Source organism: Rissa tridactyla, chromosome 11 (assembly GCF_028500815.1).
Source record: "Rissa tridactyla isolate bRisTri1 chromosome 11, bRisTri1.patW.cur.20221130, whole genome shotgun sequence".
NCBI lineage: Eukaryota > Metazoa > Chordata > Aves > Charadriiformes > Laridae > Rissa > Rissa tridactyla.
The window spans coordinates 7,904,069-7,975,877 of record NC_071476.1 but is presented as its reverse complement, the minus strand read 5'-3'; the positions used below and the strand labels follow the sequence as shown (position 1 = coordinate 7,975,877).

The 71,809-nt window shown below is 44.9% G+C and overlaps 2 protein-coding genes across 2 annotated transcripts; both read right to left on the bottom strand.

Moving 5' to 3' along the window:
• Window positions 1–34,917: 34,917 nt before the first annotated feature.
• C11H5orf15 (chromosome 11 C5orf15 homolog) lies at window positions 34,918–41,477 on the bottom strand. Its single transcript, XM_054217638.1, has 3 exons — window positions 41,333–41,477; window positions 38,180–38,805; window positions 34,918–36,412 (listed from the first exon to the last, which is right to left on the bottom strand). The coding sequence occupies exons 1-3, from the start codon at window positions 41,430–41,432 to the stop codon at window positions 36,281–36,283; spliced, it is 858 nt and encodes a 285-aa protein (XP_054073613.1). The 5' UTR covers window positions 41,433–41,477; the 3' UTR covers window positions 34,918–36,280.
• Window positions 41,478–42,650: 1,173 nt separating this feature from the next.
• On the bottom strand, window positions 42,651–59,892 carry VDAC1 (voltage dependent anion channel 1). The gene is made up of 9 exons (XM_054217712.1): window positions 59,765–59,892; window positions 52,808–52,877; window positions 52,191–52,240; window positions 51,354–51,506; window positions 51,211–51,263; window positions 48,120–48,347; window positions 44,941–45,091; window positions 44,497–44,554; window positions 42,651–43,655 (listed from the first exon to the last, which is right to left on the bottom strand). Exons 2-9 carry the CDS (start codon window positions 52,872–52,874, stop codon window positions 43,564–43,566), a joined length of 852 nt encoding a protein of 283 aa, XP_054073687.1. The 5' UTR covers window positions 52,875–52,877; window positions 59,765–59,892; the 3' UTR covers window positions 42,651–43,563.
• Between the last annotated feature and the right edge of the window lie 11,917 nt (window positions 59,893–71,809).

Below are 71,809 nucleotides of genomic sequence, written 5' to 3'. Positions count from 1 at the left end.
ACGTAGTTTAACGGTCATTACTTAGCATCATCTGCTCTCTTTATATATTCTCTATCACCATACCCATTTTCCTCTTTCAGCCTTATTATCTTATGTACATGAACAAAGAATATAAAAGGGTGACGGGTAGTGGAAACATAAACCAGCCCTCACTGGCCACAGGCGAGTCAAGCTCAGCTCCCATGAGCTCAGAAGAGCCTCAGCGTGAGACATTTTGGGTATATGACACAATTTTAGCGCAGTGACCGAGGGAAGGACAACCTGATGCTTAAAACAAAGCAGGATCGGCCTTGCCTTTCCTCTTTGGTGGTACTTTCGGACACCTACGTGCTTTTTCCAGCACCTCAGTTCTCCACCCGCTAACCCAGGACAATAGCGTTGCCAAGACCAAGCTCAGGGCTTCCGCAACTAACTTTTTTGATGAAGCAGATGTTACAGATGTTAGTGGCTATCATCCAGGCAAAGCACCTGTATTTTCACACACTGGTCCTGGAGCACAGCTAGACATAAACACTGTGCAGGTCTCCCCTTTCTCGGAGGTTCCGTACTCCGGAGCTGATGCTGCCAGGCAGGAGTGTGAGGTGAAAAATAAATCCCCGTCTTGCTGCTGAGATTGCAGGTCCCTCTGCCCAGCAGAGGAAATAGCAGCATGCAGGATGTCTGCCCTCAACAGCCTGTTCGCTCCAGCGCCGAGACAAAGAAATGGTCAGAACTATCTCCGGTACCATCTGCTGCCGCTCTACGTAGAATAAATCATTAATATTTCAGAGGAGCAGGCTAGGTATTGCAGTGTTAGCAGTTACCTGCACATACACAAAATATCCTCTCCCGGGGTATTCACTTTTCCAGCATCCCATCCATCCAAACACTCTGCAGTTAGTTTTAAAAGATGTGTTGCCCTCTCCCAGTTTCAAAATCTATATGGTGTTTCTATTGCTTTTAGATATATTAACAGGAACTTTAAATATTACAGGTCTCATAACTCATTTAGTTGCTAATTTCCATATTTTTTCAATGCAGCCTTCTCACAATTATCCGTAGATCTTCAGAATCTTCACTCTGTTCTGGTGAGACCCCAACTGCAGTGCTGCCTCCAGCTCTGGGACCCCAACATAAGAAAGAAGGACATGGACCTGTTAGAGAGTCCAGAGGAGGCCACAAAGTTGATCAGAGGGCTGGAGCACCTACAGGAAGGATGGGGACAGACTTGTTAGCAGGGCCTGTTACGATAGGACAAGGGGTAATGGTTTTAAACTAAAAGAAGGGAGATCTAGACTAGGTTGAAGGAAGAAAACGTTTACTCTGAGGGTGGTGGAACGCTGGCTCACGTTGACCAGAGAGGTGGCACATGCCCCATCCCTGGAAACATTAAAGGTGGGGTTGGATGGGACTCTGAGCAACCTGATCTAGCTGAAGATGTCCCTGCTCATTGCAGGGAGGCTGGACTAGATGGCCTTTAAAGGTCCCTTCCAACACAAACTATTCTATAATTCTATGAAAATGTATCAGAAATACCTGTTCTGAAAACAGGTGACCTTTTCAAACATCTCTCTTCCAAACAGGTTGCATTGGCAAATGCAAAAATGACATGAAAGTCTTCAGCTTTGCTGCGGTGGCAGTGGGGGTTGTTCTCCACCACTATGGAGTTCCTGGCAAATGCAAATACAACAGGATGACCAGTGAAATGTATATATATTTGGGGCTGCATGTCCATTTTCTTGCATGCTCCAGAATTTATCTCTAGTCTATAATTCATAAAATTCGACAGGAATCATGCAAACAAATGTCCAAAAATTTCAATATGCAAAAATAATGAAACAAACAAATAAGAAGCACCTTTGACTACTTCTGCCCAAATAACGTAGATCAAAAGCTACTGACTGGCCGCTTGCGATGATTAAATTCCACAGTGCATTGACACTTGAGCACATGGGTTAGTTTCATTTTAAACCACTTAGTTCCCTTCTAAAAATAAATCCTTAAATTGAGGCCATGCCCTAAGAGAAATTTGCATTAGACTATAATCATTGTAATGTTAAAGCCTACTTTCGGAAAGGTATCGGAAAGGTAGACTTCCTAGCACCGGCGGACATACAGCCTAATTTATACTGCACGGAACAACAGGGACTCTGAATTAAGATGTTTAAGAAAAAAAAGAAAAAGAAATGAAACAATGTTGGTAGGGAGAGAGATTCACTGAACTGACCACAGAGGTCACTAACCCTTGACATAAAGGCTTGCCCAGGCTGTGCTGCCAGTGATGCATCCCTATGGCCACATGAAGTCACGTTGAAGCCACAAGCAGGTGGCCAGGTCGGAAGGATGAGCCAAGCAAATCCAACTGCAAAGTCAGGATCCAAAATTACTGATGAAATTTTTCACCCAAAGGCCATTATCGTAGGGTTAAAGAATATAAAATGCCATTTCTTTCACACATTTAAGCATGTAACCATATGCTATTGCTGTAATCCCACCTTAATTTAAAAGTCAAATGTGTGGAAAAGCTGCCTCAGAAACACTTCACTCCAAGCATCACAACGACCGACTGGGAAACGGGAGGAATAGTGTGGGAACCCTGACAAAAATTAGGTTTCAGATACATCCTTCTGAAAGTGGGCTTTCCAGGAAGCAGCAGGTTACCTCCAATCTCCCACCACCAACCTGGAGCAGTGATCTTTGTATAAAAAAAAATTTAAATTTTACCAGGTCTTATTCTTCAGTGAATTTCCAGGCTCTGCTCCAGAAGGACTAAAACCTTTCCTGTGTGTAGGATGTTGACAAGCACAAAGAACGGTCACTGAATTTTTAAAAAACCTTCGAGATTTGGGGCAGCAGAAATAAAGACTCCTTGTGAATTCTGTATGATATCACCATGAGTGATAAAATACAAAGAGCTGTTGGACGGAGAGCCCTCCGCTCTGCTGCAGGCACCTCCATCCCACGTGCCGGGGAGATCTTCCTCTGCCTTTCACCGTCAGTCTGCCACAGCTTCAAGCTAGACCAAGAGAGCTGTTTATTCTATGTGAGAAAATACACATAAATTTAGTATAATAGATAACTCACTGGGGAAAAAAAATAATAATAAAAAAAAAAAAGCCACCATAAACCCCAAACATTTAAAAGATGCATTATTCTTTGCAGGTTGAGTTTCCTTTTTTCTGCTTGTCATTTCACTTCATGAAGAATTAGCAGTTGTCTGTCTTAAGTATGTGTCCCTGAATGGCATTTTCCTACTAACTTTGGGAAGGCCGCATGTGAAGGTGCGTGTGGAGTTACAAGATTTCCTTCTCCAGATGAATTCATTCAACGCGACTTTGCTGAAATGTCACCAGAGTAATGCTAAAAACAGGTTCAGGGTTCTCCTGGTCTGCACAGTATTGAGCGTTTCCATGTCTGCAGGGAAAGTCTTTTGCTGCACAAAAGGCTTTGAAATTCAGCTTGAAAGGACCATTTTACCAAAAGCCCATGAAGGTGAGTTGAGAGCGTTGTGAAGAAGCAGACGCCATTGTCTCCTGAACCTGTCACCTGTGGGGCACCCACAACTTCTCTGGGCAACCTGTGCCAGTGTCTCACCACCCACACAGTAAAGAATTTCTTCCTAATATCTAAAGATGTTAAACAGCACTGGTCCAGAACCAACTCCTGAGAAACACCACTCGTCACTGGTCTTCACTTGGACATTGAGCCATTGACCGCAACTCTTTGAGTGCGGCCATCCAGCCAATTCCTTATCCACCCAGTGGTCCATCCATCAAATCCACGTCTCTCCAATTTAGAGACAGGGATGTCGTGCAGGACAGTGTAAAATGCTTTTCGCAAGTCCAGGTAGATGACGTCAGCTACTCAAGAGCCTTTAAATTACCCTTCCTCTAAAAAACACATGGTAAGGAACAGGACGTCTCTTCCTTTTGCGATTCATTTGAATTTTTGAATTTGATGCTGCTGTGGAAAAACAAATGCAACCTCAGTTACCTGTGGTGCTGTTTTCCCATTGCTTGTAGAATCTCTGCAACCGTGGTCGTTGGTTATCAGCAGGTGCTGGTGTGCCCATGAGCTGGTTCTCCCAGGCATCCTTCTCTCCAAAACCTGCAGAAACAGTCACGGCTGAAGTTCAGCCTGTGACAGCAAGTTCTCACATGGTGACCTGGGTCACTGTTGAGCCTATTGCATTAGAACTGAAATTAAAAAGGGAAAAAACAGACATTAATCTGAAATAAAAGCATAACTAAATGGTGCGTGGAAACTAAATTGCCATATCACAGCTTAGTGTCCAGCCCAGATCTGGGTATTATCAGCACTTATGATACAACAAGCCATTGACTCATCAGTGGCATGACACTTAACTGCTCTGCTGACAAGCATAAATCTATTCCACCACTATTTTGTATTATTAATTAGGAGAGGGGGGAGCTGCATTTGTAGCACATACAAGTGGCTCATCTACTGCCTAATGTGAAAGGTTTTATTTGGCTTGAAAAACCCTCTATTTAAATTGTGCATCAAGGTCATAACACATGGGTAGTTTCATTCACCGTGGCATTTTGATGGTGGCTGTGCAAGTTGTGGGCTTATATGCCATATCATTATTTCCCACACATCAACCCGAGAAGCAAATAAACTTTTGATTCATAACGGGAATACAATGGAAGCAAGTTGAAAGCCTGCCCTGAACAGCTCTAATTAAAGGTATTAGGAGTTAAGGTACAAGCTTGCAGACGGATAGCAATATAAATCTACTCAGTCTCTACAGAAATATTTATCACTATCCCCCAGTATTGCTACCTGTGTATGTATTTGATCAATATTCAGTATTGCTTCCATTTTACTCGAAGTCTGTGCAATATGCTAAATTAGCTTTTTCTATTACCGTATCAAAGGTATGTTTGAAATTGAACATCACAGTAATTTAGCTGAAATTACAGGCAGGCCAGGTCTGTCTTGATCAGTTTGCAAAACCCCCTACATTAATCACATTAAAGACATTGCAGATGAACAAATCAGCAATGCAGGCAGAAAACTGGCTGCCTTGGAGAAAGTCCTCACGTGCTCCTGACACTGGGGACGCAGGGGTGCCTGTCTGCCACTGCAGATGGCTGTGGGCCATGGAGCACCTCGCACACCGTGCCCATCCCCTTTCCCAGTCTCCCACCACCCAGAGGTGCTTCACCATCACCAACAACATTCACCGTCACCAAAGCATCACCCAGATGCTGAGGGCTGGTCGCAGTTACACCCACACTAGATGTTTTCACCTGATTTGAAGACACCATGATTTCCCCCAGACCATGCAGCAATTAATTTTCCAGATATCTGTCAGCAGTGAAAATGTGTGGCATTGTGCAGATGGTTAAAGACCTGCAGCGGGACTGGCTAGCTCAGACCCCACGTGCCAGTACCCCCAACAACATGGACACGGGTGGCTGGAAGAGCCAGCGGCAGAAGCTTCCATGCATCCAGCTGAACTTAGGCAGGATGTACCCACAAAGGTTGGGGTAGATACATCCAATGCCGTTCCTGACCCCAACAGGTGTTTGGCTCCTGGTTCTGTTCTTTCCAAAGAATGGCAGCTCTTATCTTCGTCTTCTGCGGCGCTTCCACCCTTTGCTGCCCACCAGCTCCTCCTTGTTGGACTCAGACATTTATTGTTCAGCTGCAATTTCTCCTTTTCTTGCGGTGACTTATTTTTGCTCGGGATCTTTCTTTCTGATTTTGACAATTTTTAAATTATGTCCTTAAAATAAACCTCACAATCAGCAATATATAAATTATAATTTCCTTCTCCACATGCTTCAACTATTATCTTAATCAAGCAATCATATCACTTCACATATAGCCCCTCATTATCCAAGCCGTGCCCTGTTTGTATTATATCATCCTTATCTGATGGCACACCAAACCATCTGGCAAATCCTCAGAGCTAATGGGATCCCAAGTCCTTAAGTATCTTCCAGTTCTTTGGTGCTGCAAGAACGGATTTCTATGTAGAGCAATGCATTAGATGATCTCCAGGTGATAAGATGGCTTTCTTTTCACGTCCACCACATTATCTGACTTTTTAAACAAGACTTAAAAGAAGGGAAGTATCACTCTGCTAAATGCCAGCTGAACTAGGGCATCACTTTGTCTTTAAAGGGAAACTCTCTAGAATCAAAAGGTCTTTGCTGGGAACCCTTGAACAAGGGAAGCTGGCAACATTTGGACTGTTGTTGGAGACATTTTTAAAAGTATAAATTCCCCATGAGATGGCCATGCATTTGCCTGGGGCATGGTCCTTCAGCTCAAAAGTGCCTTTAGGACCAGGCACAGAATACCCGACTGATGCAATGCAGACTCCTGCTACTGCAATCCCATCCGACCACTCAGCCAGCAGCGGAGACGGTGAGACTTTTCCACACAACCGCTGCCCAGGAACAACATTTCTAACATGGAAACACCCCATTTGTATGCTCAGAGCCAGCCCGCTGGCTCGCCCAGCACCCGGCCTCCCTCTATGCATTATTAATGAGGAACATCAGTCTCCGGTTTTCAGGCAGCTAATTTGTTCCCACAATCATGATTCCAAATATCACATGAATAATTCAGCAAGTTATTTTAACTGTAGTTAGATAAGCCCGTTAGCCATCATAAATTTAAATAAATTATCTTTTTCTCACATATGAAGGTGCAAAGGCAGAGCACCTTGTCAGGTGAGATACACCTCTCTGCACCTTAGGTAACACGTATGGTACCCGGTGACTCAAAGCCACCTGGAAGACTGCCCTAAAGAATCACTCTCTGGTCTGCAGCAGGGAAAGGCAGAGCCAGACCCAGACACCAGCCCCTCTCCATGCCAGGGGACATCTGGGTCACCACGAGTGCCTCAGACACAGGTGGCAGTGATATTTCAGTGACACAAATGTCCCAAGTTGAATGATGAACATACCCCAAAGGTGGAGAGGTTTGGTTTGGTCCTACCCCTCAGGAGTTATTGGGTTTTGCTCAGACACATTATTTCCTTTACAGAAGCCAAACACCTTCTTCTCCCACTCGCTCCTCTCCTTTGAAAGAGAAATTTTGCGGTAACTCAAGGCTTCAGGTGTATATCCTCCCTTAGGCTTCTCATTGCAGGATCTCATTTTGTGCTTTGGAATTCTTCCTTCTCCCCCGTCTCCCCATTTTCCCCAGAGCCCTGGAGCTACGCAAGCAGAGGAATGGCCAGGCGGTCTTCTGTCACCGTCACCGCTTGCTTCGGTCACGGGGACTCACCTTGCTCAAAGGGAAGAGGACCAGCTCCATGGGACCCCGAATTTCTTCATTCCTACGAGGCTCAGCCTCCCCCACCAGAAACCACCAGACGAAGATGAGATGCTGCAAAACCCCAATCCACAAACAGCCCATGCGAAGCAGCTGTTACAAGCACCGATTTTCATAAATGTAACCTCAGCGGCAAGTGACAGTCCGCAGATGTAAATCGTTTCTGGCTTTCAACATGCCGCGTGAGGAACACCCTTGTGCTGACACACAGTCGTGTGAAGGGATGTCATGGCACGCTGGCAACAGATTTTTGCAGAAAAGCCACAAAGCTGTTGTCTTCATCACAGCAGGATGACAGTAAACAACTGTAAATAATATATAGGAAGTCTAATTTTAGTAAGTGGAGAAAAGAAATTAAAATACCAGTCTTAGTTTAAATTGCTGGTATGAGAATTTTGGATTGCAGATGAAGGTGCAGGATTTAATTGAACTTTAACAAATAGAGTGAGGTATATATTAAAAACAGGAGAAAAATTGCAAAGACTATCAAACCTTGGGTTTTCTGGGATTAAGACACTCTCAGACTATTAGGGATTAGGATCAGATATTGAGGGGCAGAAGCAGATGATCTCACATCTGCTTGTGATGGGGGTCTTACAGCGTCTGGTATCCACCACCATACGAAACACAGGAATCAGCCTCAACAAGGGCTGGAGCGGGGTCACTCGGGCAATTTTTAACATCCTTGCCCCTGCACGGATGCCACTACCTATGGGTGAAAGATGTATCATTTGTTAATATCACAGATCTAAGGCGGCAGTTTTAAATTAAATTGGCACAAGCACACAAGGAGCTTACTTTCAAATATTGCTTAGGAAGCATAAAGAATAAAAAGGTATTTTTCAGTCTAGTTGTCCAATCTCTTTTTTAAAAAAAGCAACAAAGGATATGAAATCTCTGTGAAAGGGAGCCGGCCTGTGGGTTGGGATTATTCTGATTTCTGAAGCAAATACAGAATTTCAGCTGCCTCATATCTGTGGGCTACACAGACAGATTCAATAACCTGAAAAAATGATGGACTTTTCCTTTCACATTCAGTGCTACATGCAATACCTGGCAGATACGTGCTCACATCAATCATGGCAGTAATTTTCTCTAGCATACCTTTTCGAGCGGACAGTGTAGGGGTTCTGCCTTCTCGGCAAGGGGCATTGCTGGGGTCAACACGTTGCCCTGCCGAGAGCTCCCAGTGCCGGAGCGGGGCAGTACGGCCCCCAGTGCTGGGTGATCCCAGTCAGCTTCAAACGGAAATAAGAGCCGACACCACACACACCCTAGCTGGAAAAAAAACCACTTATAGCTCTGCAAAAATAGGAAACATGCGAGGGAGTGACTCAGTGACAGCCATCCTGCAGACAGAAGGGCACATGAACGCTTACAGGTGTTTTCTAATCCTTCCTGGTAACTCTCTTTTCCCCAGCCCATTATTTTTGTCCTTCTTTCAACCCCTTTTTCCTGCCCCTGTTTCTTGTCACCTTCCAGCTCCTGTCTTTGAGATTCCCTTCTCACTCAGCTCTGTCCTTCCCTAAATTCTCCTCCTGGCTCTCCTGCCCTTCCTCATCCGTAACTTTCTGTCCCAAGACACGTCAGTTCCCTACGCCTGCCCCAGGAGAGCTGAGAAGTGGGACATCATTTTTGACCTTGTCCTCCATTCCAGCACCCATTTTATCCTTCCACTGTACTCATCTCAACTCACAGCTGTGTTTAATATTGCTGAGCTCCCTCATCTTCGCCCTCCTCCGGCACCACATCCAAAGCTTTCCTTTCATTCCCCCAGTGCTGAAGGCAGAGGAACCCCAAAGGTGCAAGAGCTCTGTTAGCAAACCCCATAGCACCCTAGGGATAGCAATCGGGGTGAGGAGTCCAAAGCGGGGTGTCCATGTCCTCACACAGTAATCAGTAGGTGGAAGCAGGAGATGAGGTTTTACCTCAACCCTGCCAGGGACTCACTGCGCAGAGTGAATCCCTTGGATCAAAAATGAATCTCAGACCCCACCGGACTATTGCAAGACTCAGTTAATAAATATTAGTGAAACGCAGAGATCCCTGGATGAAAACTGTAGTGGAGGTGTAGACTGCCACGTTTCATTAATTTCTTATTATCTTATAAGGGCTTCACTGGAGCCTAGAGGACTGCATGAATAGTGCATGAATCTGAAGAGCTTGCTGTCATCCTCACCTTCAACTTGAAAATGTGGCTCGTGGGAATCCAAACCCGAAGATTCCCTTGGCCGAGGATGGCCAACACGCCCAGGCGCTCACCCCATCTGTTAGGAGCGGGCTGGCCTCCTCTTCTGGAGTTCAGCACAACGTAAATAAATCACATTTAATTAAGAGGAAAACCCTTCCCGAAGGTGGAGCGAACATGCTGGAGTGAAGATGCAGGAAAATGACAGACTGTGCAGGAACAGTCATGCATGAGGCTGGAGGCGGCAGGAGGGAAAGGATGCTGCTTTTCAGAGGATACTCCAGTGGGCAGAGAGGCAGCCAGTGTCCAGCACCTCCAGTCACTCCAGCACCCATAAAAGATTTCTTCTGTCTTCTCACTGAGAAAGAAAGGCTCCCAGCTACCAGGAGAAATCACTAAGATCGGGGTTTTCCTCTTCTAGGAAACTTGCTCTGCCTATGGATCAGATGGGATCTGGTAGGAAACACAACGCTGCCACAATTGGTGATGCGTCACTCTGAGCAATTAAGAGATCTCTGTTATTGCTTTACAGAAGCTTTCCAACTATTCCTCTAATCAGCGCAAAGTAACTCTTAATTTGTTTGTAAGCACTGCACCATGTTATTTTAAAGGAAAGTTATCTCTCTTTTGTTTAGCTCAGCAGTTTGAAAGTTCATATGGCTGAAACATGGGAACATCTCTCACCAGGAGAGACAGTAGCAACCAGGGTCTGAAAACAGCATTTTAAATCACCATTGGCATTTATTTTATAAAGATAATAGTACTGGTATCAGCTAATTTGCTAAGGAACACAGTGCTATTGCAACATTTGCATGGAGAGTGTGAGGAGAGCCATGTGTCAGCCTTTTAACCTCACTTTTCCACCAGCTCCAGCACAGCTCTGGTACCCAGACCCACACCTACACACAACTACCTGGAGAATGCAGGTCTCCAGCTGACCTAAGCAAGAATTGTGGTCGGTGGATGAAAAACACCAAATCACAGATTCTGGCTTTGGCTGTTCTTGGCACTGTACATTTTCTCACCTATAATTTTAAAAATTATCATATCAGAGATACTCTGCTACTTATTCCTAAATACAATCTGATTCTTACCCCTCCATTCTCAACTGGCAGTCTGAGAAGACAGGCAAGGCTTTAGAAACCATCATGAAAATGCCAGCTGATATCCCAGAGATGGAGCTTGTAATTGTTGGGCATCCCTTATCTCAACCCCTCGATGCAGTTAACCAAGCCAGTCAATGCTGTGGCTCTTGAAGAAATACTATTATGGAAGCAAAACTGTCGGGTATGTCAGGCTAATGGTCTCTGAGGCTCGGACACCAGACCCTGAGCAACCCCCACCAGTGAGAAGGCAGTGAGAGCAATGGTTTGAACTGCTTGGAGAACAGCAAAGTGCAGAGAGACCTGGAAGGAGAATTAATGGAGGCCTAATAAATGGAAGTGGGCTCAGGGATCTCCCATGTGTTCCATACACCCAGCTCCCAAACCTCTGCCCATGCAGGTGTGGGGCTGCACAGACCACAGCTCATCTCCAGCTGCTTCCCGTGAAAACACCCAGCAGGAGAGTGAAGGAAACACCAGCAGGGCAGGCTGACAGCCCAGGGGAGGTTTGGGGGTGATGGTGTCACTGACATCTGGGTTTGGGGCTGGAGGGGGAGCTGGGCACAAGGGTGCAGCTGAAGGAGGAGGTGCTGCTTCCTTGCCAGACATCAATACCCGCTGCACAGCAGGGATGCGACAGCTCTGCTCTGCTCATTCCAGCCAGAAATGTGTGCACATCCCACTACATAAGGCCCTTTCAGGTGTTAATGACGCAAGCATCATGCAGCTGGTCTTGGTTAAAAGTCTTTCGATGTTGCCCTCCCTCCCTTCCTTCACTGCCTGCTGCTGCTCCACCTGGGGTTTTCTTTCGGCACTAATGCTCGCCCCCTGTTGCAGGACAAAGCTTTAGCATTTTAATAAATCCAGGGGCTCCTCAGACCACTGCAACCTGTGAAGTACAGACATCAGTGAACTTCGTGTTACCAACAAGGACGAAACTTTTGTTTTCCTCCAAAACCACAGGTTCTCACGACCCTAAAAGAAGATCTACTGGGTGCCAGCGGCGCAGGGCCAACGGCACACGGTGGAGCTGGCAGAGAACACCCACCCCGAGAGAAAGCACCCCCCGATGGCTCTCACCAGCCTGGCTCCGGCGCCAGCCAGAGCCCTGGATTCTGCCCCAGTGACTTTACAGCGAGTTTGGCACATGCGGGGTGAACTTGATGCAGTTTGCTTTCCCAGCCGACATTGAAATAACTTTGCAGCAAGCAACCCACAGACCCCCCGTGCTCCATTTACCTCCCCCGGAACAGAAAGAATGTGCAAAGCACTTTTCTCCATCCAAACATATCATGGAGATGCAGTAAGCATCTTTGCTTCCTAATTGAAATCATACATCACTTACTTAAGTGATACTAAATCAGACGCAAACACCGCTGGCAGTTCAAGCATTAATAACCAGTTCCCCACTCCAGAGACAACAGGTCCTCTGCCTGCATAAACCTCCCGGCTTCCCACAAAGCCAGCCCCAAGCCTGCTCCTGCCACCCTGTCCCGGTGTGCACGTCAGTCCCACAGACAAGACTTTGCTTCAGTTGTCATATGCATTTTACTTTTAGTGGCTCGGTGTACCAGGGAGGATGCATGTTGCAGCAGTGGCACCCATGCTGGAGATGAGCCAGCACCCATCCTTGGTCTCCCCAACCACATTTTCCCCCACCTCTCTACTTTGGCCTGTGGAAGGTGCTGGGAGGTGGCTGGAGCTGAGCCGTGCCACCTGTGGGACCAGAGGAATGGGGCAAGGGCACATCTCTGCTTGCTCTTCCCCGGGGCCGGGGGCTGTGGGACCTCCTCCCACCAACCCCAGGGCAGAGCAGTCTGAGGTCACCCCCACTGATCATCTCCTAGAGGCAAACCACAGCCATCCCAGCAACCTCCTGCCCAGGGGACAGAGTCCTCCCAGCTCCCTGTCCCTTGCGAACCCCGGCCCCACACGTCACATCACCTCTGAGGCAACTGTGACTTGTGGGAGCCATTCAAGGTATTTTTATCCAGGCCAATGATCTGACCCACAGCTTTTAGAAGCAACAACTGACTTTATTTCACTGTTATAAAAAAAAAAAAAAAATACCATGGATTTTTAATGCCACTCGTGGCGAAAATGCTCTTTTGTGAGAATCAGAAACAAGTTCTAACTCAGCTTTTAGTGTGCTGCTTCCGTGCATCTCCTGGATCTCTCCTGTACTGGTTCTCCCTCACTGCTACTTCTGACGGATACGTGTTCCTACTCCTCACAAAAGCTCCATAGCTTTAAACATAAAGAAAAGATCATCTCAGTCCCATAAGAAGCTTTTGCATTGCTTTCTCCATTAATTTGATGTCTTATACCCCAGCAAAAAGGGGACCCCTGCAAGTGGTTATGAATGTAGCTGAGCTATTATGCAGCAAGTAATTAATTTAACAAACTTTTCCATTCAAAGAGGCTGGCTTGGACCTCAGCTAATGCTGCTGGAAGAGCTGCCAGTGGGAAATGGAGAGTTAACACCATTGTGCTCTCTCCTCTCTCTCCCTGGTAAGATCTGCTAATAAAGATGCCTATTTAGTTTACCTTTCCCACATGGCTCTCCTCTGCTCGAGCCCCATGTCAATAATAATAATAGTTATTATGATTAATCTCTGTCAATTAACTAATTTACAAGACTATTCAAATGGACTTACGAGCTGAAACGTAATTTGCTCGTTACCGAACCCGCTCGACTGTCCTGCCCCTATGCCAGAGGAAAACCCACTGCCTAACTTCATCTCTGCTTACGAAACAAGGTGGTTTTTCCCCTACTTTGATTTTCATTTCCCATTCAGCTATTAGAAGAAACCCATTCATCAAAGCTATAGGTTTTCCCTCTGAAAACCTTCAGTGTTTAAAAGCTTTTGACTGAAATATAACATATTAATGGAAGCCGTGATTGCACAGCCCTCTGCTGACCTTCCACAGGCTGAAATTGCTTATTTTGCTAAATTTATTTGCCACCCATTTATCAATCTAAATCTAAGGTGGTTTTAAAGGTCATAAACCAAACAGCCACTGAAATATGATTAAAGAATATGGAAATAAATTACAAACTCATAATGTTATCCCTTCCTGTGACTTAGTGGCAGAAGCTTGGATGAAGTATGGGAACTTGTTTAACATCTTACGTATTTGGGGATTCATCCACCTCCGGAGGGTTGCTCAAGCTCCGTTAATTCGCAGCGTGCTGCTTTGTGCCTACCGAAAGGAGGATTATAGGAGGCAAACTCTGGGTCAGAAGCAGACTGAGAAAAGGCTTTAACTTTCCTTGGAGGGAGAAGTCCCTCCTTGGGGACCAGGCAGCATTTATTAACGGGGGTTAACTTTGTGCTGAGAAGTTACTTCCCGTTAAATAAGCAGCGCAGTCGTTAACACGCGCCGTTCCCAGACTGCCTCCAAAATAATTAATGGAGCATTAAACTGCCTTAACACTGCAGGATTAGCACCGAACCCGCTGAAGGTTGTAGGAAAACCGAGCAAATCTTTATATTTTCTGTCTGGAGGACGGGAGTAAAGGTGAACCTTAACGTGAAGCTTGGAGGCAGGCAGAGCGAGTTTGGTTGTGGTAAAATAATCGGGTTCGGAAAGAATTCAGTGGCGAACACCAGGGAGGAGGAGTTTGTGCACAACTGAAGCTGGGGAGAAGCAGCATCATCAAATGAGCTGCTTGAGGAGCATCGGAGGCAGCGTTAGGTCTGAGACAGTGCTTATTTGGGAGCAATTAGCCATAAGCACAAGAGCAGTGGCCACACTCTCTTCTCCAGCTGCTGCCCAGCCACTCTCCGTCCTACCACCAGCTATGGAAACCGAGGGGCGGCGCGGGGGTCTACACCCAGGTCCTGCCCTGGCATGGGATGGGGCTTCTTCAGACCGAGGAACACACACAAAGCCAAAATCTCCCTCTCCAAGATGTCTGAAAAGTAACCGGCAAATGATATTGGCTGTAAAAACAAGCTGCCTGCCCAGAATTCAGCATTAATTCCTACATGTCATCGCAACAATTTTGACTTTATTACCAGAAGCTTCAGTGAAATGACTGCGCAGCCACCGGTGAATTTTAATTCTTGATGAACCTGTAATTGCTTTGCCCGGCAGACTCTGGTAAGCGCCCAGGCGGATGTCTGCTTCCCTGCAAAAATCAAACACTTGCTCCAGAAACATGGTGCCATTTTTGCTCAATATCAATCAATTTCCCAGGGAACATTTTTCCACGTAACAAAAAGGAACACTTTTCTCTCTTTTTGCCTTTTTTTTTTTTTAAAGCAGATCTACAAAGAAAGACCTCGAGATATCTCTGGCAGGAGTGTTGCAGGTAGCACCAGAGAATGATGCAGCCCGAGGTGCAAAATACGCACAGCGCAGTTCCCGAGCTGTGATCACTTCTAGCTCTTGGGTTTTGGTGCCATTTTTCCCCTCTAGTCTAAATTGATTAATGAATTATTAATAAAAGAGAGACGTGCGTAGCAGATAGACGCTGTTTTATAAAGACCTCTTTAGAGACAACAGGATAAAGATAAAAATAAGCAAGGCAGTAAAAAGGCAAGATGAAAGCAACCAGCAGCCTTGTGAGTGTATTATATGTAAGAATAAACCCAACAGAGGATCAGGAAGGCTGACACAGCCCCTGCAAGGGTGCCGCGTAGATGGATTGTTGAAAAAAAATACATGTACCCAGTACACTCCTGCAGTCAGAAATATAACCTTGCCCATCAGGCCAGTAATATTAAAAATGTGCACGCATGCAATCTTTCAGGTTGTTTTATCTCTGGATTTGCTCCAAGGCAAAGAATCCAAAGATAAAATAGAGAGTGTGAAAGATGTCTTATAGCAATTAAGAAAAACAACCAGGCTTGTGGCTCAGTTAAAAAAAAAATCCAGCTCTTCTCCTCCTTTTCGTCGAAACAAGCAGCTCTGCAGGAGCCAGGGCAGCTCCTGTTCGCCTTCAAAAGCCCCAGCTTTGGGGAAGCTTTCTGCTCCCCTGCAGCATCCCTGCGAGGTGATCCTTCTCCTCTGCTGGCTCCCTGGCGCTCAGCAAGGAGTCAAGGTAACACTTCAGCCTTTCCGATGGTCTAAAGCTCTGAAAAGGGTTTTCTCTGCTGTCTCTCTGTTGCCACTAAATTTGTTGGAATATCATCACTTCAAAGCCTCTACTGCTGGAAAACAGGGATAAAATGTGTTAACAGATTCAAAAGTTGCAAGAAGGAAAGCTACATCCTCATGCAAGCATCTACGCTGGCAGCCTGATAACACAAGCGTCATTTCTTAAGGAAACCAACCTAAAAAAATAAATTGGTGCACGCTGTGACCTGTATCACTTATGTCAACTTTTAGCCAGTTTTTAATTCTGTGCTCTGCAAAGCCAAGTGATACGGGGGCTATTCTGGGCTTAAGGAATTGGAAAGGGACCAGATGTCAGGCCATTGATTGTACTGACACAGATCCAGAGGAATGCTTCCGTGGATCAGACCCAACACTCAAAAGATATTTCAGCAATTTCTCCAAGCCCAATTAGCAACTGATGTGCAAGGCATTGAGAAAGCCTACAGTTTAACAGTGTTTTCCTATTAACACTTTTTACCTGCCAAGTTTGATGTGTTTTCAGCTTAAAAAGAATTGTAAAAAACTATATTTTAAATAAGGGTGAAGAGAATGAATGAATAGGCATAAACAGCATTTTACAGCTACCCGTAATAGAGCCTCAGCAATAAAAAGTAAGTGACTTAGAAAGAATACACAGCAGTTCTGAATTATATGATCACAAAATTATGTCTTGATTGACCCTTTGCCTTAATGCTTGCATTGGCTGGCACAGTGGGATCACAGAATTTCCTTTGAATATATTAACATTTATTTTTAAAATGATCAATTTTCAAGTTATGAAATGCCTCTCTAATTTACTACAGTGGAATTTACTGCTGGGGAGCCAACCACTTTTCCAGACAGACACCCTGGGATTTCATTCCGGGATGTCATTTATTTCAAGAAAATTATTTGTTTGAGTTTTATAATAATGCTGCTGGGGGGGGGAGCTGGGGGAGGTGGTAGAAGTTAGGCAGAAAGATCGTAGTGGCTGTAGGGACTGAACTGTTTCTTAACCCCAGCTCTATAATTAAAATAAAAAGAGATTATTCCATTGTGAAAGCTGCATACAAGAAAGAAATCTGAGTGCAATAATTTTAAGTAATTTTTCAGACTGTTACACACAGTAAACTGGGGGCTAATCCTGACCTCATAAACATATGTGGTGAAGACATCCAAAATAAGGATGTTTTCTTATTGATAAGCACCTGTTACACCTATGAGCTGAACCAGACACACACGTGGAGCACGCTGTGCCTCCAAGTCCTGTCCATCTCCTCCAAAATAAAATAAGAAAACCATAAATCTCCACCCTACCAGCCAGCTGAACTTCCTCCCACCACCAAGGGGACGAAGAGCTGGACTCCTATCCAAGACACCATGGGATGAACGATGCATCTCACCAATGAGCCCATAACAGTCCAGGAACAATGATTCCTGTCCCCTCTGATATCGATGGACATGAATTAAACATCACCGCCATGAGCAGATGCAGACCTACATCTCCCCTCCACCACATGTACTTTGGGCAATAGGTTCCTCCAGCACCAGAAGAAACTCTGTTTTGAAGGAGCTGCACCCAAAGCTCAGCCCAAGCCAGCGGTGTCCAACAGCACCACTTAACCCGGCTCTTCTCAGCCCAAAGCTTGTGCACAGGCAGGGAGCTGGTGTGCAGAGAAACAGCCCTCAAAACGTGTGTTTGGGACTCAGCTACATGAACGATGGCTGTAGGTCAGGATCGACATGGGACGTGTTTCTTTTGATCTGTGCAAGACTGGAATTACAGGTATTTATAAGGCTAAAGCAGCAAATCGGGTGTTTATTTGATAATACACCTTCCTTCAACTGAAATAATAGCCACATCAGTTAAATACACATCTTCAGAAAATACAAGTTTCCAAGACAAAAGGTCTTCTACCTCACTGCTGAGATTTTCCAGGCTGCCAGGGATTTGATTGCCAAGATCTCGGTAGGAACTGAAAAAATCAATTATTGACGCTACGAACCGGTGCTTACAACAAAGCTGTTCACCTCGCTGGAGATCTGGCAGCAAGAGAAAGCGCTCAACAGCTCCGCAAAACATCTGGACGGGGAACCCGGCTCCCATCCAGCAGCCCCTGCCCCGAGAGACGCTACCCAGCCAACAAGGCATGGGGAGGCAGAGAGAGGGGAGACTCTCCAAACCACGTGCCCTCAGTTTAATAACAGTAAGCAACTTGCAACACATTTGGCTCCCGATCCTATCTATCCCAGTTGTCTAGTTAGATGTTTTGTGTAAGTTTGGAGACTCAGCTTTAGTGTGTGTTACTACTAATTGCCTTACTCCTCAGCTGTGCAACAACAAACCGCCCTGAAACACAGTCTTCCATTAGCACCAGGCAGGGATTAACTAATTAGTCAAAAAAAAAGATTTTCTGGAGATAAAATTACGTAGATAATTAAAACTGAAAAGCTATGTCCAAGAAGGACAACCTTTTTTGTAGCTAAGCTCCAGCTTTCAGCTTGGTTATTCCCCAGTCACACTTTTTCTTTTCCTTTGCCATGCTTATGCATAAAAAATCATTAAAACTGGACATGCATCCAATTAAGTAACAAGATATTATTTACTCTTATCTTCAGGGGTCAAAAATAAAGCTTTCCTACTTCATTTACCTATTAACGAATGACTAACCTGAAACACCGATTAGTTGCTAAGTACTGGCGCAGTGGGATACGGTGACATTTCTGCACCTTTTGGTTTAACCAACAAACTCAGTGTGCAAACGAGCTCTGAAGCAAAGGAGGAGGGGGGACAGAGGCCTTTACCTGGGAGTGCCCCCATGCTTTACCTAACAATAAGTCCACAGTTCAATAATTCAGAGACAGGGGTGAGAAAAGCAAGTGGGGAAAAAAAGAGGGGAAAGGGGAAAAAAAGAGGTGCAGAAACTTTGAAAGAAAGTAAAGGAAGAGAAAAGCAGCAGGAGAAGTGTTTAAACTGTCTCTGAAGCTATCGTGCTACCAACTTAGGAACTTTTTATGGGTGTAAGAGCATCATCTTGCACAGCTGGAATTTCTATGGCAACACTCGACCTGGGCAGTGTGGCAGAGCAAGGTTGCAAAAGCATCTGATAAAAACATTGTTGGTACCAGCAAGGCAGGAATTTCTGTTAGATCCTGGCATCTAACAAAGCCTCTCCTGGAGCAGAGCTACAGATGGAGGCATTATAAACACCAACAACCATCACTACTGCCTTGCAGCCACACTACCTGAACGAGCCAGGAAGCTAAATGCACAATCCTCCTTGTTATTCTACCGAGCGATCAACTTGGGTTGCAACAGCAACAGAATATGGTCACTTATTTTTACAAAGCGTTAAGTAATAGGAGGATCTCTGTAACTGCAAGCAGGAGCAGAATGAAGTGAGGAGATGATGAGACCGGCTGTGGCCATCTCCTCCCTGCAGGTGGTGGTGTGGTCTGGACAGGCACGTGCCGTGGAGGAGGTAGCAATCCTGCCCTGGGAGAGAGAGGGGCGAAGGCATCCCTCCGGAGTTGGGAGTAAAAGGAGAAATTAAAAGCCAGAATTATGCTCTAACCTAGTGGGGATTACTTAGAAGTGAATGAGAAAAAGATTGAGTTGGACCATTAATAAGCATCAGTGAGTCTGTAACTGTCTGACCGCAGAGCCTGAAATCCATGAGCGACCGTCCTCGGACCCCAGGAGCATTCGGGATTAGGCACGGCCTCTTCATGCACTCGCTCACATTGTTGAGCCGTGAATCCGATTTCACAGCGAAAGGAACTAGTCCGTATTTTCTTTTCACCAGCTTCTGCACTGATCCATTTGCAACAGCTCTCATTGTGTTTCCCAGATTCACAAGCTTCAGAAATTGGAGCTCGGGAAACATGTTAACCCGATTCAAATGGACCAAGAAATGCCTTCTCAGATAAGAGATTAATATCTTTTTCCATCATGGAAATTACTAGCGCACATCAGTAAGATACCAGCACATGTCCACAGACAGGTCCGAGCATCAGGCTTCCTTCAAAGGAACACAATCAAAAAGTTCTCCTGGCTCCCATCAAGCTCACCCCTTCACTGTATTTGATAATACCCGTTCTTTATGCACAGACAGGAGAAGGAGAAAGAAAGGTATTATCTCATTACTGACACTGATCACAGTTCAGGCACTAAATCCTGCCTAAGAGAACATGCATCAAAATATTCATAACTTGATTGCATGAGAAGAAACTATTATCAGTCTGCAGCGTCGAGAAGCATTGTCCTATGACATTCAGGAGGAGAAGACCAGAGCATGCCCTTCAAGTTTTATGACTGAGACCAAAATTCGCCAGCATTTCATTATGATCTTATTAACATTATGAGATCAGGGGAGGAGTGTGGCAACAGGCAGAATAGAATATTATTGTTGTTATTATTATTATTATTTCAGCTATGTACCCATAACAAATCAGCTCTATTATGTCCCAGGGCTTTCTCTTTGGCTTTCCTAATCTCATTGCCACTACGTAACCTCCAGCTGGCCTTAAATCTGACTGCCATGTGCCACTTTCCTATTTAAATTTCCTTGCTTTTTATCGGCTTCATTTTTTAAGTATATAATTTACATTTGGTTGCCAGTGGCTATAATAAAATGTCCGAGTGAGTCATTCTCATTGTCTCGCCACAACATGAGGAAATCCCAAATGATGTGATTTCTTCTCACTCTGTCTTGAGTTACAGGGGAAAGTAAAAGCCAACTTATCCTGACTCCATCAGAACTTTGGGCACTTGAGACTATTTTGTTCGAAGTAGATCGGGGACTGTGGGTTATCAAGGTTTTGTGTCTATTCAGACTGTGGATATTAGACGTTTTCCCACTAGAACAAACCAGATTTCTAGCCCATCCTCTTGCATGCTGCCCCTCTGGGGTGACTTCTTGCCCCAAACCATGGCCAAAACTTCTTACCTGTCCATGCCTGAACATTGGCACCAACATCTCCTAATCCCTGGCCATGAGCAAGTGACAAATTTTCTTCCACTTTCTCTCTGGGTAAAAAAGGAGCAGTGACTCTCCTGGTATAAGTCACTGATGGCAAATTATATCTATTTTCCAGCAATTACGGGATAAGACAGATTCATTCAGTAAATCCAACCACTTTCTACCTATATCCCCACGCTGCAGGTCTTCAGCTGAGAACCACCACTGCGGAGCAGGGACCTGCCATGGCAGTTTCTTGCTGCCCTTCCAAAGGGGCCCAAATTTGGGAAGCAAACAAGGCAAACCTGCCCCAGACTTGGTTGACAAGGGCCAAGAGAGGTGAGAAAACATTGGGTTTGAAGGACCCTTGGGGAGCTCCAGGCAGAAATCCTTCATGGGGGATGTTAAGGGACCCGTGAACTGTGTCACCAAGGAGGAAGATGCCATAATTTGCTCTCTGTCCTCCTTGATGTGAATCCTCCTCTCAGATGCAAGAAAAGGTGCCTTATCTAAAGCCCCAGAGACCACAGAACAGGTAAAACTGCCTCGGTAGCCAGGTTCCCTCCCTGTAGGATATTTTCAGAGCACTATTCCTAACAGACCCCATGAAATCTCTGGCACGTGGAGCAAAAAAACCCTGATTTCACATGGGAAAGGGGTGCCGAGATGTCACTCATACAGGAGAAAGACATTTGAAGACATCATTTGTGCCCCCTGGCTCCCTGCATGGGCCCTGTCCCTCTGTTCAGAAGAGGTTTCTGAAGACGATGTGCTCACAGTTCCCATCACGCTGCAAGTCTCGTCTAGCCCGGATTTAGATTAGCGCAAGCGCACGGCTCGAGTCCTGCTCTTTAGGGAGCAACACCAGACCAGTAATATAAGCTACAGCTGTGAACTGGAACCAGTGGAAAAAGCAGCAGCCTCTGTGTGACAATGTGCTCCTGAACTTCCTAATTTTTGGAAATCTGATAGTTTGGGGTGTTTTTTCCCCCCTAGGATTTAATTCTTCATTGCCCCGTGAAGCCGTACAGCCATTTACATACATATCAAACACGTGCCAAACAGACGTGAGGACTTGCTGCTCCGGCTGCAAACCCCATGACGAATTCACCCATTTCAAAGTTCCTTCGAGTGCTCGCTAGTATTCAAATATCTACCTAACACCTGGGTTTTGTTAAGTTTTCTGGTAGCGAGGCTTTCGACACTCTATTACTACATGCTGGGGTATGATTAAAGTGTTTGGCTTTCCATGGTAACATTACTCATCTATAATCTTGTTTCTTAGCGAGATCTGAGTGAACTGTACTAGTAATTTCCTTTAATAATATGTCTTCAGGAATAACTCTGCCCTTTAAACCCGGAATCTGAGGCAACACGTGATTGACAGGTATCACGGCTTTCAGCTGATTAAATATTCCGAATGCTCAGCCGTGGGAGAGTTTTTAAAGGAAATAATGCTAGGTGCCAGACTCTCTGTAGCAGTTCTGCCATCACCCAAAGGTCCGGCGCAGCCCCGGGGTGACTCTGCCGAGCAGCGGAGCCGCTCTCTCCCCCTACAGAGGGGGCTCGCCAGGCTCCCCCCAGCTAACCGGAGTGAAATGGAACTCCAACCTCCATTGCACAAAGCAGTTAAGCATGCTGTGTTAATTAGTTACAGCAACGATGATCTTCCAGACAAGCAATGTGCTATCCCTTGTAAATGACGCTGCCACGGAAGTGTTAATTTCCTTTGAAGATTAAGCTGCGTGGGTATAAATGAGATGCTGCCATCACCCCAAAATACAAATTGCCGTGCAAAGATCATAGCCAAAGGCAGGGAGAGGGAAGTGCTGGAATATTTTGCACAGACTAGACACCTTGCAATGCTTGTGAGAAAGTCACAGAGATGCGCTGTGTTGTATCAGCTTAATTATTATTTTTTTTATGGTGTGAAAGCCCATTCAGTACGTCCCAGCTCTGAGCTGGGCTTAGGCCTTTGGACAGCACTGTAATAAAATTACTTGCAGGAAATTACAGAACCGCGAAGGAAAGGCATATTGCCACTTTGCCGGTGTCATAGAGGATGAGCTCTTCTGCAGTTTGTCACAAGTTCAGCCCCACTGCTGTGACTGCTGCTCTTCGGGAGGCAGCCTGTACAGCAGCGAAGATATTTGAAAGCCCACCTCCAGCAGAGATGATTTGTTATGATAAATCTCAACTAAATCAAGCGTTTTGCCAACAGCGCTTGGAAGGCATCCACGTTTTTATTGCACGCACATTCTGCATATCCCATTGCTATCGTTGCAATAAATGTATTCATAGCTCATACCGGTTCCCTACCTCCGATTCAGGTTGTGTTACAGCCAGAGAAGACACCTGCGTGGACTGGAAAACACATACCCAATTTAACAGTCTCCCTTCCCCTCTGTAATGCAGAATAAGTCAGGTGTTACGCACAATTTTGCTTTAAAGCATCTCATCTGCTCTAGGGCCTCCGGGTCAGCCGTAACCCAGGGTCTCCCAGGGCTCTGTAAAACCTTGGGCTGAGCTTTGAACAACAGGCTCCCCAGAAAGAGAAGCAAGCCAAAGGGTAAAAAAAAAAGGGCAAAAGCTGTATTCTTGGGAGGAAAAAAAAAAAAAAAGGAAAAAAAAAAAGGCTTGACAACATTTGCCAAACTAAATCCATTCACTTGGCAATTGAGCCTTGGGAAAGTTTTAGCCGCTCAGCGGAAGGAAGTATTTCCATCTTTTAGTCACAGGATGCAGGTGGTGATATTCTGGAGAAGATTACAAACAGATTGTAGGCATCTTGCAATTTTATCGCTGTGTTAGTGTAAGTAGATGGAGGTACATGACAGCGCCGAGCCCAGATGGCCGTCATCGGGCACAGAAGCCGGCAATAACCCCAGTGCTGCCAGGATGGGGCTGTGGTCCCAGCCCTTGCACCCAACTGGGGACCACGCCAGGCCACGTTCCTGCTGAACGAGGATGCGCGGATCAGTTGCCCCCACAAGGAAGGGCTTGTCTATCAGTTTGGCATCAAATAAAATACATGTCGCATCTTGCCATTAATGAAGACACACATCTCTGGCAGGGCTGCTGCATAATTTAGCACCACAAATACCGCCTTTCTCCAGAGGTTTCATAATTCCCTTATCTTTATTTATAAAGCGCTAATTTGCGTAAAAAAGGGAAAGACAAAGTTTCACACGTAAGCCTTAAAGTACGGTAAAATAATAGAAACTGTTACTGGAGAGGAAATGATTCAACTCTGTATTTTTGCAGCTTTCAAATGCCACATGTTCCTGAAATTCTGAGTTTCGTGGTGGCCTGAACCATGCCCTGAGCCGCAGTGCGCTGCAGGAGAGGAGGAGGAGGAGGAGGCAGCGGCGGCGGCTCTGCTGTCAGACTGCAGCTGAGCCACGCTTCAGCTGTGAGCGTCTAAAGCCAAGAGCCATGTTCCCCCACTCTTTGGGTCACTTTGCAGCATTAAAGGCTCGAAAAATCTCTTACATTATAAATTCGGTGAGGTAAGGATTCTCATTTTTCTGTATGACACGTGCGTACTTCCACGTGCAACTGTAGTATCTATTTATAGCAACTACAATAACTTTGAAAACTGTTGGCTCTTGCACTTTTTTGGGGGGGTTAAAACTCTGCTAGAAGCAATGGGCTTTTGTGTATCTTCAATGGAGGAAAATATTTGAGGGTTTGGGGTTTTCTTTTTTGGTTTTTTATTTTATTTTTTCTTTATGAGGTTTGATGATAAGAGATGGTACATCACATATATCATTTTTGTAGTGAAGACCTCTATCTGACCACTGATTTCCACAACAAATGGCAAATGCTTGTACAGAAATCTGTAAATGTCCCACTCACCAAACGGAATAAATTGTGACATTCGAATATTCTCACCCAAAAGCAAAAAGATAGTCTTTAGCAGACCAGAAATGAAACAAGCAGATTGTATCTCCAGAGATAGGAGAATATGTTTGGAAAAGCTTTTAAGTATCTCAAGAGCAAAGGGTTATTTGCAAACCAACGTGTCAGTCAGACATTTTGACATGAACATGCTGGTTCCATCAACACCTCTATAGTAAATATTTCAAGATAATCTTGTCCTGAAATAGAAAAACTAGCTACTTTATTTGAACGCCTCCGTCATTGTTGGGTGCCTGACAGCAAACTAAGGCTCAGCATGATCAAGCTGGTGGACCTGTATAATCCTGGGGCTGGGGGAGAATTCAGCTGGGCTCAGGGAGGTTTGCTGGTACAGCGTAAGCACTCTCAACCCCAGTTGCTGGTGAAATGCTTATCCAAGAGCTACCTGCCCATCTCCTGCCCTCAACACTCATGTGGCTCCACCTTTCCAAGAAGACTTCCCTAATTTGAAGGCGAACGCAGCCAACCCCTTCCCTGAGCCAACAGGGCACTTCGAGTCACGCGTTGCAGCAAGCGCCGTGAGTTGAAGCGAAAAGATTGTTAACTTTTAGAGAAGAATTAACATTTTTTTTCCCTCCTTTCATAGTCACACCGCAGCAGCTCCCAGTCGTGTCCCCAACAGGGCATCCCTCCCCTTGGTGAGGTGTCAGCAAAGCTGCAGCCACAAGCCCCGGAGAAAGGGGAGGAGATCAGGTTCTCCCTGCTCTCGAACCAGGGCCAAGCAGCCAAACCACCCCCTGACTGTCTGCATTTTCTTTTATTTTCTCACACAGACAGAATGTTTCTGCTTTGCTCCTCGCCCTCGGTGGAGCCTCCTGCAGAAACCACTGACATTAATCCCAGAAGCGATTCCAAGAGAGGGGGAAAGAGCGCTGTGAACCCAAACAAGAATGAGACCATCTGGCAAAAAGAAGCAAAGCCCGTTAAAAGCCCACTTCATCCTTCCTGCACCTCCAGCACAAGCTGTCAGTGGCATCTCAATAGGAACAAGTTTCATTAACAGCGCTGCACGCAGGGCTCAGTTTAATTTAGGCTTTTTTTTCCCCCCTTCAATATTGTTTCGTTTATTGTACTGAAGCTGGTGGGATTGCTTATGAAGTAAGGTATAATCCAGCTTGAGTAACAGCATCAGAGCCTGGACCATCCTCTCTAAAGCCCCAGCCCTCAATTACCCAAGCATCTGTTTGCAATTCAGCGTAGAGAGGGAATTAAGCAGCACTCAATGCAACAAGAAACTGGACAGAAATATGTAGATTCATTCATTCTTGCTGTGTTCAAAGCACCAAACCCTTCCTGCAATAGTCACGCTCTTGTCCCGCCTTTTGACACCATGGGTGAGTTGTTAGCACCACAGCTAGATCAACGGGGAGCTCTGGTAGAGCCCTTACTCGTTACCGCTATTAATATCAGGACCTGAGGAGCTCTACACGACCTTAGAATCATAGAATATCTCAAGCTGGGAGGGCCCCATAAGGATCATCGGGTCCAGCTCCCTGCTCCTCGCAGGACTACCTAAAGCATTACCAACCTTGCCATGAGGAAGAAGCACCATGTCATCCTGCATCCATCGCCGGATGGAAATCAAAGAAGGCCTAAAGGAGCTACAGTGCTTTTATTAAATAATATAAATGAATTAAATGAATTCAGTTCAGTGCAAAACTTCTAAGGATATTCAGCTTATGCAGAGCAGTTTCAAATATTTAAGACAAGCACTAGAATAATCATGAGTCCCCACGCAATATCACTCTGGTGCTGATGCTGAACCACCACTTCTAAACGGTGTGCCATCTCCAAACTATCCCAAAGTCTCCCTGGCATATTTTTAATCAGAAACCATCTCTGCTGCTGATATTTTCCCCTCTGGATCCTGCTCGGTGTACTGGCATGTTACAGAGAAATAAAGTGGGAAGTCCATCAGGAGGCCTGGTGGGTGCCATGATGGTCAGTTTCTTTTTCTTTTAATAGTTCTGATTAACCTTCATTAGGAAATCAATCACCTTAATCTTGGGAAAAGAGGCGTGTTAATGACTGTGCCAATTTAGTGAGTGTTTTAAGTTTTATATTGAATTTTATTTTTTGAATATATTGAATTTTATTTTTTGCATGGAGCATAAATAGTATCAAGGACTGACATGCTTCAGAGATACATCAGAGACCTTCAAGCATTAACAGAGCTCTGCTCTGAGCGCTCACTGTTGGGAATTACAATTCGTTTTAAGAGAAGTTAATGGCTGCTGTAAACATGAAAATGAATCGCCAGTACAGGGTTGGCTTTAGTCGCTCTGGGACTGGGATTCTGAGGAGAGGGGATGGGAGACCCTCTCCTGCTCTCAACTGCTATACACCAAATATGGCATCTGTGCATCTTCCACAGCCCTCAGAAGGGTTCGCGTGGCCTTTGATGGGTCCATAGCCATTGGACCCATACGGAGCATGTCGAGACTTGAAGAAGAAAGGATGACACATGGATACTGCAGAAGATGTACCAATCCCACAGTGATGCTCACTGGTCTGGGGTCATTTTCAGCACTGGACACTTAAGCATTTCCTTTAGTTAGTTCTCCTAAGAAGAACTTAACTGGAGATCACCAAGATTAAGCAGCTGTGAGCTGGGAAACTTCTATATCTTTCTCAAATGGAGAAATATTTCTTCCCCATTCTGAGCCTCTCCCACCTCTCCTAAAACATGTCCTTGCCCAACACTGCAGCTCCACAGGCATTAGCAATTCCCATACAATGACTGCACATGTGTATAATTGGAAGGAGAAATGGCTAAGCAAGTAATTAGGCAAGCAAACTATTTACAGATATAAAATAACCGCTTTTCAGACACCAAGTTCAACAAAGAAATGGGTATTAGCAGCACGCATGTAATTAATCTATTAACTACTGTTTTGGAGACGTATTTCTAAATCTGTATTTACTCAAGCACGTAGCAATCATTTGTATATTGCTCAGGAAAAGGTTAGGTGCTGTCAGGTAAAATTCATCATATTATAATCCCATAATTAGCAACATTTTTTCTTTTTATATATTTCTGTTACCACACAGTAACATTTAGAGAGATCAGTGTCTTTGTTTTCCAATGTTTTCCACTTGCACAATAACAGAAATGTACGTTGGGTTGAGGAAACAGATTTATTTTCCCCAGGGTTAGAGAAAAATCTCTGTGATTTCCAAGTTGGAGGTTATTTCGCTGAGCCCCACAAGACTGAAGACTATTTTTAGTCTTATAAACACATTATTACAGCTCAGAAGGATTAATATATAAGAGCTCACGATGTTGGAGACCCATACTCAAAGGAAAAAACTCAATTTCTGGAGGTTTTTTTTAATTAAATTGAAAAGGGTAGGTAAACACCCCTTAGCATCTCTGTTGCCTCGGTGCAGGAACTGCGGAGGACCCACTATGGGCCAGCACCCCAGTTCACCTTGTCCTTAATACCCGGAGGGGCTCTGGAGCCCCTCCAGCCTCATCCCACCATGGCATCAGTGCGGATCCAGCACCCACGGGGGCAACCAGAGCCCACTGGACCAGCTACTCGGTTGCAGGATGCGGTGCAGCCCTATCGCTCCTCGGTCCCCAAGCAAGCAGCTGAAAGCGAAGGCGTGCGCTTTACGGGATCGCGCCGTCTGTCTCACCCTGGCAGCTTCTGTCTGAAAGGATCCCAACGCTCATTTTTGAACTTATTTTGCGCTTCTCCAGCTTTTGGCTGGCTGGAAGGCTGCCTCGCATGGCGCAGTCACACTACCCCCTGCTGGCTGCTCTTCCTGAAGCTGGGCAGCAGCAGGAAAAGCAGGGGAAAAGACATTATTTTAATACCTACAGTGATGATTATTTTTCTTCTGGGTATTACTTAGAGAAAAATTGTCCTCAGCGATGATGGTTTCACAGCACCATCAAGGTAAGCTTGATTGCCAGTTAAAATACCTTCCTCTGCCTCAACATTGAATTCTTTCTGTAATACAACTTCCATTGAAGGCGCTATCTGCTCACCCACAGCGGAGTCCCAGGCAGGGAGCAGGCAGTGCTCCGGGCAAGTGCCATGGAAGACAGCGGGATCCTCTTGTTCTCACAGCCACCACCTGCCCAGCAGCAGAACTTATCTCATTTGTACTGCCATAGCACTCATATTCACACTGAAATGAGAAGGGACAAGTCTAGGGATTTTCTGGGGTGGGGAGATAAAGAAACCGCCCAGTTCTTTGTCCTGGCTTTCTTTTAAAAATAAGCTCCGTCTGCAAATCAGTCCCATGCAGACCAAGGGTGATGTGGAAAGATCAACCATGCTTCTGAGGCTCCCTCTGTTAACATGTGCGTCCACAGGTCACCAAAGGTGAACAAACGCACAATTCCCAGTGTCACCTCCCCACACAGGGCTCAGACCCCTGGAAGGATGGTCTGGAAGGACCATCTTCACTTTCTTCCAGGTAGGAGGGGAGATCCCAGACAGGCCCATCTGACAGCCATTCCTGCCGGTGAGCCTGCAGTAGGCTTTTTGGTCAAAGCCAACCACCATCTAAACACCTTCTCACAAACCACACAGCCACAGCAAACCACTTCAGATGCTGCCGCCTCCCCCAAAGTCACCACACTGTTACGAGTGAGCGCGCTGCAGCCACCGCTGTATAAAGTCACACATTTTAAATTCAGCTCCACATAATAACAAAGCAGCCAAGAGAAGGTTGCCTCTCCAAGTGCCCCAATACCACTAAGATAACATATCACAGAGCCTTTTTGTCATTTTGTGACATGATCCATCCCAAACCCTCTGTACTCGGATAGGATCAAGGACACTTTTCCTTCTCTAGGGAGCAACTACTCAAATGCAGAGAATCTTTCCCATAAATGATACTGAAAATGTAACATTTCTGCTTGGGAGACTGTGGCTTAACTTCTGCATGATGCTGTTATGCCCTTTACTTCCACCTCCTTTCCCCCCTCAAACGACGCAGAACATAATTCTCCTTTTCTGAACATCTGGCATTCCAGCTGTTGGAATTCATAGTCAGCACGCATTAGAAACGAAAACCTATTCTAGATTATCTGGTAGAATTTGTCAGCTAATACTGAAAGGACAATTTTTAGACACTTTGCACCTTTTTAAAGATAATCAGGTGTTCCTTGCCCCAGTGACTGCAGCTCAAGAACAGTCACCCTGTTACAATTTAATTTGGAAGCTTAACAGAACTAGTAAGAATAAGTTAACCTTAAAAGATACATCCTAAAGTGAGTCATCGCGGCTTGTTGTAATGCAGGACACTATGTCATGTAGGTACTTCTCAAAGTTGTATTCACTGTCCCCCGCTTGCAGAGGGGGCACAGTTATGTGGAGAGCAGAACCGTTTCCCCTCTGAGCAACAGTAAATAAATATAGGGACAAAATGGACCTCCATCTGTCATCCCAAGTCACCACATGACACTGGAAGACGAAAGGCAGCAAGGTGCCAGCAAAAACATCCAACATAATTTCATTGCCTTGCTGAGAATCAGTATCAGCTTTGTGAACAACAAATGCAAGAGTCTCCTAATTAATGTAAGCTGAATTTGAAATATTTCAGCGTCTTCGGTACGCCTGTGAACCTGAACTTCAGCTCTTAACCCCACCAGCTTCCTTAAATAGCTTAATCGCATCCATTTCAACACTGTTTACAGAATAGGACAAAGTGATTAAATCTGGTTTCACTTAATCTTTAATAAAGCCTCAATGAGGGCACCTCAATAGGGATAACACGACCTTCGTATTTTCGCTTTAATAAAGATAGGAAATTGCCAAGATTAGTGATTTTCAGTATTAATAACTTAACAAGGCAATAGACCTTGTAATTAAAAATAAGTTTAAGGAGGCTGCTAAATTATTTTGATAATGATTTAGGGAACAATTAGGGAAAAGATCTCATTCTTCCCTTTCTAATTAGATATATTGGAAACAGTGAAGCTGAAAAGTTCTGATATTAACCATTTTTTATTACAGTGAGGACATTCATGTGCTCTGTATCAGAGAAGTTTAATAAAAACCGTATAGGGACTCCTCTTTAAAGGACACTTGATTGTAAAAGAAAAGGTGTAAGAATGATGTTATTAGTTCTGCCGCTTTGTGGTGGCTGGGATATACGGCCTTGAAGATTACTGCTCTATCAGCCTTACACGAGGATTTAGCGCTCCCATAAAGCTGCTCAGCCCTACGGGAGCACAAAACACAGCTCCGGTTTGGATTCGGGACAGGAGAGGGGACCTGCATGGCAAAGCGGGTGCTGTGGCCTCAGGGGACCATGCACACACCATCACGGACACGGGGCAGCACCCCTCCTTAGAGCCTCCCCAGCTCAGGGACTTCCCTCCAAGAAAACAACCACAAAAACCAACCCAAACCAAAAGAAACCTCAAATCCTCAGGCCAGCCTGGCCTCTCAGAAGCAAAAAACAACATTATTCTGAGACTGCAGCAACCAGTTGCTCACCTGGACTCTGCAATGCAAAATGCTCATTTGGACATCATTTTATGAAGCTAGCTTAATTACAGCTTTACGAGAAACAAAATTAACAGTCTGCTGCTACCAAAAGGGGAACATTCCCATCTCTACCCTAAACACTCCCATCACTTGCCTCGAGCCAGCTCTAGCACTGCTCTGGCTGTCAGGTAAACCAGCTCAGTGCCCCAGAATGACTGAAAATCAAACCAGGAAGAAAAAAGATGACAAAAGAAAGAGGAATTGTTTTGCTGGGTTAGGAACCTGCTTACCTTCCCAAGCAGGGGAGCGTGGTATGGCGAGGAGAAGCCAGACCCTCCTTTGGGGGAACCAGCAGCTCTCAGAAACCCAAGCCCACTGCTGGAGATACCTGCAGGACCATCCCACCACCACCTGCAACCTCCACCCTCCTGATGGCAGCTCAGCCTGGGAGGATCCGCTCCTCCCCTTGGAAGCAGGAGAACATGCTCCTTCCCAGCTGAACACCTCTCTGTTCAGAAACCAAGCAGAGATTTCCCAAGCCTGAGTTACAGCTGTAAGAGCATCCCCCTCCTCCTTCTAATATTAGCAGTAGTTCTGCACTAGAGCCACAGAAATAGCCCTTTCTCTTATTTTTGTAGCATTTAAATTTATGTAAGAGCTATCACGTTTTTCATCTCCACCTTGCAAATTAATTTCCCGTAACTCAAACCACCCCGCTCAGATGAAGCTTTCTCTATTCACCCTGTATGCAACTGAGCAGCAGCCAAGGACAGTTGAGTTAGCTGAATAATACGCACCAGTGCTAAATGAAAATTAAACTATAAATATTTTAAAATACCTGATTTCCTGCATAGTAAAAGTGAAATGTATCATTTGTTTAAACTATCCTATTCATTCTTTCTTTCTTCATTTCATAAAACCCAACCACTAACGAGAACCTACATAAATAAAGCTTCAACTTTCATCTTGAGAAGTTTAATCAGAAAGCTCTTCAGGAATATTTTATTCCTTTTATCAGAATATTGATGGAAGCCATAATTCATCTTAATGTGAGAAAGTTTCCTTTCTTCAGTAAAGAAATTCATCAAGACATTTCTTGTTGGTAAGATCTGACATAAATCTGCTTGCTTTTTCCTTTATTTGATCTCAGCTCTTTATGAATTCTTGATGGCCTGCTCTTAATTTTCCACAAGCAAATTCAATTAAAGAAATTAAAAAACAGTAGTTCAGTCGTGATTACCTCATCAGCAAACGGCTCTTTTATTGCACAATGGATGACATATGCCCCACTCTCCTGGTGCTGGTGGAGCCCTTATAAAACCAGATCACGAGAAACCTTTCCCTCTTTATTGGCTCTATGAGGAAACGGCATTATCAGCTACCCAGCTCAATTCAGCACGGCACTGCCCCTGCTCAGGCAACTATCCAAGGGCTACTGCAAATGAAAAAATTTCCTTGGGAAAAAAAAAAAGTGTCGGAGTCATTGTGTGCATTTCAAATCTTTCATCTGTACAAGGGCAGTCCCTGTTTTACAGTACCAAGATGACAGAAGGACACACGAGTGCGCTGGAAAAGGAATCCAGCACAGGCATTAGCCAGGGTAGAGGCAAAAATAGCTCACTATTTTCTAACTTTTTTTCCAGTACTATCTTGCCACAAGTGAAGGTGAGCAAGTACATGCCATGGTGCAGGGACTGGATGGCAAAACGCCTTTGGTAACAAGCTGATTATTTAGCATTCACCTCTTCAGGACACAAATAACCAGCATTGATTGGTACCGCGGCCTCTATGTTATGCTGGCATCATTAGCTGAATGCCGGAGCGGATCGGCAGCGGACAGATTTTAAGAACAGTGGTATTTCACAAACATCATTATCTAAATTAATTTGCTTCTGCTTTGGTATGACCAAACCTATCTCTTGGGGCAGCCCACTACAATCGCTATCAACCTGATGGAGCAAGATTCACCCCGAGTACTTAAAATATACTAGCGTCCTAAAAGTGAATCCCTTTAGAAAATTCCCCAAATGAAACCCACTGTTTAGATAACTTCAAGGATTTCAAATTCATGTTAATTCCCTGTGAATTTAAAAACATTCAAATCAGCTGCCCTTAGTACCATCAGTAAAGAGGCTTACAAAAGTTATTTGTATAAATATTGAAAAGAATTTTGTTCTTACTTGTGAGATAAAGAGGATGTGCACAATAGCTAGAGCAAGCAAAGAGTAACTGCTCATCTTAAGTGCTTGGAGTGAAGCACTGGGAGCGAGGAAAAGCTGCACTCTGCTAGAGAAGACAACACGCGAGCCATGATTTCATGACCTCAACTACCAGTTCTCTAACTCAATATATTTCAGTACTGATATGACTATCAAGAGCAAAAGGCTCAAGATGTGATTTTCTCCTCTAAGGTAACCTCATGCAAGAGCATCTTCAGAGAAGCCAGCTAAATGGACGTTTCAGAAGAGAATTTATTAACATTTGCAGTACAGCCAAAGTGAGTTGCAGTCCATTAGGCCTAAATACTCTTAGGTGCACCTAATGAATATTAAATCTGTGGGACATGTATTGTCACAGAACAGCTAAACATAAGAGCATTTTAAAATGCAATGACTGCAAAACAGGCTGTGAAGAAGCAAGTTTAGTAACTGAGTTGATGTTAAGCCTTTGACAGTTTCCCTCAAAAGCTCACAAAAAGCAATCTTGCCATTAGCTGTGCGCATTCCTCCTCCAGCAAAAGTTACGGGGTTTTAAGAGAGTGGGTTTGTTGGAAGGAGTAGCTAAAAAGATGGAAATCTAATAAATTTCTCTCCCTACAGACAGTCGTTTCACAAGGATAAACAATTTGAGGGAGGGAGGGCAGGTGGGCAAGGAAACCCAAGATTTTTCCACCAATATATTAACATATAGTCTTAAAGAGGACATTGTTATTCACTCAGAAAGAAAAAAAAAACATTTAGATTGGTTTGACTCAGCCAGAGCTCAGAGCTTTGGAAGACATCCAAGATGGAATAAGGTAACACATCTATGAACTCCGGATATCCACAAAATATGACTTATTTTTACTAATTTAGTTTGACATTAATTTCCTGTATTTTTTAAACAGTACTCTAGCTATTATAGTCAGTCAGGTGGCTGCAAATGTAAAATCTGCCTTGACGGTCTCATTCACTGGATAGGTTGAAAAGAAAATAACATTTGAAGTGAAACTTGTAATGTGGATATAATTGTACCTCTGTGCTGTCGTGCACTTCAGTCCCTCATTCAGCGTTCTGTGTAAGGTACCAAGCTGAAAGGAAACCCAAGTGTCCTGCCAAGTCTGAACGAACTATTCTCTACTATTGAAAATCACTACATTTTATGAATGCCACTTAAGGAGAAAGCTACTGAACTTCTTGGAGGGAAAAACATCAGCCACCTCCCCCAATTCCAACCTTTAAACATCCTAAAGGAGCTTTGCAAAGTAGCCCTTCCCTTTGGATCTTGACCACAGCAGTGTTATGCTTTAATGTGGGGACCTTCAGGTAAGAGTTTCAAGTATCTTCCATGAGAATTATTAATTATACAATTTAGGTAAAAAAAATTACTTGTTAAAGAACTTATTAATTCCTACAGATGAAAAGATTTCATTTAAGCCTTGCTATCTACGCTACATACCATTTAATAGCTGCATGAAACAAAACTCCACACTCCCTACGCACAGCGATTTTAATCAGTGACAGAAGATGTTTTTGAACTGGTTATCCAATCCCAAGCATAAGCAAGATCTTTTATCATCAGGTACTGTATAAAAGCGGTGAAACAGTTAAGATAAAAAAACACAAGCTTATTACTGTCATTTATTTTAAAAACCTTATTCAAAATATTAAGTGATACAAGTCCAAATATGATAAAAATTACTGCAAGAAAAGAGGTTTGGGATATTTTGTTTGTGCTTTACTGCCTGTGGTTATGAAAAGAATGCATTTAACAGTAGGATTTAGAACTTTTAGCGCTTCATTCTTAAGACAGAATTATGCCTTCAAACTCCTCATGCCAACAGCTGTAAAGTTGAATTTTTCAAAATGTTACATAACTACTTGAATACCAAGTCATTAATTATGGGGTTCTGATCCACCATTATTTACACATTTAACAGTTTGAAAACTAAATCACGAACAGAATGTACAGAAAACTAAGATTTTATATTTTACAACTCATGAAAACATAAATAATGAAAGTACAAAAGACAAAGTAAAAAAAAAAACCCTACTGTACCAGTAACTTGATTTACATTAATGCGTAAATATTTGTCAAAAATTAGAGTGCGTTGCCCACAGACCGGCAGCCCCACACACCGTTACTTTCATCTGCCTGTTACCTGGGTCAGAATCAGAACAAAATAAATTATTCTTACATTTTCAGGCCTCTCCCATTTATAATGTAGCAAACCATGTAACTGTTTCCCAACCGTCTTAAAATTCAATAGAAAGCTTTGATGTATTGAAAGCCTGTCAACTATCTATATTTTAGTAAGATTATTCAACAAGGCTTATTTTCCATTCATTAATTACAAAGATAATGAAAGTCATAAATACCATTAGAGAAAAAAACCTGGACAGTCAAGAAGCTGCATACCTTCACAAAGATCTTGAACATTTTAAAGAAATACACAGTATATAACTTCTGAAATAAAATGGGTTATACATAATTATTTTGAAATTATTTACTGCATGAACACATACAGAAATTATGAAATTGCCATGCTAGCTATTCTGCCTAAAAAAGGATCAAATTATGCCACAAGAAAACAGAACCAAGAAAAAACCCCAAGATGAAAGATTTCTGGCATCAGGGTTTAAGTATAGAAAAAAGTAATTATATTTTAAGTTTGTAATATAGTGGGATTTATGAGCCATATAAGTGATTAGCAAAGAGATCATTAATTTGATTTAGTGATGCCAAAGTCATTAATTTATTAGACCTAAAATATCTTATGCTTATTTTTTTGTATTACCACTGTTAAGACTGCTCCAGACAGAGGGGATGATGCTTAATGAATGGAGAGAGCACTAATTATTACACTCTGTATCTTTATAGTTGATATAGAACCTGACCAAAGTAGCAAACAGATGTATCATGCCCTTGATCTTCCATGAGATTTAATCTCAAAAACATTCAGGTCAAAGAGAGTACATCTCATTTCAGTACAAGCAGCATATTTAGAATACCTGAATATCATTACATGACTAGGCAGGCAAAGAGCAATAAGTTGAGCAAACTCAAATCACAGTGCTTTCAAAATATGTAGTCATTAGTTATTTTCAGGGAAGGCATTGCTTCATTAACATTTTGATCTAAACGATGATATTCTACTGTCCTAGAGCACAGGCTGTCCCTCCATCTTCGGCTCTGGACCAATAAGAAGATCTGAAAGAAAAAGCAGACAAATTACATAATGCTGTGAAGAAAGTTTTTGGTTTAGATAGAAAGCTTAACAGTTCTATTGATATCCCAGCTCTACCCCTTCATCCTGGCATTACTGTTGTTATAAAGCACGGCACTAGTAGTCAGCCATTTCCATACTGTCCTTACCACCAAGTCACTAGGTGGCAACCTCAGCTGCAGTTTGGCAAAAACAGGGCATTCAACTCATAGTTCTTTCAATAAAGGTATGTGTGTAGCTTCAGCAGTACAGCAGATACAGGCTATTAAACTATCCTCAGACGCTGACATGTGTTAGTTTACTTATCTTACCTGTTTTGGCATTTCACCCTTGTTAAAAATAATTGTATTACTGGTGCTGAAACAAAAGCAACAGAAGCAGCAATAGTGTAATTTGATAAATTGTTTCTGCATTACAGCTCAGTGCCCCCTTCAGCAGTATCAGCAAAGCAGCTAAAGAGGCTACATGATAAATCAAAGCACTCAAGTGATCAGATTTTTAAATGTCTATTATCTTCACCCTATTTAGCCTTGTATCTTACGGGCGTCATCTAAGAATCCACTTTACTAGACAGGGCAACTATACCACCAAAAGAGGAAGAAGTGGGATGGTGTAAAGTGGGCACAGGGAAAGAAAAAGGAGAACCTAAGCCAACTTGACTGTTGTCTCATGCAAATACATGCCACTATTTATGTACTTAAAGTACTAGTGCATTTTCTGTTACCAAAATTATTTCTACATGTTAAAAAGTAGTATAGCTTCTGCATTACCCAAATGATACTACAAGCACTATTTTACTTATGTAGCAAAGACAAGATCTTTTTTATCACTTATTTGAACTTCCCTTGAAGTTAAATTTTCAAATGTAACACGGTCTTCAACATTTTCCCCCTATACTCAGCAAGGCACATTCCAGATATGCCATTGGACTGTAAAGCAGAAGTTTTTGAGCTTTTTTAGCTGCGTTCTTTCAGAGTCCCCCAAATACTCAACCAAATCAGTGCCCTCTACAAGGATTAACACTAAATTTTCCTCCTGTCTAAAAAACTAACCTATGATTTAATTGCAAACTTATGCATGCATCTGTACTGGGTCTGGCTGGCCTGGGGTTAATTTTCTATGCTAGTGATATATTTTGAAATAACACGAATCAGGCTACTTTTGAGATACAGAAAATTAGTTTGTCCTGAAGAAACAGTTACTTGAAAACACTAACTTTGAGCTTCTCTATGTAAAACTGGAAAGAGTGTTAAACAATTTCCTAAAAGTTTGTAGTTAAACCCTCAGAGTATCTACGATATTAAGACCACCTTAAAGTGAATACTTATTACAAGGATTATCACAGTTACAAGAAGAACATTCCCACACCATTTGGGATTAAACCTTTCTCAATTTGCTGTTTATAATCCTGTGCAGAGACAAAATTAATCAATCAGCTTCACTCGACTTGGCTCAGGTGTCATTTATAGAGCTCACATTGTACACTGCCAGTGTCCATTACCGAATTGATCAATTACTGATATTACCAATTAACTGATTATGTAATCTAAAATGTTTGATTCAAGTTCATTTTCATTGTGCAGAAAAAAATGACAGTAATGATCTGCATATTAGTATCACATAAAGACTAAACGGTCAAAGATTTCATTCTCCAAAAAGCTTCTCTTACTAAAAAAAAAAAAACGTACAAGGCAACGCAACTGCATTTTAATTGCTAAAGCTTTTCTCCCAACCTTTCACAGTATACCTACCTTCCTCTTATTGTGATAGGTGACATAAACAACGGCTACTAAGAAGGCAACTACAACCAGATGAAAAAAGAAATGGCTGTCTTCTTCTTCTTCTTCCAACCCTGTGACAGAAACATCTTTGATCTTCTCATCAAGGGTCTTGATCTCCTCATTGTAATTACTAATGGTGTCAGAGTCATCATCTTCTGGCATCTCTAGAAGGTCTGGGTTGTATCTGGAATTTGATGTCATTTCATAAGCACCATAGTCATCTCCATCTGAGTCCATAGTTTCTTTTATGAGGGGTGGTGAACTATTTAATGTGTCTTTCAAATCTGTTAGAAGATCCTCTTCCTCAATTTTAGTATCTTCAGAAGCATCAACATCCATTTGAGATACTGGACTAGCAGTCACCGCAGGAGAGAGAACATATGGTGGAGAATCACCTTTTGCTGTAGGTGGTTTTACTGCAGTCACCGAATTGATTTTAGCTGTTGTTGGGAATGCTTCTTTTTTTGTTGGGCTTGCCTCTTTTTTTGTTGGGGTTATACTCTGTGAGCTGTCTGTCAAATTTTGGGATCTACTTAGTGTTTCATTCTCACTTTTAGAAGAAATATTTTTCTGAAGCATCTCCACTTTCACAGAATCTGAAAAAAGGATGAGAAAATCAATATTAAGCACAAGACACTAACTTCTCCTGTGATACTGCAGATATAAATGAAAATTATTGCAAGGCATTTACTTTACAGACAAGAAATCATATGATGAACGGGGCATATTTCACACTGCACTTTCTAGAATTCATATACAGAAATACACACTCCTGTATTTTGGCAGCTTCAAAAGAGAAGTCTTGAGTGGGACAGGAATTAAAGCTTGGAAGCACGTGCTTTCTAGATTAGTATCAAAGTGTCCCTGAAAAATTTAGTATGCATATTTTCCAGACTTAGAACTTCAGAGACATGTCCTTCCTCCCTCCCTCTGTGGATTTATTATGTCTTGTAGAATCATACATGATTAGTATTTTCTCCATCATCAAACCTTTTCTCCCACAGAATTTGCTGAGGTCTACAGAGGAAGAAGTTCTCAGTAAAGCTTTTCCTGCAGTTAAAAGGTTTTAATCCTTCACCATTGTATATATTGCCAGCAAAAAATACAAACACGCTGAGATGTCTCCTTCAGCCAAGACACAAAGTCCCAGCACCTACTCCCAGGCGATCCTTTTTATTGAATTTGTAGACACAGAAATTCCAACCTTATTTTAACTTGAATGAAACTACTGAACCACAGCTTAAAAAACAAAGCTGAAGAAAGGAATAATCTGACTGCATATACTCCTGTAGGAAAGCAAATTGTCAGCAGCAAATTATTATAATAAAGGAAGTCAGCAATAGTGCTATGTAACAGTGTACCCTTAGGCAAATTCATAATCTATCTAGTGCTAGGATGGCTTTGCAGAACGACATAAAAAACAAGGTGAGCACCAAAACCACATGCAGGGCCCATCATCCCTCTTCTCTATCCAAAGGAAGGTAAAAAAAGATGCAGAGGGAGTTTATAAATAGCCAATGGGTTTTTAATCCTAAGGAAAAGAGCAAAGAGCAAACTATTCATGTTTACAGCACATCACTTCCAAATTCAAATCAGGAGGCACCTTACCAATGAAGAACACATTTTAAACTTTCAATACACATCATAATTTAAATAGGGGAACCATACTTGACTTGTATTTTGGCATGCCAAAATATGTTTTAATTTTTTTATTTTAAAAAAGTAACAATACTTTCATTAAGCACTCCCAAGGAGCTCCCTGGTTCACTGGAAAGTTACAGATTCTAGAAATGAAGCTTTCAATCGACTGTTTGTGTCAAATTACTCATAACTAAAATATTATACAGGGGACACTGAATCATGTTATTCATTAAATGTATATTTACAGAGGATCAGTTACAACAGACTTCTTGTTTACTTGGTACGCTTTTCCAGCATGAATTGCTCTTTAACCAGCTAAAACAGAGAAGACTCAACTAATCCCACATGAACTAGACACTACAGTGCCTCTCTGGTGAAGTTTCTAGTCAACTACTTTATATTTAACACACTTCTCACTGTTGAAGAAACTACTAGTCTGAATTATTGTATCAACAATAACTTTTTCAGTTCTTGTACAGGACAAGTTTAGGGAATTCTTATCTCCCCTCAGGAGTCAAAACAGCGAATTGCATAGGTGGAGATAAATGAGGAAAGGCAAGGCAGTTTCATATGTATAGCTATTTCACATATTATGAGTGAGGTACCCTCACCAAACAGACAATAAGTATTAGAGAGTATTAGTGAAATACAAACAAGCATAATTTTCTTATAGATCTACACTGCATGTATCTGTGCACTTCAAATGATTCTTAAACTCATTTTAACATGAAAGGTTTAGAAGGATATATGCTAAATGCAAGGGACTCCCACCAGCTAATGCTGCAGCTTCAGAGTGAGAAAGAATAATTTCCTGTTATTCCTAAAATAAGTGATTTTTTGTTTTAATAGGAGTAGCAAGCTTAGCAACTACACCACAACTGATTCATGATATCCACCCAAAACTATTTGACATTATAAACGGTGGTTGCAGTGTTCACAGTTACACGACACAGTCAGATGGTGTTAGACGTAGCACCTGGACTCCAGAGATGCCCCAGCTTCAGAAACAGACATTAATGTTCAACCATGGTGACAAACCTAGCAACAAAGTCCTCTGATTAAACACTGTACATTAAAAACATCTGACTGGGTCAAAATTCACTTCCTGGAAAAATTAATTTTTTGAAAGCAAGTTGTTCTATGATTTTTGAAGCTAGTAACTCTTGGTTTTCCCACATCCTGAACCTCTGCCTTCATTACTGCCTACCCACCAGACCAGGTGAGGGGCAACACAAATAGAGCTGGCTCGGATACACTGAGGGACAAACAAAAAAGAAACTGCCAGCTCAAAACAGCCTCATTTCCTTCAACTCTTCACCGCCCAAGCGACGCTCCATCTAAAACAAAGGCGGGCCCCGCCGGCGGCCGCAGACACCTTTAGGCCCGAAAGCGCTGAAGACGAGCCCGGTGGAAGACCGAAGACCCCAGCCCCCAGCCCAAAGCCAGCCGCGGAGGTGCAGGCCCTCCCTCCGCCCCGCTCACCGGAGCCCTCCTGTCCACGGGCCGCCAGGGCCCAGCCGCAGACCAGCAGGAGGCAGAGAGCGCGGCCAGCCGGAACTCCCCTCACGCCGGCGGCCGCCATCTTCCCGGGCACCACCCCCCATCGACGTGGCGACGGCACCACCCCCCGGCGCGAGGGGCGGGGGCAGGCGCAGCGCCTGCGCGGAAACCCTCGGCGGCGCCGGTGAAGCCGCCGCGCATGCGCACAGGCGGGAAGGCGGCGGGCGGCTGTGAAGGGAGCCCGGCGAGAAGGCGGGCGGCGTGGGGGCTCACAGGGCTCGGGAGGGAAAGGCCCGGCAAGCTGGAAACGCCTCCAGGCCCCTGACAGAAAAGAAGGGGTTTCCTTTGCCTTCCTTCAGGCCGAGGGTGAAGTTAGGGATTGGGCCCTCCTCACAGAGCCATAGCCCAGAGATGCTGTTCATCAGTGATAGGCGCATGACTAGGCTTTGGGCTTTACCGCTTACAAACGCTTTTTGCAGAATTTGAGAGATTTATGGAGAAAACGCTCTCTTGTTCTCAACCTAAGTGAGGTGATGCAAGCCCTGAGAGAAGCCTTGAAGCTGGGCTCGGGAGAACACATTCCAAAACACAGATCATGACAAAAACTAAGAACAAGGAGCCCAAAGGTTTAACGGCGACACAGAACACAAGCCCTGCACAACCTACAGGAACGTAAATTAATTTTGAGCCTCTGCCAAGTTACTGCGAGCTGGCTGCATGTGATTTGCTTGGTGAATTCTAGCAGAGGATTACTTCCCACAGGAGTGTAAAGTGAAAACATTTGAGATAAGACCCACTAGGAAATACACGGGAACGGGCTGTGCTAAGAGGGATGGCAGCTGGCATTGTGCAATTTGCAGGCTGTGGCTGAGGCGGATATACCCGTCTCGCCATGTTGTTAACGCCATTGCCTCATCGGGCACATCCTCTTGGACCGCCGCCTCTTGCCATCTGCACACCATCCACACCCATCGCTTACACAGGAAAAACGAGCAAGTTTTAATGAAAAGCCACTGAGGCTTATCCCGGCAGATGACTTCCTTGCTCGCACCTATTTGCTTACAGAAAGGTAATTCAACTTAGCAATGAAAGACAAACAACTCATTTCACCTTGTTTTCTCCATGACCTAAACACATGTATATGTGCAGTTGCCAGGGCTTAGCGAGCACTAAGAACACGGCCATGTCTGGAACTTAAATCTACTAAGTATTTTTTGTTTGTGTGGTACAAAATACGCACTAAGATGTTGCCAGTTTGCTTCTGGAGCCCATAATGAATACAAAATTGTTCTCACAATTAATATAAAGACAAAGTAAAAGGTGACATTTCAATATTTTATTCAAGTTGGGTTTGGGTTTTTTAATCCATTTTTAGTAGTGTCAAGTACAGCATTTTGGGGTCTAGTTCCACACAAAATGGAAGACTCTCTAAAAATGTACCCATTTAGTTCCTAAAAAAAAGTGGTAATAAAACAAAAGTCCGTTTGAAATTCAGTGACGCAACTATGTGATTGCAGTTACAAAGACTCTTCCCTGATTATGGCCCCGTCTTAGAAGCTTTCCAGTCAGTGCAAGGGAAAGGAACCACAACACAGGACAGGTAGTATTGGCTGAGTCACATCGAACCTCCTCTGCAATGGACTTACACAAGGTGGACAACCTAAAGCATCCTGGAGACAGCTGTAGGTGTAAGGTAACCAAAAAAAGAAAAACCATAGACATTCATGAAATGCCTACTTAAAAAAAAAAAAATTTAAAAAAAAAAATCCCTTTTTCAGACAAGTTTGCACATTCCATTGTGAATTAAATCCGTAAGTGTCGGATCATTTTGCTTATGGAATTAACAGTACAATTAGTGGTCAGTGGTTCTTAGTGTCTCAGGTTTTATACCACATTAACGTATTCCTTGTGCAGTCGATATGTCAGTAAAGGTAATCAGTACCTTCCTACTTCCTATCATGTGGCAGCTGACAGATGTGATGGGCAATAACATTCAAAAAAAAAAAAAAAGCCTGGAATTAGGATTAATTTTTTTATGCTTTTGTCTCCACTTCTTTAACAACATCATCTTTAAAGCTTAGCTGTCTTTAACCAGGACTAGCAGGACTGATACTTAGCAATACTTGCATCCCAGACATAAAACATTGAAAGGTACACTATATTCTGAAGGTAGCTATGCTGTATTTTCCCATCAGTGATTGCAGAATCACTCCTTATGCTTCAAATTCCAGTCCTAGACCAAGTTTGTGACCACCTGCGTTGACATTCTTGCCATCCAACAAAGCCGACAATGTCAGTTTGATACCTGCGAAATAGAGAAAAATGAGAGAAAAGACAACTGTTCAAACCTGGAATGAGCTTTACGTTCAGTAAGTGCAGTGTCTGTATTGCTGCTTTAATTTATTGGGTAGCAAGGTTAACGTAATTTGGCAGCTAGCCTTGTAAGGACTGGGCATTTTAAAACAATTTGCAGATATGAAATCTTTCTGAATTATGAAAGTTATAATAAACCACGGTGACACACTCTGCTTTTTATCACTCGAAGTAATTAAAGCTCTGAGTCACTTCGCTGCTGCTGGTCTGCTGATTAATCTAATTTTAGAGTCCAGTATTATGAAAAATGGGGACTTTGATACATACCCTCCTTTCTAAACCACTTTAAAATCTAGGTATGAAAAGGCCCAAGCCCTGTCAACTGTAATATCTCATGTCAATCTGCTTGGTATTCTGGCAGCAGATTTATTAGACTACATTAAAACCAATTTCACAGCAGTAAGGTTGTCCTCTTCCTGGACCAGGGGACCTTGAGAAAGTCACATTTTCAAGCAAAATAAACTCAGTAACAGGAAGGCTCTGAAAGTATGAAAAACACATTTACTTATCTGTGAAACCCCTAATTGTAGATATAGTTTGTATCAACATAAAAGAGTATCTGACAGCCCAGCGAATGGTGGTCTCTAATAATTCTCCTTCCAATACACATCCACAATTAACAGAGCAGTCCCTGGAAAAGTTCATTGCTGGGTTGACATGCACGACAGCAATGTTAGAAAATATTTATAATGTTTTGTCACAAAAACCCTTTTTGATAGTTCCAGACTGAAATACCAGTTATTGATGGCTGAATTTCTTCTGCATAGACTTACCTGGCTTTAAAGTCTGAGTGTATCCTAATCCAATCAGACTGGAGTTGTTCACTTTAGCCTTAAAGGGAAAAAATACTGTATGTAAATAATTTTCTATCTTTCTTCAAAGTCCTTCGTACTTAAAAATTAAATAACACATTTTAAGCAGGTAAAGGATTTCAGGTTTTAAATCACAAAAAAAAAAATACCTAGAGTTAATTTTGCCTCAAAATTAACATCTCAAAACAATGCCTGACAATACAATAAAACATTCTGTGTCACTTTTAAGGAAAACGCAATAGATGTGCTTTCATGCTGCCAAAACCAAAACAAATAGAAACATGTGCCAACTACGCACCACAGAACTGCATCAAAACCGCACTTGACTGATGCAAAGGTTGCTTCACATTCCAGCTCCAGGAGCCTATTTTCAAATGCTTATGAATGTACATGCATAGCACTCACGGAAAAAGAGGCATCTGGGTCAATCTGGTACTTGGCTGCTATTCCAAAGCGAGTGTTGCTATTACCGGCTGTCCAAGCCAGGTTCACGGCAGTTTCCAGTTTATCATTCACCTTCTGGTAAATGGAGCCTCCAAATTCCGTTCCATCATTCCTGGAAGGAATGCATTACTCTAGTTTTAAACTGCGCCCCAAAACAATAATTTATTTTTTTCCAGTAAGGTCTATATTTGCAGAACATTCACTTACACCTCATTTACTATCCCTGTAACAACTAAGATAAAGACATTAGGCCAGATGGTTATAAAGTCATTTTTAAATGCCTAAATTCATTGATGGTTACTATATTTCAACAAACAACTTATGAAACTGAAATAAAGCCAGGACAAACTATCAAAAACAGACTAATGATGACAGCTTCCAATTTCCCTTCTCTCTAGATGGGAGTCTTGTGTAATAAAGAGAATTATTCCGCTTTGTGTATGTCTGAAATAATTATTTTCCCAGGCATACAGCTCCCTAGTGCCCCGAAAGGGCTGTACCCCGTCACCGAGCCCGAGCACCGCCTCGCCAGCAGGCTTTTACCAGGCACAGATGAACTGCATCAGAAGCAAAGATGCCAATTTAATGTCCAAGTCTATCGGCTTTTGCAAATGAATAGCATCTGCAATAGTCCTTACGGTACATCTGTACTATAGATTTCTCTCTACTAGAAATTGAGATGAAACCAGGTTTAACTTTGCAGAGAGCACTGGCCAACAGCTGAATGATGACAGCCTTCTACTGCTGCTACCGAGTAGCACAGCTTCCAATTACTACACAGGGAATAAAGCGTGGTAAACAAAATGCAAAACGTTAGAGCATGCAAGTCATAAAAACAAGAGCAAAAGACTTCTAACAGCCTTGCACTCCTTGTAAACCAGTGAGCATCTGAATTTCCATTTCCGCTGTTTTTCTTAAAAGAGGATACAAACATATTGTACAAAACAGGCTTTAAACCACAGGAAGATAAATAAAATACTTATTTCTAAACCATGAAATAATCTGGCTCCAATTATTAGAGTATACGAAACCTTTAGTGATTAAAAGAAGGGGCAGATTTGGAATCTTTTCACTTTTACCCCTTTGGCCTGACATTCCTTTGTTCGTACCAATTGCACAAACAGTAGCAAAATGCCTATTTAAAAGATCAAGCAATAGCAGCAGCTTTTTTAATAGTTAGAGCAATTCTTCCAGAAAAACACTACAATACTTACTTCAGATAAGCCTGAAGCTCACATAAAGCTGCATGTGCTTGGCTCTCAAGAAAAGGAGGGGTTAAAAAGGAGTGAGGAGAGCTGGTTATACAGGCAGATTCTGTGCAAGGTTCCCACACAGCTCTGTCTTGACCTGCAACATTAGGGGGGGGCGGTCTGAGCTATGCTTAAAAAAATGAGGAAAGTCATATTTAAAACTAGAATCCAGCCCTACCTCCCTTTAGTTATCACTTATTATAAAAAAAAATAATTAAAAAGTCAAACCTCCTTTTAATTCCAATGGTAATAATAGCACTTTTCAGATGTAGATTTAAAAAGCATTATCCCCCCTATAAAAATTACTATATTAAGGCACCGTTAAGGAAAGTAACTTGCTAAAGTCCCCAGCTGCTCTGAGTAGCGCCAGGAAGGAAAGACAGTGTTTCAAGCCCCACCTAGTGAAATTATCAGCTCTGCCACAGCATCCCTGGGAGACACTGAAGTCTCTAGATACAACCACCAAGCCGCGGGAGTTCCACACACAACTGTGTCTGGGATTATATAAAAATTCTGACACATTTCAAAGATAAAACACATCAATACCTAACTCATCTATTAATATCAATAAAGAAGATTTCTATTCCTATCATACATTTATGGTTTTGCCTGTTAATTGGTAGAGGAAGAATATTAAATAAAGAACCCAGGCATCCTCCTGAAAATGATTTATCATCCTGAGGATGATTTATCATCCACGTACAGGAAGAGCAACCTAAGAAACACCCTCAGGAATCCAAGAAACAGTAGACCCCCTGCTGCTGTTATAAAGTTATTTTCTGCCGTTGCTTTAATTAAGAGTAATAATAATTACAGCCTTTTATAGCAAAAGCCGATAATACAATGTTTTGAACTGCTACAGTGTAGAAAGTTGAAAGTCATTGTGCTTGAAGGAATAACTCCTAACTAGGGAGCGGAGGAGGACCCCGCATTTTGTTTTGATTAAAGTTTTCTGCCCACATTTTTGGGGTTTTGGCAATCCCTCAAACACACTGTCTGGGCTGGGAAGGTTCAGTTGTTCCATCAGGCAGTTTGAGCTTCCTAAACCAGATCACTACAAAACAGCATGAAACAGAAGAGAAAGCCTTTGAAGAGGCAGCTCCAGTAAAGCAGAGCAGTTGTTCATCCCCCAAATGGGAACAGCCTGCCTTAGCCCTGCTACGTGCAAAATATCCAATTACCCAAGGGACTGGGAAGGGGGGGGGGGGTGGGGGGGATGGATTAGGGATTGCCTAATCTTAAAAAACTGCCTTTCCCAAAGGCATAAATCACTTTTTTTAAGAGGAACAGCAGACAGAGAAATTGGGGTTTTCATGGAATTTGGTCCTGGTTTCCCACTGCTCTTGCATTCAGAAAGGACAACTGCTTGTGTAAATAGATTATTAGGAGTTACAATAATAAAACAAACTTTTATACCATATCCCTTCCAGTACTAAAACAAACCCGGTCCACATCTCTTCCATTCATTCCCTTTTGTCTGTTCTTGTTCATCCTCTGATTAACTCTTTATCTACAGATCAAAACACCATTTTATTCGATTTTGACATGTGCAAAAGGAAGGCATTGCTTTTATTTCAACTTTGCACAAAGAATATTTTTGTAACCCACTTGTTGTATTATTCCACTGCTAGATTCTAATAATCCTTATCTGTTAGAAGGATAGACAGTGGATGCTTGAGCGCTCAGTGAGTTCCAGTTCCTTCTGTCATGCACTCCCTCACCCACATAACTCAAAGAAAAGTTAATGCAGCTTGCCAGCTTAAATGAAGAAGTAATTTCAAATCCACCATTCCCTCTTTCACCGCTGCTGAAACTCCATCTCTTTAATTGTTCTAGTAAGCAGTAAAAGCCTTTCAAATTCCTTTTTAATGCCTGTCTGCCAATACTTACACATTAGTATGAAGCTGGAATTCATCAGTCTTGTAGCCAACAGCAAAGTTGCTCTGGGTTACTCTGGACTTTGTTGTCTCAAAAGTCATTTGGTAGCCTGCCAGCCACCCCTCATAGCCAACCACCAGAGCGCCACGTATTGAAGGGCCGGCAATATCGAAATCCATGTCGCAGCCAATGTTGATGTGGTCCCTTTTGTACCCTGTCTTAACTTTAGCGCTCTTTTTCCTAAAGAGAAAAGAAAGAATCTCATATCTTTGAAAAGATACGCTTGTAGGTAGCAATTCAATCGAATCAGTTACTTTAATTCAGTGTAATAGTCGCCAAAGACAAAGTATACACACCTGGAGAGCCAAGTAATATATCACCTTCTTACCTTCCACATTTGCAAAACCCTAATTCAGCTACAGTGAATTATTGGCAATCAAGCAATGAAACGTGGTGTAGTGCCCCACTGAGCACTTCTGGGCTGTGTTTTGGAAAGCAGCAGCACAATAAACCAGAGAGGAGGTGACAAAGCAAATCCTCACCTCCAATTAATCTGATGGTTTTGGAAGTTTGGGAGATGCAGGCAAGGAAACAGAACTGCATCAGTTTACAGGTTTGCCACAGAACGTCAACAGTAGTTGGCCTTTCCCAAACAAACAATTTTTAGACAATCCTAGTGAACTGGGTAATCTCATTTACTGTGACAGACATCAAGAAATCACTACTTTGCCTCCAGCGTCCTGAGGGAAAGTCTCTGCTGCTGAGGAAGTCGGCTGCTTCAGCAGCTCTGACACCCTGCTTTCTCCTTAAGATGCTTTATGACGTTTAGCGGTTACAGCCACTGGAAAGCTGCCAGGTGAGAGCAGAAATAAACTTACACTGAGTCACTTGTTTCTTTTTATACTATTGGCCAGAACAGTGTTTTCTCATGCGTCCTTAGGTCAGTTTACAGCAAGGGTGCAGACCCTCACAAGGTAAAAGAGTTACATCTAATATATTCAGCTACTCTTAGTTGAGATTTTTTTCTTCTGTCTTTACAAGTGTCTTCTGTCTTTGACCAAATCTTTTACTGAAATCTTTCTGGAAAAGTCAGGCTAATTTGAAATTTCAAATCAACCTTTCACTTCAGCTAACAGAAACAGTCTCCAAGAATTCTTTCAATGCTGTATCAGACCCACATAGAGATCTCACATAGAGTTATCATTATTTTGGACTCAGGAATTTCTTGTGTTTTGCAAAATCAGAATTAAAGAGCAGGAGTGCCAAAAGCACTCAGCATTAGCTCGTCTGCAGCTTCTCTAAAAGTCAGCGATACCTCTCCCACCAATGTCGACAGGGACAGAGGCAAGTTAACACCAAGCGCTCCTAAAAATGAGTTCTCCCGTTGAAAGATGCATCACAGCCAGTAAGTAGGAAGGAAGGGGGCGAAGGTGTCTCGTATTCAGACATGATGCACCCCTGTCAACCTAAACCAGGTCACACCAGCGTTGAACCTCACTCTGTTTCGTCTAATTATAACAGTCCTCCCACACAGCAATCACTGTATCTCAGTGTTATGGTTTGAGGAACCCACAACAATTTATTGTCATTTAGACAATTATTCTCTCACCCAATGACCCCTCCCCACCTGGGAAGGGGAAAGCAGGAAAACCAAGGAAACCCAAAGGTTGAAATATACACAATTTATAAACAGATTTAATGGAATAAAACTAGATAATTGACATTAATAACACTAAAGAACCAGTACTGATCCCGATAGCAATATAAAATATACAAGGATTATCCTCAGCCCATTCCATCAGCAGGAAGCTGTGCACTCCCAGAAGGGGACAGCAAATGTGGGACACTGCGAGCGCTGCGGCTTCGGGAGGAAGGGAAGGGCTCAGGGCTCCGGCACTGGGGCAAGGAGTGCTCAGGATGGCAGCCATCAAGGGAGAGAAAGAACTCGTCAGCAAACTTTCTAATTTCTATTGAATATGACATTCACGGTATGAAATAACCCTGTAGCAGCTTGGGTCAAGTGCCCGGGTCTCGCTTCTCCTCATCCCTGCACCTGGTGAGCTTGAAAACGCTGAGACCTTGAAACCTGCATCCCAGAGCTGGCTATAAAGTAAATATTTTTACAAATTCAGACACTAGAGCACTGAAAGTCTCCTAAAAGTGCAGTTTTCCCAAGCATTAGAAGAGAAATCAGTCCTGTGTTGCTCAAACCAGGACACTCGGATACTATAGTGTCTGTGAAGTGCCTAAGAAATAGCTGTAGAGCTGTAACTTGTCATTCTCCTACAAGGTTTTTCCTTTTTTATTTCTTTAAGAATCCTACCAGTTAAAAAATAATCATCAACAAGCACTAGAGATTAGGAGTGGACTGGAAGCAGTTGACAATGCAGGACACTAAATCTAAAGGACAAGGTGAACTGTGACTATAAACCAGCAGCCGGCAGCGCAACGTGCTGCCGCAGGAACCTGATGTTGCAGGGTAGTTTGACTCACTGGCAGCACTGCTTGCAAAAAGATAATCAGGGGGAAAAAAAAAAAAAAAATAAAGCACCATTTAGACCTACAGCTGCTGCTTAATCCCTCTGGCCCACATAAAACGTGGCATCCAATCGCCATGGCAGAAATTCTCATCCACCACCAAGGCACGCTGTGGCCAGCAAGAATTCAGATGATAAATTCAGATCGGGAGAAGAGCCCAATTACTCTGTCAACCCGTTAGAGCCCTGGCCAACTGGCTCCCGGAGCTTGTTAAGCTTTGCATTACAGCTGACTTGTTTAGTGCTTGTATTCACACAGTAGCTCATCCTCTGTCATGGCCAGAAATAAGCAACAGGAGTGAAAATAAACCCTTTTCTTTCCATCCTAATTCTGATTATAATTTTCACGTTACCGTATTTAAAAGTTTGCTTCTTATAGCTTAGAATTAAAAACGTATTGTTAATACTAAGATTTAGATCAGATGTATGTGATTTCATCATACACAGGCTGATTATTAACTGTCTCAATATCTTAGGACAGAAAGAGTAAAGAAGCAAGACAGTATTCTGGAAAATTAAAAAAAAAAAAGCCTTTTTTTTGTCACTCAAGCTTACTCACTTCTTACCCAGTGTTAGGAGAGAAGGAGGAGTCAAAGGTCAGCTTCAGGCCACGTGCAAGCTGAACAGAAAAGAAATTCACTGGTTGGATTTATAATTAGAGATTGTCAGAAGTTAATTTGTAAATTGCATCTTTGGAGTCAAAAATTACCTGATCTTCAAGAGTAATCTCGGTGCCTAGTGTGTTGTCGGTGTTCCACTTCTCTGTGAACATCAATCCATATTCCACCCATTTGTATTTTGTTTCCAAACTACCACTAACTTTGCTGGTTTCTGAGTTTGCTGAACCTGAGCTTGTAAATTCCTAAAAGGAAAAAAAAATAAATATGTATATACATTTTATATATATATATTTGCTCTCAGAAGATTTAAGAACATGTTTGCTTATCATTAATACCAACAGACTCTTGCCCCGCAAAGAAATTCAGTGTGGGAGAGGAAAATCACCGCACACTAAGGGAATGGGTGTGGGAACAGAGTGCGGATCACCCTTCCCACGGGCATCACAGGGAATAAGGCGCTCGTCTGTCCAAGGTCTGTCTGTGAATCAGCATGCAAGTATGCAAATGCCTCATAGCGATGTTCTAAATATTAGTTCCAATATACAGTTACATTGCAACTATACTTGTTTAGCGACTGATAAGAAAAACAGCGTGCAGCACATTTAGAAACCTCCTTCAAGCCAGCGAAGCAAGAGGGAGGCACCAACGCTTCCTCCGCACGCAGGGGATGGCCTCAAACAGCAACGCAATCCTCAGAGTAAGCAATTTCCATGATTGCAAAGCAGCCCTTCACTCTTTCTGCTCCTCTAATCCGTGCACAGTCTCATACAGTATACAAAAATTAGAAATGCAAAAGTAACTTGCAAGGTAGTACTACATCTGAAAAATGGTAAGGGCAGAGTAAGGGATTCTACTTTTTAAAAGAAATATACAGTAACCACAAGAACACTGCAATGTTTTGGATTTCAATGTCTTTCCAAACTCACCAGTCCATTTTCAGATTTTGTTTTCAAATCAAGTTTTATTAACCCAAAACCTAGAAGATGAGTAAAAAATATGAGTTATATATATGTTAATTTGAAAAGCATTTATGATTATTTCTTAAACTTCCTTCTAAACCTCCTGTGAACTATTAAAATATAAACCGAGGGTACAGTTATAAAGCCCCGTGTTTTTATGAAGCAGATTACACAGCTCGTACTCACTTCAGATAGCACTTGACTGATTAATCCTACTGACCTCAGCAATATAATTGGGACCAAATTAGGTAATAATGTCTTTATTCATACTGAGCAGCATTTTGTTCATAAGCAAACTACTGACATCAATGATCCTATTCATGATACAAGGAAACAGTCAAAATAAATCGTACCATTTTCTTCCAAAACAGACAACAGTCTGGGAAGCAGGAAGAATTTTGTCACAAGAAGAGTAAGTTGCCCTCCCTTTCCAGACAGCAAGGGCAACGTGAAGCTACAATAGAGAATTCTCCGGATTCTAATGGAAATTATTGGAATATTTTTTAGAGAAAAGTAATAAAAGTCTAACATTTTCAGGAACCAGCCAGGCAGCAAAAGACCACATTTATCTTGGCTTTATTTACCATATCCCTTAGTGAAAACATCTCTGGCAGATTTGCCCAGATCAGCATAAGCAGGTGGAACAGCCATTTTCTGGAAAAAAGAAAAAAAAAACAAGAAGGGAAATTACAGTGTTCAGAAACTTATTTCATTCAGTTACGCAACAGGAAACTTAAGCCCATTTCAGCCAGTTTTATTTTCTATCCACCTATCAATTAAGTACAGCCTGAAGAAAGTAACTATAGCAAAGAGTGTGATTTATTTTGCTCATTAGCCAGCAGAAGCAATGACCGTGCATTTGCCACCCAGGACGAGAAACAGCTTGCAGAACAAACACATATTTTTAAAAAAAAAAAAAAAAAAAAAAAAAGAAACTAACTGTGCCTTTCCAGAGAGTTAACTGCTGTTCTCTTATTGGTATAAGTCATGCATGAATGAATGACTTCTTTTTTTGAAACCATTTCTCGGAAACATTTCTTCTGTTTCTTGCAGTGGATCCATGTATTGTGATGCAGAGAATTAGGGCCCCAAGTCACCCACTCAGGAACTCTAACCAGGAGAGGAACAGCATCAGGAGCATCTCTCCCCCCTAATTCACTGCAGCAAATGGGTATCATTTATGTCAGCAAGATTGATAAACGGTCATTCTTCACTGGCAGATTTCTTTGACTTTTTCTGTTCATCAACTGGGGGGAAAAAAAAAAAAATCAAAGAATCCTAGAATGGTTTGGGTTGGAAGGGACCTTAAAGACCATCCAGTGCCACCCCCTGCCCTGGGCAGGGACACCTCCCACCACACCAGGTTGCTCCAAGCCCCGTCCAACCTGGTCTTGAACACCTCCAGGGATGGGGCAGCCACAGCTTCTCTGGGCAACCTGGGCCAGGGGCTCACCACCCTCACAGCAAAGAATTTCTTCCTGAGATCTCATCTAAATCTCCCCTCTTCCAGTTTGACCCCACTACCCCTCGTCCCATCACTACATGCCCTTATAAAAAGTCCCTCTCCAGCTTTCTTATAAGCCCCCTTCAGATACTGGAAAGCTGCTCTAAGGTCTCCCCGGAGTCTTCTCCAGGCTGAACAACCCCAACTTTCTCAGCTTGCTGAGGCCCAGGAAGGCAGAAGGGATGCTGGAGGGTGAAGCCAGGCAGTCGGGAGGGTTGCTCCAACCTGGCTTGGGCAGGCAGAAGTCACCCGGAGCTCTCAGCACAGCCCAGAGCAGGCACCAGCCCCGCAGGGTGGGCGCCGCAGGGCAGCTCTGTCTCCCCAGCAGGCTTTGTCATAGGGATGCCCACATTGCCACGTAGGGCCAACGTAAGCCCTGGCCGTTCTTAGCTCAATGGACTCCCGCAAGAAATTGAATGCATCCCGTTTTCTCTGCCACTGAGAAAACTGCCTCATTGTGTACGGAGGAGAAAATGGGATCCCGAGGGGAACAACCCAACCACACCGACTTTCTTATCCAAGTACAGGAATTTCTTCTATGGAAGCAAAGTCAAACAATCTGAAATGCTGTACACTTTTATAGACAAGATTTCATAATTTTAAAACAGCAAAGGAGATAAATCATACTTATAAAGCTGGTCCTCCTGATAAGCAATGTTACACTAAAATTCCATATTCCCAAACTTTTTGGTTGTGCAAAAGTAATAAGCAGTTTATTACACAAGCGTGCAAATGCTTAAAAAAACTGCCTGCCAATCCTTACTCCAGACTATTCAATATTAGCAAAAAACTGTTCTTTTAAACCCCAAATGGAATACAAGGGGTGCTCTAAAGAGTCTTCCTGGCTGTGGACTTAGCTGCCGGTCTCGGGCCAAGCACACCACCACCAGCGCGGAAGGAGCTCCAGCAGCCACTCACCGCCTCGAGCACTCCATCCAACAAGCTGTAGCCTGTTCAAGCAGGATATTGCTATTGCATAAATGAAGAATCCCTGTCCTAGAGGGAACAAAACAGATCTGGTGGCTAAATAAAAGCAAAGAGTCTTCTCAGAACATACATAAAGTAGGATACAAGGGCGCATGCTGTGGTGTAGCTTCAGCTGCAGAGACTACCTGGATGCATGGCATCTCTTTCCAGTTATAATTCAGTAATAAGATGCAGCCCCAAATACATAAGCAGCTAAACAGTTAAATTAAAAAGAAGAAAAGGTATTCCATATTCTAAAGCAGTTTTAGCTGATTATATTAGACCTAAATGTCTCTCTCCGTGTTTTGTGTGAACATGAAAGCAGGGATTTAATATCTAGACACAAAACCAGCCTTTAAAAAATAAAGAACATACGCACACATAAACCCAAACCAAGTATTAACAGATTTCTTTAAGTAACTCCTCTGCTCCTTATTAAAGTCACTAGAAGCAGAGCAAAACGCCCTGCCTGGAGATGACAGCTTAAAGCCAGCGCCTAAGGCAGTGCTCAGGAGAGGGATGGGCAATTCCCCAAGGGATGCCTGTGTCCAGGAAACGCTTCGTCCCTGCCGGAGCAGCCCGGCCTCATGAGAACCCTCTGATGGGTATCTCCATTTAGCATCATCAAACATTAAAAATGTTAAAAACCCCTGCATTTGGAAATCAAATAAGCATTGTGTTGAAAGACAATGCAGTGCTCTGCCAACTGCATTTTGGAATCCACCAGGTATATTTTATCAACAGTCCCTTTGAGTGACTTGGTAAAATCAAAATATTTTCTTGAAAACTGCACGCGGTATGCTTTTGGTTTGGGTTTTGTAGGTTACGTTTTTCCCTTATCCAAGCCCACGAAGCCAAGTTTTGCTCCCAGTGCCGTTTGTGCCTCTCCATTGCGTGTCTCGGCAAGTGGCTGAGCTGCGACAGGCGGCTCCGTGGCTGCAGTCTGGGCTGGGGCTGCAGGACAGTGGGACACGTCGAGATCTCCACTTAGGCAATTACTATAATTAAGGGACAAAACTGAAAGCCAAATCCCTGCCGGTTGTAAGGCAAATCATGTAATGCACTCAGAGCAAGGTGTTTAAAACTGCTGAGTGTGGAAAGCACTACGAGCTGCGTACCTGGTGGTTAACCTTGCTGTTGTCAGCAAGAACAAAAATAATTATTTCTGTTTGCGCTGGCTAATCAGAAGCGTCTTGTTTAACAGATGGAAAACAAAACTGATTACATCCTGAGCGAGTGCAGGTTGTAAGACAAGCATGCTTAACAGGGATTCAAACTCTTAAAGGATCAAGGAATGGCAGTGGCCAAGTGCCCTTGCTTTTCACCAGCGGGATCCCAGCACATTAACCCAGATTAGGTTAGTGCTGAAATGAATTCATTGCTTTTATCCTTGTCCAACTGTGCAAATAGCTCTGAGTGACTGCGTACCCCGACTCTCACACAGAGCAGGCCAAGCAGAATATATACGCTCTAAGTAGGAAAATATTTTAATTTTCTTGAGTAGGAAATACTGTAGCGCACACGAGTCATGGCTGAAGAAAACCTGAACTCCGTGAATTTACAGCTGCCACAGGGAGAAAATTGGAGGCTTCCTTCCTACCCAAGAGCCAGCCCTAGTGAAGATTTCATTAAAGACAAAGCGCTTCCAAGCAGGCCAAATCTGAATATTTTCCAGTGTCACAGATGGCAAACTTTTCACCTTACAATGCAGTTCTGGGTAATTAAATCAAAATCAGCCCAATAGGCAGCAAAGCCCCAGGGTGCCCTTGGCAAACGTAAGGACTGGCTGCAACCAAAGGAAAACTCATCTCTGCTTCACAGCTCTCTTACATGCCCGAGTTAAAGTTTCCCTACACAGACTTATCAACTTCATGATATTTACAGGAGGGGAAGGAGCAATCTAAAAATTTGAGATAAGAATAAAATCCATGATAAGAATAAAATTCCCATGAAGTCTATCAGATCCAAGCCTAAGAGAATAAAAAGCTTGGATTTAACCTTACCCTAGCCACATTTTTTCCTAATAAATTTGAACTCGTGTACCATTTCTTGATGGTAGCAGTAGTTCCGAAAAGTTCTGCTCCCCATCTCCACGAGAGAGATGGTAACTGAAGAGGTGACACTAACGGCTGCGGGGGACACGTCCCACCAGCCCTTCTTGACCCCCAGCTTGTGCGGTGTCATCTCCCAACCAACACATGTTGTATCAATAAATAGACCCTGAAGGACGGTGCTTTTGCTCTTGGGCAGAACAGGGCCCAGCTCTCTCCACATACCATGGCAGGGCAGCCACAGTCACCAGCTCCGCGCGGCACCAGTGTCCCTGTCCCACCATCCAATGGGGTGGTGTCGACAGGTCCCTGTCCCACCATCCGACATCCCAGCCTGATGGGTGAGCACGGGGCTGGCTCCGCAGTTTGGGTTTTATGGTCCAGATCCCTAATCCATTCAAGTCACCACTACAGCCTGCTTTGAATTGGGTTCAGAAGCCTAAATCTGCAGAGAGGTGAAACATGCTTAACTGTAAATACATGAGCAGTCCCGCTGAGGTCAAACATCATAGAATCATAGAACGCTTTGGGTTGGAAGGGACCTTTAAAGCCCATCCAGTGCCACCCCCTGCCCTGGGCAGGGACACCTCCCACCACACCAGGTTGCTCCAAGCCCCGTCCAACCTGGCCTTGAACCCCTCCAGGGATGGGGCAGCCACAGCTTCTCTGGGCAACCTGGGCCAGGGGCTCACCACCCTCACAGCAAACAATTTCTTCCTGATATATCAAGTTTGGCACATTCACAAGTCTTTTGAGAAGCCAGTATAAGCACGTGATTTGTAAATACCCCGCGTTGTGGGACACAATACTCAACAACACTTTTTGCCCTAACTTGCTAAGGTGCTGACGTCATATTATCCATGCACCACCATGACTCTAAATTTAAGACCTTGGAGTCCACAATTTCTTTCACGCAGGTATCAGTAAACCCATGCAGCATCCCTCTGAGACTGCCGGGATCATGGCCCTCCCACCATGGCTTTGCTTTTCAACTACATACATGATGAAGCAGATTTAGTTTTTTAAGATTGTTTTTTGCAGTATCTCTGTAGCCCAATAAACGCAGGAGCACAGAGGCAATAAACCCCTTAAAAGCAAACGTAAATATTATGATTTAGTCTATACTAATATTTATGGAATTAAAGAAAGAAAAAGCCTGCTCCTAATTATATGGGTATAACTTATGAACGACAACGTTGTATGGCAACCCCTTATTAACTATCACATATAAGTATCAATTAAATAAAGTTGGGGGATATTGCAGCCTGCTGTAGCTACTGTACTTACTAAAACTGCAAGGCAAGAACAAAGAACATACCCTGTACGTTAAATTAAAGACGCAGGTTACCTCCCTGTTTTCTTCCAGCTATCTGCAGAGGGAGCGAGCTGTGCTGCTGTCCCACCCCGTGCCACCATCGCGGCAGGGGCACGGCTGGCGCAGGCCCCGGCACAGCACTCAAGAAGGGACACGTCCCTCGCTCCCGGCCCCGCTGTGGGAACACCCAGCGTCAGATCAATGGGGATGACTAATTAAAACAGCACTTCGTTTTCCGGCGCAATTGCCTCCCACAGAAGAGGAGCATCCACCACACCGGAGCCAGTGGAGGGGTTTTTCTCTACCTGCAGCAGATGCCAAACGCAGGAGGGCCTGCACTTCCCGACTGCCTCCCACTGGGAGCCAGTGATGGGGACATCACTCCTGCGGCTACAGCGACCACCGGGGATGTCCCACGCACCATCACACCCACCATCACGCCCCAACACACGCCACCCGAAACACGGGCAGGAAGAAAAGGTGCAGTCTGGGGATCAGCATCATCCTTCAATGGAGAGTGCTGGGGGAAAGAACTAATCTGGGAAGTCTTTTCAACAGTGCAAAAGCAATTTTTTTTAAGGCATTCTGGCAAAATTTCATAGATGAAACACCACAAGACAGGTGATTATTCAACCATCTGCTGCACTGAATAAAACAAACCGCAACGCGCTTCTGATCCTCACTCAGCCGTCGAGAGACGAGATGGGATCCGTTTCAGCTGGCATCGCTATAAATATTCCCCAGGGACACAACCCTGCCTCGGTCAGTTGGGATGAGTCAGCTCCACTTCGTTTTCAGAAAATTTTGTTACTTTTTTTCTCACAAATGCCCAAAGACTAAATGAGTCTTTCACCCTCCAGCAAGAGTTGTTCCCAGCGAAGGACGTGACGAGGCAGAATGGAGGCGACTGCACTGCTGCCTGGTTCGGGAGGTGAAAACCGAGTCCTCGGGATTTTTAAGCTCATTTTTAAACACACACACACAGCAAAGAGCTACATTTTGCGAATAAGCAGAATAAAATGAAACAAAAATCAGTCTGGCTGCTTGGGGTGGGGTTTGGGGTTTTGGTGCACGTCGGGGTGAATTTGCCAACCTGCAGAAAGGATCCCAGGGCGAGGTGGAAGGGATGGCAGCGCTAAAGCGGGGCAAAATCCAGGCAGGTGGCACTGAAACGGGGCTAAATCCAGGCAGGTGCGGCCACCCATGACCTTCGCTCCCGAGGAAGATGAAAATCGATTCCCGCTTGCGGAAGCGTTTGCGGAGGAACCTGCCGGCACCTCGGTGGCCGATTGACCTTTAAATCCCCGTCACAGGGCCAGCAGCTGGACCGATCCGGGCGGATCATCACCATCATCGCCACCATCATCCCCATCACCCTCACCACCCTCCCCACCACCCGCACGGCCGCCGGCATCGCGCCTGGCCGCACCCCGCACCCACCTGCCCCCGCCTCGCCGCCCTCCCATGTCACAACCCCCCGGGCGCCACCGAAGCAGGCCCTGATGTCGTCACGCCCGGCATTACGTAAGAAAACAGTTATTCCCATTCCGGCGTGTCCGCGGCTCCCAAAATCCCTCCCCCGGGTCGCCGCGCGTTCACCCCCGCTCCCACCCGTGACCGGCCGCCGCCGACCCCCGGCTCGGAGGGGGCAACAGAGGGACGATACCCGGGTCCCCCCGGCGTGTGTGTCTCTCCCCGGCCCTACCTGCCCCCGCCGCGGCGGCAGCAGCAGCAGCCTCCCCGCTCCCGCCTCGGCCTCCTCCGGCGGCGGCTGCCCCTGCCCGGCGCCTCCCCGGGCTCTGCGGCGGCGGCTGCGTGATGGCGGGCGGGGACGGGGCGGGAGAGAGGGAGGGGGGGAGGGACGGGCGGGAGGGGGCGGGCGGCGGGGCGGGATCTGCCGCCGCACCGGGCACGGGGTCCCGACCGGCTGCCCGGGCACGAGGGAGCGGCGGTGGGTCCCGGCACAGCGTCCCCCAAGTGCCCCGGAGCCGCCCAGGGCACCGGCATCCCCAGCACTGGTGGGAGCTCCCCATTTGGAGTTAGTTTTTGAATTAGAATTACCTAGAAATAGAATCATTGAACCCCAGAATGGTTTGGGTTGGAAGGGACCTTAAAGCCCATCCAGTGCCACCCCCTGCCCTGGGCAGGGAAACCTCCCACCACACCAGGTTGCTCCAAGCCCCGTCCAACCTGGCCTTGAACCCCTCCAGGGATGGGGCAGCCACAGCTTCTCTGGGCAACCTGGGCCAGGGGATCACCACCCTCACAGCAAACAATTTCTTCCCAATATCTCATGTAAATCTCCCTTCTCTCAGTGTAAAACCGTTCCCCCTCATCCCATGGCTCCCCTCCCTGATCCAGAGTCCCTCCCCAGCTTTCCTGGAGCCCCTTTAGGGACTGGAAGGGGCTCCAAGGTCTCCCCGGAGCCTTCTCTTCTCCAGGCTGAACCCCCCCAGCTCTCTCAGCCTGTCCTCACAGCAGAGGGGCTCCAGCCCTCCCAGCATCTCCGGGGCCTCCTCTGGCCCCGCTCCAACAGCTCCGTGTCCTTCTGCTGTTGGTGCCCCAGAGCTGGAGGCAGCACTGCAGGTGGTGGGAGAGGAGGAAGGGAGAGTTTGGGAGAGAGTTTTTGAGCAAGTGAAGCCATGTGTCCGAAGGAGCTGTTGGAGGGACAGGGCAGCCATGAGTCAGTGAGGCAGCAAGTGGGGACCAGCTGAGGGGAAGGAAATGCCCCAGTGAATTAGGGAGCTTTACATCCTTCCTAACTCCCACTCGGACACGCAAACCAACCCTCACGGCTCACAGGGAAGCTGGGGCTGAGTCCAGAATGAAATTGTCCCAGTGACAGAAGGTCAGGCAGGGAACACTCTGCTATCGGAGAGGAACAGAGACTGAAGCTGTGTCGCTTTCAGGATGAGATATAAAACCAGTCCTTCGCTGTTGGAAGCTCCCGGAGAGCTCAGAGCATCATCCACGAGATAAACAGGAGAACCATCCCACCCAGGAAACTCCTGGTGGTCTTGATAGTCACCCTTCTGCCCCCAGCACCTGGGGGACATTTTTGTTAGAAACAGAAATTGTTGCTAAGAGTTCACATCCCTCCTACGTGAACTCTTATATACTTTTTTTTTTTACAATGAATCCTTTCCTACTCTTCCTCCCTTGCACAGTGGGAACGGATGGCGAGAGGCAGTTGCTCTGCTCGTGCTCTCGCCTGGCTCATGCCTTTGCTTCGCCAGCAGCATCTCTCCAGAAAGGCACTGCTCCCACCGCCGTCGGAGGGCTGTACCCATGGCAGGGAACTGGTCCATGCCCCAGCGCACCCCAGCAGCGGGGCTGGGAGTCATCCTGCTCAGAAACACCACTGGGGCATACACACATCCCCCCACACACACGGCACTTGTGAACTTTGAATTGGGGTTCAAACTAAGTAAACCTTACAAGGGACTTTATGTTGAACAGAAACAAATAAATGAGCCATTTATTTTTGAGCCATTTATTTATGAGCCGGTAATGTGCCCTTTTGGCCAAGAAGACTAATGGTCTCCTGGGGTGCATTAAAAAGAGCATGGCCAGCAGGTCAAGGAGGTCATCTTCCCCTCTGCTCTGCCCTGGTGAGGCCACATCTGGAGCACTGTGTCCAGTTCTGGGCTCTCCAGTTCAAGAGGGACAGCGAACTACTGGAGAGAGTCCAGCAGAGGGCTACAAAGAAGATCAAGGGACTGGAGCATCTCTCTGATGAGGAAAGGCTGAGACACCTGGGGCTGTTTAGCCTGGAGAAGACTGAGAGGGGATCTCATCAATGCTGATCAATATCCAAAGGGTGGGTGTCAGGAGGATGGGGCCAGACACTTTCCAGTGATGCCCAGCAACAGGACAAGGGGCAATGGTCACAAGCTGGAACACAGGAAATTCCATCTCAACGTGAGGGAAAACTTCTTTCCTTTGAGGGTGGCAGAGCCCTGGCACAGGCTGCCCAGAGAGGTGGGGGAGTCTCCGTCTCTGCAGACATTCCAAACCTGCCTGGACGCGTTCCTGTGCCACCTGCTCTGGGTGACCCTGCTCTGGCAGGGGGCTGGACTGGGTGATCTCCAGAGGTCCCTGCCAGCCCCTGCCAGTCTGTGATTCTGTGAAAAGAAGTGGCGCGTTGGATTCGGTGGGCGCTCAGGAATTTCTTGGCATCCCTGATGGGGTGGTAGAGGGGCAGGGGTTGTGTGTAGCCACACACAGACCTTGGAAATGCAGCTGGGGCAGCAAAGGCTGAAGTAATTGTGCCCCAAAATAAAGTGCACAGTCTGCCACCAGGATAGGAACCCACAGAAACAAGAGATCTCTCTCAACTTTGAAGAGTTACTTCTAACCACAGTCGTTTTGTTGATCCAGCTTCTGAGGCAAGCCTACGAGTGCGGGTTTCGTAACCAGAGCACGGGGCTGAAATCGGGGTGAAGCGTCAGCTTTAGCCAGCCTCTCGCTCGCCCGCTGGCAGCAGCCGGTGCCTTCCCTCTTCCCCCGCGCTCCGGGGCTTGTCGGAGCCTGCCCCGGGCTGACTTCGCTCGCTGGCCCAAGAAAAAACCCAGCCCAGCAAAAACAGCTGGGCGGCTTCCTGCGTGGGTGCACTGAGCCCCACCACCCATGGGTCAGAGGGGGCTGCCGGCATGGAGGCAGGACCCCAGCGGGGAGCAAGGGGCATGGGACGTCCCCCATCACCCCTTCAGCTCAGCCACAGGGTGCACGTTCACCCTGAGCAGCGATTCCTCAACCTGCTCCCTGCCAGAGTGCAGTCCTTTGCCCTCTGCGAAGGGAAATGGCATGATTTATAGAGGGCTGCTTCCCCGCCTTTCTCCCTCTCCATCTTCTCAAATACATTCTTTTATTACCTCCAGGCATAAAAAATTCTTTTTATTCCTTGCAGAGATTGCAGCCTGTTCCCGACAGCCCTTATCTAGCTCAGGAGGTTTTTATACCACAGAGGATCGCGGCGTGGGCAGGGGAGGACGCAGGCGGAGATCCATCGCAGCCAGTGTGGGACTTGACGGTGACTGCAGGGCCAGCCTGCTGCCTGCCCGGCCCTGTGGCAGGTGCTATGGCAGTGGGGGACCAGACAGTTCATGGGGTGTCCCCTCTGCTATGGGCACAGGGAGACGTTTGGCTGGCACCTGCAGCAGCAGTCAGAAGGCAGCGGTCGAGCCCTCACCACATTATTTTGAAAATCCATCTTGCATGCACGCCATTTACTCCTCTTTCGACTTTTCTGCTTTTTCCCCAGTGTTCACATTCCTCCTCCTGGGCTTTCACCCCCGCAGTCTCTGCCTAAGCCTTTCCCCTTCACCAGCAAGACCAAGCAGAGACCACCCAGGCCCCCTGCCCCACATCTAGCCCCATCGGCACGCTCAGGGTCTCCTTGGGGTTATTAATCGCTGAGATTTATTTTCACAGGCTGCCTCTGCAGCAGGGGCCAAGGGGATGCCGCAGGTGGGCAAAGAACAAGCAGAGGGAGAAGATGTAGGACAAGAGGGAATGGCCTCAAGTTGCACCAGGGGAGGTTTACATTAGATATTAGAAAATTTTTTTACACTGGAAGGGCTATCAAGCATTGGAACAGGCTGCCCAGGGAAGTGGTGGAATCATCATCCCTGGAGGTATTTAAAAGACGGGTGGACGTGGTGCTGAGGGACATGGGTTAGTGGTGGCTTTGGCAGTGTGAGGTTGATGGTTGGACTCAATGATCTGAAAAGTCCCTTCCAACCCAGACGATTCTATGATTCTGTGATTCTACGTCTAGCATCTGTGCAGAGATTATTTTTCATTACTTTCTGGAACGAACATCTACCAAAAGATGGCAGCAAATCTCCTCGTATGGAGCTGGGCATCGGTGTCATCTGCTCTGTCAGGCTCTTATTTTTCATACAGGCTATGAGCTGTAGATTATCCTGGTGAGTGCCAGATGAACTGAAGGATTACACGAGATGTTCTCAAGGGAGAAAAATCTGTGCTTGTGACTTCAGTTTAAATTTTAGAGACTCCTTCAACACTATAAAAAAAATCACTAAAATGCTGTAAATGTCAGTTCCTTCTTTGATTTTGGCAGCCTGTGGTTTGGGCAATGCCCCGTCTTAATTTATTTTACCAGGTGAAAATGGAATAAAAGGGAATCCATAATAATGGATTTGATAAATAATAATGCCACAAATAATTCAGATACAAGGTCCCTCTGAGTGTTCCTCGCTTTAGGTCTGGAGCACTCAGAAAGGCCTGTTCAACAGCAGTTTGCTGGGAAATCTGGATCTGACCCACCCGTTGTTATATAAATCTGTGTCTCAGCCAAAGGATTATTTTTAAGCTCTGTCCTGTAGCACTAATGGATATAGCTGTGACCCTGCTTCTGAGACTATTTCATGCCAAAAGAACTGGAAATAAATCGAACTCAGTGGAGATTCACTGCAGGTACCAACACCAGGTTGCATCCCGGGGCTGGGCTCCTCCCAGTTCCTTCTGATGGGGCACAGCTTTATACTGGTTTTGTAAAGCAGCTGGTGGGGAGAAGGTGGGAGGCACAGGAGGATCAGCCCTTCTGCATTTCAAAGTATGTTTCTGATTCAGTTCCTTCAAAAAAATGGGATCGGTAAATACAATTTTCATGAAGCACATTTATATAGCTAAACTGTGCAAACCCGTAATTTTTCCTTCTGCCTCCCAAAAGGATTTAGCTGCCTAAAATGAAGCTGTGAGAAAAAAATCGCCCTGCTGCTCATTTGCAGCTTGTGAATTTTATATGACCAGCCAGGTCTGAGCCAACTGTCGCTTCATTCATATCACATATCATGTTTGAACAGCTGAAAAACTCATTAGCCATGGATCCAAGATGCATTTGTTCGGTAGAGTTTGATTTGGCCCTCTTTAGTAACGAAACTGTTTTCAGCTTGGTAACTTGCAAGGAATTCATTCATAAGCAGTCAAGAACATGCTGATGAGATGATAAAATAAGCGAGGATGCTTCGCTGTTTGATATCACGCTATCTAAACACATCTTTATGCCTCTCACATGTATAAACTCAAAGGCAGTTCTGTTGCTCAGAGACAAGCCCTTACAGCCTGCTGATCCCATGTCAGGGGCCGGGTTGTTTTCACGGTGGAAAACACTGCAAAGGGGATGCTTACACAGCTCCAGCGCTCCATGGAGCACCCGGAGATCAAATCATAGAATCATTGAATAATTTAGGTTGGAAGGGACCTTAAAGATCATATAGTTCCACCCCCTGCCCTGGGCAGGGACACCTCCCACCACACCAGGTTGCTCCAAGCCCCGTCCAACCTGGCCTTGAACCCCTCCAGGGATGGGGCAGCCACAGCTTCTCTGGGCAACCTGGGCCAGGGGATCACCACCCTCACAGCAAAGAATTTCTTCCCAATATCTCATGTAAATCTCCCTTCTCTCAGTGTAAAACCGTTCCCCCTCATCCCATGGCTCCCCTCCCTGATCCAGAGTCCCTCCCCAGCTTTCCTGGAGCCCCTTGACGGACTGGAAGGGGCTCCAAGGTCTCCCCGGAGCCTTCTCTTCTCCAGGCTGAACCCCCCCAGCTCTCTCAGCCTGTCCTCACAGCAGAGGGGCTCCAGCCCTCCCAGCATCTCCGGGGCCTCCTCTGGTCCCACTCCAACAGGTCTATGTCCTTCATGTGGTGAGGACTCCATAGCTGCATGCAGCACTCCAGGTGGGGTCTCACCAGAGCAGAGCAGAGGTGTAGAATCCCCCCTCGACCTGCTGGCCATACTTCTTTTGATGCAGCCCAGGATGTGGTTGGCTTTCTGGGCTGCAAGTGTGCATTGCTGGCTTACATTGAGTTTCTTGTCCACCAGCACCCCCAATAAGCTCATCTCATATGCCCACATGTCACTGCTCCCTCCTTCCCCACTCTCTCAGGATGATTCAAATCTCTTTAAAATTCTTAAAAATAGTTGAGTGGTTTTAACCGGTTATTTTCACAAAACAGAGTGTGGACAAACTAATCGTGCGAGTTATCCTTGAGGCTTGGAGCAACCTGGTCTGGTGGGAGGTGTCCCTGCCCAGGGCAGGGTGTTGGAACTGGATGGTCTTTAAGGCCCCTTCCAACCCAAACCATTCCATGATTCTAAGAAAGGCTTATTTTAGCATTTCTACCGAAGAAGCTCCCAGCAGGCTGAGCAGCGATGGGCATCCCTGGTTGATGTGCTACACCAGCGCCGTGCACACAGTCTGCAGGGGGTTTGGGGCTAGCAGGGGTGGGGGGCATGAGGGCGTTACAAGCCCAGAGAGGGCTGTATTGATTTTTAAGGAAGAAAGCCAAAAAGTAGAAAACAAAAGGGGGAGGCAATAAAAGCTAAAATCCCCCAGGTTCTTTTGATCTCGGAGAATAACAAAGAGATTGACCTGACATTATTACTCCCCTCGCTCACTCCGTTTGGGTTATGTTTTTATTTCCCGTAACCAGCAATGATCAAAGCCAAGAGCCTCTCCGTCACTGTGTATTTTCCTTTTCACTCCGAACACAAGTTGCAAAGGCCACAGCCCTTTTTCTCCTGCCTGTCCTGGACCAGTGGTCTGCTTCAAACAGGGCTTTTTGCAGGAGCATGAGCCCCCGTGGGCTCGGGAAGCCCATCTTCACAATGGGGAGGCAAAGGCCCACCTCCCCGGGCAGGGCAGAGGGGAAGGTGACAGGCACCCTCAGCCGTGGGTGCGGGCTGTCAAAACACGTGTCATGGATTTTACAACTTGAATTGTTGGGGGAGAGTTGGAAATTTAATATGTCAGAGGAGGCTGGCTGGAGTAGTCGTCTCTTTGAGAACAGAGCGTGGGCGAGATCAGTGACCACGGGGAAGCGGTGAGTGACATGGAGGCATCGAGCGTGGCACCGTTGTCAGGTACCAAAGAGATCTGTGGAGAAGAAAAGAGGGAAGAAGCTGAAGTCATGCCCTCCTGGCACACCTTTTTTTTTTCTGCAGGTGTTGAAGGACAAAATAGCCCTCTTCACCTCTTTGGAAAAGGAAAAATCCAAACCAAAGTTTTCACAAGCCACAGTATTTTCTAAATAGACATGATGATAGAATCATAGAATTGCCCAGGTTGGAAGGGACCTTTCAGATCATCGAGTCCAACCATCAACCTAACACTGACAAACCCACCACTAACCCACGTCCCTCAGCACCACGTCTGCCCGGCTTTTAGATACCTCCAGGGATGATGCCTCAACCCCTTCCCTGGGCAGCCTGTTCCAACGCTTAATAACCCTTTCAGTGTAAAATTTTTCCTAATACCCATCCTAAACCTCCCCTGGCACAACTTGAGGCAGTTTCCACTTGTCTTGAAAGCAATGTTAGAGAAGCAGCGAAGATACGGTGTGTAAGATAAAGAGGCGATAAATACCTGCCAAGCAAAACATTATTTGTAGGCTCTTTAAATTCAGGAAGCATTGCTATTAATTTGGCACAGAAGTCTTCCACACTGTGGTTACAGAGCTGCAAACACGATTATTAGCAATAGTGTCTAACACTTGTTTCATTTGTGCAGGATCAGAATGCTGGATACAACTGGAATGAACCTACTCATCAAATAAGGCACAGGCAGTGGGGACGGCAGCAGCTGGCCTCCAGGTGAGACGTTTTCCTGGCCACCAAACACAGTTTACTCTTCTCTGACGGGTGTTCCCGGGCAAGGACATGGTCAGAAAGGGAAGATATCCAGTATTTCACATTGACAACTGGTTCCAGAGAAGCCAGCCCTCGCACAACAGATCAGTTTAGGTATGAAAAGTGCAATCGCGGCTCATCCTCGGCACGTTTGCCAGGGAGCTGCAGCGATGGACGAGAGATTCCAGGAAGGAAGAAGCTGCCAGGGCTCGCGGCTGGTCGCCGTCGGTGGCACGGCAGCAAGTCTCACAGCCATCTAAAGTGGTCAAGGGAAAAACACCTTGGCAAGCGAGAACTGCTGGAGCGAAAAGGATGCTCATTTTTGTCATCTTCACAAATGAAGTTTAGGCACTAGAACGCTGCTGGAAGCAAACGGGGGCTTGGCAGCAAAACATTCACATTGGATTGATATTTGCCAAAAATTAAAAAAAAAAAGGCGAGCGGTTGAGCTCTATTTAAGTGATTATTTAATCAAGTCATATTTAGGCTGCCTGACTGAACGATCCCGCAAATACAGACAAATTGTGACATTGTTTTTTAAAAAATAAAAAGCAAAACAAAACTCTGAACACCTGTTCATCAGCCGCAGTGTTTATTCTGTGCAGTTAAACCGAATGCATGAGAGCAAAACGCGTGCACACCCACAGCCTGAAACGCAGCTGTAGGTTCAGTACCCAATAAAATAGGACACAGAGGTTTAGATTACAGGTCTCTCAATTCCTTCAGATAAAACTGAGTATACAGCCCGAGATCTTCTGTCTCTCTAAGCCTTGTGACAAAATGTTTCTGCTGCTGCTGAATGGATGCGACCGTGATTAGCACTGATGGAGGTGGTGGGAGTTACCATCGGACTAGGATAGTAGAATAATTTGACTTATTTAGTGCAATAAATAACATTCATTAAATTATCAGTTATCCTAAAGAAGACGGATACACCCATACAGAAGGGCGTACATGGAGTGTATTATCTTATATACAGCTTTTCCATTTGAGCTACTTCTTCCCATGGCAGAAGGGGGCATCTCTGGTCCAGGGCAGAACAACCCACACCAACGAGCTGCATTTCTTAGTTTCCTGCCCACACAGCGCTGCAGGGAAACGAAGCGCCCACAGAGAAGACCAGAGGTGGCCGGCAGGTCCTTCCCACCTCACTGTGGGTTTAGACCCATCCTTGGCGTTACACAGGAACAGCCAGAGTTCTCCTTCCAATTCCACAACGCGCGGGTTTTCCTCTTCAAAACACTCAAAATATTAGGACTGGCCAACAACTGCCTGGCGAGAATAGGAGGGATGTAATACCAGAAACTCGAGAGGAAGGATTCCACGGTCAGGAGCCTGCGAGAGAAAAGACCTTTCACAGCCCTTTGAGCAAGTCCTGGCATCAGATGAAAGCTGGGTACCGAGCACGGTTGTAACCCCCTCCCTGGCAGGGACAGGAGGGCTGCATCAGCACGGGACCAAGTGCCATTTGCAATTGAAGCCGGGGGGCTGCTCTGCGAAAAAGGGTTGGGTTTTTTTCCTGGAAGATGAAGGAAGGGGTATTCCTCGAAGGACACGGACCCTGCTGTTGGGGGAGCAGGCTGTGCCAGGCTGCCGAGAAAGTCTGTTGCCACATCTGCTCCGGGCTCCTCAGAAAGGAGCTCTTTATGGTCCCTACAATTCACACTTCCCAGCCAAGGATCTCATGCAAAGCGCCGGCTGGGAGCTCTCCTTTCGTTTATAGAAACTCCTAAAAAAAGATTCATTCCCAAAGAAAGGTTTTCTAGAGCTGGCGATGAGCATTGCTGGTTGCCTTGGGGTCACACCACCACGCCTTGCAGGGAGGATCGGTGAGCGACTCAAACCAAGAATCATTAAAGTTTCTTAAAAAAGGCAGCTGCAGGGTGCAAATGCTGCAAAATGATGGCACAAAAGATTTTGCAAACGAAGGCCATGATGGAGAGGTGGGGAGGGCTTCCCTTCCACGAGCAAACAGCCTCAAGTTGTGCCAGGGGAGGTTTAGGATGGATATTAGGAAAAATTTTTACACTGAAAGGGTTGTCAAGTATTGGAACAGGCTGCCCAGGGAAGGGGTTGAGGCACCATCCCTGGAGGTATTTAAAAGCCAGGCAGACGTGGTGCTGAGGGACGTGGGTTAGTGGTGGGTTTGTCAGTGTTAGGTTGATGGTTGGACTCGGTATCTGAAAGGTCCCTTCCGACCCGGGCAATTCTATGATTCTATGATGCAGGGAAGATTAGAGCAAAACCTCCCCCTACGTGCTCAGGCACAGGTGAAAAAATAGTTCAGCCGCTTCACTGCGCTAAGCTGAGCTCGGGGCAGCTTTTCCAGGGATCCCAATGGGGTTTGGAGCAGGCGTCATTTCCCGAGCACAAGCCAAAGCATCACCCGGCGTCTGGCAGTTCTGCCGCGGCCGGGAGCAGCCCGTCTCCTGGGGACGCTGCCTCGAGAGCCTGGCAGAGATTTGTTTTCTTCCCGCATCCAGCCTGGATGAAGTCCAGCAGGCAGGACAGCGACAGCAGCATCCTGTGAGGATGCAGGTTTCTTCTTTCGGAAGGAATTCTGCTCTTTGATCTGCTCCACCTTAGAGAAGGAAGAGGTGATTTTCCTCTCAGCTCCGAGAAACATCGGTCACAGCGTGGAAATACAGTTAAATTATTATGAAAGAATAAGGCAGAAGTTGACAATAAACACTGATTCCACACACACACATCAGCCTCTCAATTTCATTGATTAAAATTAGTGCTACCAATTTCTCTTCTCTTTGGATCAAAGCATTTTATTTCTGTCTGTCCAAAAGCCTCTCTTTGATCTTTGGTCTTAAACTTTGATTGAAAGCTTTAGTGAAGGAAATTCCTCCGCCAGCTCCACACTTGGCACACCCAGCCCTTAACGAGGCACCTCATAAACTGAATAATTCCTCCTGGTGGATGTGACAAAGGTCCCATTAAGGCACAGATGTTAACACCAGCCTGAGGGCAGTTGAGGAGCACGTTGACACTTGGTTTCAGCCACTTGAGGCCATACGTTAGGTGCCTGTCACCCCTGTAGTGACAGTGGGGGGACAGACGTCCCAGAGGAAGGCCACCAGCTGCTCGGAGCCAGGCCGTGGGACAGCCACCACCCTGTCCCCTGCCAGCACATACCCTTAGACCACTGTCACTCTGCGCTTTTAGACTTCGATTGCCAGCATTTTTGCAGGTAGTTATTGAGACAGAGACAGAATTCATAAAATATTAGAAAAAGCCAATTATTTCTACAGAGGCAGGATTCATGAAATATGATAAAAGACAATCTTTAAAAAGATAAAGCATTTTTTGTATTTATTATGTGGTATTTCTTGGGCTTAGTGCTCGCGAGGGACGGCGGAGCAACAGCTCTATCCCGGTCCATCCCTGGGGTGGAAGGTGGAGGAAGAGGGAGGGGGCAGAGCCCCACTGGGTAGCGGGATGGTGTTTAATGGGGCTGTAGTTCAGGTTCGGGTGTGTTCTACGCATCCTGCTGGCAGAAGCGACCACAAAAGTATTAAAAAAGTAAGGTTGAGGGAAGAAATCGCACTGCCTGGCTTGTCCCGCGCTAGTCAGACGCGAACGGCTCACATGTGCCATCTAGTGATGCTGATGGTTCACAGATGCAGGACCAAAAGTACTCAGGGAGGTTTGGGGGCCTGTAGCCAGGAGGATGGCCACCGGCGAGGACGGGCACCAGCAAGGATGGGCAGGCACATGGCACTGACAGCTGCCGGTGCAGCCCCCCCACCCCAGCCCCGGCTTGGGCTTAGGGGTGATAGGAACCCAGACACCAAAAAACCCCCGAAAACCAAGTTTCCCAAATATAGCAGCAAGGCTTGTGTTCAAATCCATACACTCTTTCATGCAAGTATACAAAAACATACTTGGCAAAACTAGAATAACTAAAGAACTAAATAATGTAACTACTCTATAACTAGAATAACTAAGGACTAAATAGCACAGAAGGCACCAATGCTTAAACCTGAAGAAAAACCAAGATTTTTAAGAATATGTTAATGGCAGCTGTTCTGGGCCCATTATCCAAGGCAGGACATACAGGCAGATCAAAGCCTCGGGGCTGCGT

Bases quoted from the DNA above. Each gene is read 5' to 3' on its own strand.
- VDAC1 (XM_054217712.1), bottom strand. From the start codon at position 52,874: ATGGCTGTTCCACCTGCTTATGCTGATCTGGGCAAATCTGCCAGAGAT. The intron at 52,241-52,807 runs GTAAATAAAGCC...CTCATCTTCTAG, and splicing joins TGTTTTCACTAAGGGATATG to GTTTTGGGTTAATAAAACTT. The intron at 51,264-51,353 runs GTAATTTTTGAC...TTTTCTGTTCAG, and splicing joins AGATTACTCTTGAAGATCAG to CTTGCACGTGGCCTGAAGCT.
- C11H5orf15 (XM_054217638.1), bottom strand. From the start codon at position 41,432: ATGGCGGCCGCCGGCGTGAGGGGAGTTCCGGCTGGCCGCGCTCTCTGC. The intron at 38,806-41,332 runs GTGAGCGGGGCG...TCCTTTTTTCAG, and splicing joins CCGTGGACAGGAGGGCTCCG to ATTCTGTGAAAGTGGAGATG. The intron at 36,413-38,179 runs GTAGGTATACTG...TTTTTCTTTCAG, and splicing joins CCTATCACAATAAGAGGAAG to ATCTTCTTATTGGTCCAGAG.